Source organism: Micropterus salmoides, unplaced genomic scaffold, assembly GCF_014851395.1.
Source record: "Micropterus salmoides isolate LMB-PRFRI ecotype aquatic unplaced genomic scaffold, ASM1485139v1 Ms_hic_scaffold_8, whole genome shotgun sequence".
NCBI lineage: Eukaryota > Metazoa > Chordata > Actinopteri > Centrarchiformes > Centrarchidae > Micropterus > Micropterus salmoides.
Window position 1 is genome coordinate 31,890,062 of NW_024044570.1, and position 65,556 is coordinate 31,955,617.

General features: G+C 40.0%; 4 protein-coding genes across 6 annotated transcripts; 1 reads left to right on the top strand and 3 right to left on the bottom strand.

Moving 5' to 3' along the window:
* Positions 1-2,222: 2,222 nt before the first annotated feature.
* LOC119893931 (anoctamin-10-like) lies at positions 2,223-18,456 on the top strand. 3 transcript variants are annotated; one of them, XM_038706343.1, is made up of 17 exons: positions 2,223-2,349; positions 2,454-2,515; positions 3,219-3,292; positions 4,124-4,392; positions 5,558-5,731; positions 7,546-7,683; positions 10,724-10,840; positions 11,106-11,222; positions 11,397-11,729; positions 12,032-12,214; positions 12,496-12,551; positions 12,643-12,717; positions 13,503-13,667; positions 13,760-13,951; positions 14,054-14,191; positions 15,122-15,238; positions 15,320-18,456. In XM_038706343.1, the coding sequence occupies exons 4-17, from the start codon at positions 4,131-4,133 to the stop codon at positions 15,341-15,343; spliced, it is 2,091 nt and encodes a 696-aa protein (XP_038562271.1). In that variant the 5' UTR covers positions 2,223-2,349; positions 2,454-2,515; positions 3,219-3,292; positions 4,124-4,130; the 3' UTR covers positions 15,344-18,456. The 3 variants fall into 3 exon arrangements, with proteins under 3 accessions (XP_038562271.1, XP_038562272.1, XP_038562270.1); XM_038706344.1 differs by lacking the exon at positions 3,219-3,292 and having other exon boundaries at positions 2,454-2,548; XM_038706342.1 differs by lacking the exon at positions 3,219-3,292.
* Positions 18,457-19,025: 569 nt separating this feature from the next.
* Positions 19,026-34,202, bottom strand: LOC119893708 (serine/threonine-protein kinase SAPK7-like). The gene is made up of 5 exons (XM_038706032.1): positions 33,905-34,202; positions 32,521-32,923; positions 31,835-32,233; positions 24,244-24,384; positions 19,026-21,915 (listed from the first exon to the last, which is right to left on the bottom strand). The coding sequence occupies exons 2-5, from the start codon at positions 32,754-32,756 to the stop codon at positions 20,841-20,843; spliced, it is 1,851 nt and encodes a 616-aa protein (XP_038561960.1). The 5' UTR covers positions 32,757-32,923; positions 33,905-34,202; the 3' UTR covers positions 19,026-20,840.
* Positions 34,203-35,350: 1,148 nt separating this feature from the next.
* LOC119893705 (probable E3 ubiquitin-protein ligase HERC4) lies at positions 35,351-46,783 on the bottom strand. Its single transcript, XM_038706029.1, has 23 exons — positions 45,850-46,783; positions 45,596-45,716; positions 45,345-45,421; positions 44,781-45,002; positions 44,600-44,691; positions 43,933-44,063; positions 43,311-43,435; positions 42,538-42,614; positions 42,296-42,414; positions 42,118-42,177; positions 41,919-42,024; positions 41,607-41,802; positions 40,411-40,559; positions 39,765-39,881; positions 39,480-39,578; positions 38,893-39,054; positions 38,655-38,795; positions 38,322-38,491; positions 38,118-38,181; positions 37,930-38,000; positions 37,641-37,824; positions 37,426-37,525; positions 35,351-36,353 (listed from the first exon to the last, which is right to left on the bottom strand). The coding sequence occupies exons 1-23, from the start codon at positions 46,064-46,066 to the stop codon at positions 36,136-36,138; spliced, it is 3,018 nt and encodes a 1,005-aa protein (XP_038561957.1). The 5' UTR covers positions 46,067-46,783; the 3' UTR covers positions 35,351-36,135.
* Positions 46,784-47,728: 945 nt separating this feature from the next.
* LOC119893704 (probable E3 ubiquitin-protein ligase HERC3) lies at positions 47,729-58,621 on the bottom strand. Its single transcript, XM_038706028.1, has 23 exons — positions 58,285-58,621; positions 57,981-58,098; positions 57,807-57,883; positions 57,349-57,570; positions 57,168-57,259; positions 56,506-56,636; positions 55,551-55,675; positions 55,380-55,456; positions 55,178-55,296; positions 54,963-55,022; positions 54,689-54,794; positions 54,221-54,419; positions 53,269-53,417; positions 53,015-53,131; positions 50,790-50,888; positions 50,398-50,565; positions 50,111-50,263; positions 49,729-49,895; positions 49,546-49,606; positions 49,358-49,428; positions 49,075-49,258; positions 48,839-48,941; positions 47,729-48,438 (listed from the first exon to the last, which is right to left on the bottom strand). The coding sequence occupies exons 1-23, from the start codon at positions 58,508-58,510 to the stop codon at positions 48,221-48,223; spliced, it is 3,042 nt and encodes a 1,013-aa protein (XP_038561956.1). The 5' UTR covers positions 58,511-58,621; the 3' UTR covers positions 47,729-48,220.
* Positions 58,622-65,556: the final 6,935 nt, after the last annotated feature.

The following is a 65,556-nucleotide window of genomic DNA, read 5'->3' on the forward strand; positions in this document are numbered from 1 at the left end:
TTTGGAACACAGAATGAAGCCTATAATTAACATGACTTACTGAGTTATATATAAAATAAAGACATGATCTCTTTTGCAATTATCCTTATGACTGTTATGACATTGTGTAACTTGCTGTGTACCAACCAATCCAGACCTTTTTACCTGTTGAAATACCTTTAAATGGCCAATACAACCCATTTAATGCAGTATTCCACTTGTCAGAAAGTGATTGCAGCTTCTACTTATGGACTGGAAGGTAGATTCTGCCTCAGAATTACTTGATTTCATTTATGAGGGTTAGGTTTTTGTGTTCAAAAGTGGTGGGGACATTTAAGGGCTCAGATTAGAGGTTGGACGAAACACTTAGGCCATGAGACATAATGATGCACAGCTTTGTGTCACAAGAACATGACAAGAATATATTATTATTATTATCCCCCAGAAGATTTTGAGCATTAAACACTTAATTTCCTGCATTCTGGAGACGTTTTCTGCACCATTTATGGTAGGAATGTCTTTAGGGACACCGTAAAATGGCCAAAACATCAAATAAAATGCAATATAACTGCTAGAAAGTGATTGCAGCGTCTACTTATTGACTGAAATGTTGTTTCTGCCTCAAAATGTCTTGATTTCATTTAGAAGAGTTAAATTTGACAGACTCTAACCAAAATCGTCCCCCTTTTTATTTCATATATAATAACATTATATTTTTTAATGACATACTGACCACCAAACCAAAAATGTCCCCAGTTTTCATTTCGGAAATCTGGTCACTTTATGCTAGCCGCTAACTCCTGCTAACTGTAGCTGCCGTTATGTAAGGATTACACTTTCCGGGTCCGTGACTATGTGAGGGTCTGCGTGACGAAAAAATCGTCATCAGAGGGGGTACGCATAGGCTATGTGCAGACGTCCACGTGCCTCACATTTTTATGAAGGTGTGGCCGACTACGCTACCAGGACACCAACCGATCTACTGCACATTTGGAACGAGTTCGCCAAGCTGACTCCAGAAAGTAGTATAAACAGAAGTTGTCCACACCCGTGGGGTTCTGGAGCTGTCGAGGCTTTAGTCTTTCAAGTCTTTTTTACTGTCTGCTTTGGCTTCAGACATCAATAAATGTAACTTTTTAACTTTTAATGCAATATAGCATGGCCTCATGAGCCATCCACTCTGTTGGATGGTACACACTTCAACAACTAATTCTATCGTAGTGGTACTAGACACGCAACATTTGTTCCAGGACAGAAACATGGAAATAAAACAATGGCCTAATGCACTAGCGGCTACAACTTGTTCAGTCATGTAGGTAAAATTTTGTGCCTGTTGAGATTTAAATTTTTTAACCTAGCTAAATAAATTATTTACTGCATGAAATTATGGAAACAATTATGAATTATGCATCATGAACACAGAGCATTTATGCAACAGCATGTTTTTGTGTTCATAAGAGTCCATTTTACATGTACACACTGGTGTTGCACAAATGAGTACGTACTTACGTTTATACAGAGGATGTCAGTTGAGTCGTGGTCCTGGAGTACTTGCCAGCATACGGTGCTAATATCGCCAGCCTGTCGATCCACTGAAACAACTTTGGCTTGCTTAGGTTTCAGCTGAGATCTGTTTAGAAGAAATTCAACTGAGCTGATGGGAATGGTATCTTAATTCAAATGGATTCATTTTCTCTCAGGGGACATGCACAAAACTCACACACTTCAGGCTTCACTGCGTGACCTGACCTCTGTCTCTCTCTTTTGAAAATATGTTTAAAATGCATCCAAAACAACAAATAATTTATGAGTTACTTCAATGGGAAATAAAAGAATGAAAGAACAGAAAACATTGAAAATTCCACAAAATGTATTTACAGATTTGATAGTGGCAAAGGAGGTGCTGGCTTCACTCAAATAGTTGCTAGTGTTCCAATTTGGGATGTCCCAAATTGCACAAATTAAGCACTGAGTATGTGGTACAGTCTACGTGTCAAACATTGGATTAGCTTGCATTGTTAGTTAAGGTCAACGGTATTCTAATCTGGTATGTCTGACGTGTTTTTAAAGCAGCAGATGGTTTGAGGCTTTAGTTAAACTGTAGTTACTCTGGTGCATCTTTAGGTGTGTGTTTTTAATACAGAGTAGCAGAGGCGGGTGGAGCAGTAGGACCCAGGGCTGCAGCAGCTGCAGGAAGGCAGAGAGCAGGCAGAAGGGAGGAGCCTGAATATAAACCAAACAACCCTCCACACCCTGCAGTCTCAGGAAGTTCCTCTGCATTCCTGCTATAAACACACACACACACACACACACACACACACACACACACACACAGACAGAATACTGAGAGGAACCACATACTGAGGCTGGGTGAGTATGTGCAGCGAGTGAGAGGGTGTTGTTCCTGGTTTCTTTTCAGGAAAAGTGAACAGATGTTGTTATCTTCGTGTTCATCTGTGCATGTGTTCAAACAGGAGTTTGGAGGAGGTATGCTGTAGGACTGGAGACCAGAACCTCATCATCAACACTCTGAAAGGTGTATTTCCTGACTCATCCTCTCTCTCCCGCTGTATGTCTTTCCCTCACTGTCACTTTCACTGTTTAAACATAACTCAATAACAATTAAGAGGGACGGTACCATTTGCAGTTATGTCGCTCTGTATCTGTGTCAGTCTTATCTTGTGTTTCATGAGTTTCTCTGTATGTCAGTGTAGCATCAAGCACAGTTGCAATGCAGTCAAAACAGAAGTTATTTTATCTGCTGTTAGTGCCGAAGTAACCACTGTTTCCTCTGGAGAAACTGAAACATTGAGTGTAAACTCATATTTGAAGGGTGCAGCAAAGTAACTGAAATGACAGCCGGAGTGCTAATGATAAAGTACAGTTTGCAAATTAATGGAAAATGATGCCTAACATTGCTGCATTTTCAGTCTCTCATGCAAATCTAAGGGCTCCATAACCAGTCTAATGATGTTTAATGTGCAAATGAAGTAAAGGAAAATGAAAACCATAATTGTCAATACCTGTCATACCTGCACCTTTTGCTAACAAAACTGTCATTCATAGCTTGAAGTTCTGACAGTGGCCTAATATCCTGTCCAGACTGACTGTGTCTCAAATCTTCAACAACATTTTCATCTTATTTCTTTTATATTGTAGCATTTACTCACAAAACACGTTTTTTTTTTTACTGTAGAGGTGAAGATTATATTAAACATATGTATATATTATATTGCCAGATTTGTTCAGCTTTTTGGACCACCATGAGTGTGAGACTGTTGTGAGGATGTACTAGGCAGAGCGGTACCTTAAGGTAAATGTTAACATCCTAACATGGTCAAAATTACCATGGTAACGTGTTGCTTGTGATGTAAATAATGTATCATGTTTACCATGGACAAAATCTTAGTTGAGCATGTTAGCATGCTAACATTTATTAATAAGCACTAAACACAAAGTACAGCTGATGGGAATGTCATCAGTTATTTGGTCATAAACCAAAATATTTGACAAAGTAAAAATTTGACCTGATGATGGCGCTAGATTAAAAGTTATTACAATTCATCCTGATCGAGATCCAATAGTTGTTGAGCTATCTGGTGGTGCTGCTAGAGGAAAAGTCATGGAAATTAATATAATCATTAGGATTTATCCTCTGGAAACCATGACTGTTCAACATTTTGTGCCAATCCGTCTAATAAATGCTGAGTAAAAACTTTGTAGATGTTAAGTCAGATCACCAAAGTCATTAGGATTTGTCTTCTGGAAAACCGTGAATGTCTGTACCAACTTTCATGGCAATCCAATAGTTGTCAAGATGTTTAACCTCCTGTTAATGCTAGAGCATAGACTGTAGGCTTTATCCTCTGGGAATCATGAATGTATGTATAAAAAAATAGTGGTTGAGATATTTTAATATGGACCAAAGTGGTGGACATACAGACTGACATTACCATTGCTAGACACGTGACAATGGCGTGGCTAAAAAAACAAAAAAACAAGCACTATTTAAATAGTGTAACAAGGAGGAAACCTCACAATTCTTTTTAGTTTCACAAAAGTTAGTGATGATGGAACAGTAAACAAAAGAGCTCAACAAGCACAACACAGCAAACTATAAACTCTTGTTAACATTTCTTCTCAGGCTCACCATGAGTAAGGCAGGTGGTGATGAAATTGGCGGTGGCAGCAGCAGTGAAGGAGCCCATCAGCCGGAGAGTCCCTCAGAGAAGGTCCTGAGCAAACTCAGTGCCACCACTTTGCCTATTGGACACGGCTGGACCAAAGTTAGTTGCCCCTGCTGTGTGTCGGAGCGGGTCGAGCCATTGGTTCTGGTGAAGCTCGGAGAGAAAGTTCGCCCTGAGACGAAAAGGTGGCTCATGAGACTGATTGGAGCTCCTCAGAAAGATGGAGGTGAGGACAGTGATAACAGTGATGATCTGCAGGAGTCCTGTATAGATCACTTATATGTCTTCACTGATTGCAGCCTTAAATCTTACAGATCAAACATTTATAAGCTTTTCTCTCTCTCATTATGGAAGTCTATTGCGCAGGAGAGGCATTGCGCAAGTCACCTTTACATTTCTATGGATACATTTTACATGTACACAGAAAAACACCAACAAATCCTTGTAGAGCAGAATTAACATTCAAAAGAGAGCACTCAAATGTTTTAATCATCTTAAATCCAGCCCACAACACAGCCTCCATTCCAAAGTCCTCCAAACCCAAGATCTGAGCCCAGAAGAGTCCACTATGTCAGATGGTGCTGAGACTGACTGCCCCCCTTAGACAGTGTCACAACAACACTGCTGTCCAAACAACAATCAGAGTAAACCAATCAAATGCAAATGTAAGGCTGACATAGTGATGTACTTCCTCCTACAATGTAAAACATTCACTGAAATAAGGAATATTTCAACTCTGTAATCTTAGATTTCAAAGAGCTAAATGAGCTCTCAAAAATTAAAAGTACTCCCGGGGGAAGGAGACATATCTTGCTGCCCAATACGTATCAGGATGGCACAACCTGAGGGACAGTGAGTGACACACACAAAATGTTGTAGTATTTAAATAGTTCTCAATTATTTATATTTGTATTCTCTTGCAAGGTTATGTTTTACAAAGAATATGGTCTAGACCTGCTCTACATACAAATGCTCAATTAGATAACTTACATGTTATGAATTGAAGCTATATAAATAAAATTGAGTTGAACTGAATATATATTTAATAGCACTGCTCTTCTGTTTATGTTTTTATTTCACGCAGGCTTTGGCATTATAAATTTTTGTTTCCCATATCTCTAAAGCCCAGTGAACTGAATCTCAACATAGCTAAGACAGAATTTATCACCCAATCATGCAGAATTGAGTCAAATCATGCAAAACTGACCTTACCTTTAACTCAAATCCCTACCCCTGCCTGGATGTTTAGATAATATATCACCTACTGAAAAAAAGTTTCATATTTAAAAGAAGCTTAATAGTTTAAGGATGAATTCTCATTTTTGAAGTCTGACACAATTTACAAAATAAGAGTTTCAATACTTCCTCTTTGCTGCACCGTCTCACCCCAGGTGCTGGATTACTGGCCCACCCGGGCAAGGATGCCAGTGGTAACATCATTGTGGTCTCCGCTCCACGCTGTACGTTACTTAGAGCCACTGAAGAGTTGGGACTATGTAAGACTTACCGCAACGAGGACATGGCAGCCTTCTCCTACAACGACAGAGACAACTTTAAAGATTCAGGTACTGCAGTGGACACACACAAACATATCAGTCAAAAAGTAATGTATTTATGTATGTATTGTAATAACTCAAATTAACAAACAAATGAACTAACTGGTGGGGTGTGCAAGTAGGAGAGACATTGGTCATGTCAGAAGTGTGTGGATGAGTGAGAATATGGCAAACCAAACAAAGGACAAAAGCTATGCAGTAGGCCCACTGAGAGAGAGTAAGACAATCCTTTATGCCTTTTAAGAAGCCCAGCCCATATTGACAGGTACGAGTAGGCGACCATCCCAGCTCCACCCATCAGCTAACTCCCAGGATCTGCAAAACAGCTTGTAGAGCAAGACAAACAGGCAGGCAGAGTGGGAGGGGTTGTCACGTTGTTGAAACAAAATATAAGAGAGGGTGTGTATGGTTAGGGTTAGCATTTCCACCACAAAGAGAATGTCTTAATGTTAACTTTACTAGTTGCTCTGTTTAAAGGCCTGTATCTGTTTGGGATGAAACAATTCCCACTTATTTCTTCAGTCTGTTTAGGTTTATCATTTTATTTTGTCCCTCTGATCTAACAGTAACACCCTGTTGCTAAGCTATAAAACGAATACCCAAACAGTCTTGTAGCTGCACACAATACAAAGTTCAGTTCAGTTGTGTTGTGTTTTCCATGGCTTTTGTTCAAAGCCCATAGCCCACTTGATTATACAAATAAAAACCGTTCACTTCAAATCACTTTTTTACCTTTTCTACTGGATTATCAGAAATGACATGGGCAGTATAAGAGTTGTTTTCATTTAAAAGGCAAACTGTAACTATAATCTGTGACAGAAATATGGAATTTGGATCACGTAATCACAAGTGTGCATTTAGTATAAGAGGGTCTCTGTTCAAAGACGGTCTCTGGCGTCATATGTGAATGTCCTTCTTGTCTGATGTCCATTGACTTATGGTCGATGAACTTTGACCTCTTTGATGCGGTAAGGAGTTTTCGTCTATTTTTTTGGTCAGACAGCTTCTGGTATTAATTCAGTCTCTTGTCCAGGGTCCTTACTATTTCACCGGTGTACTGCTGTCACTTTCACTAGAAACTCCCTTTGTACATGAAATAAGTGGTGTCAAAATACAATTATAACTATAGTATGATCTGACCTAAGTTAAAGTTGGTTCTGTCCTGCCAGCTGAGGTCCTGTAATAGCCACTTAATGGACGGATGTTGAATGGATGTTGAAGTGTCCTTGGGCAAAAATCTTTTGCTCAGAATAATCTTTTCTTTAACTCTTGAGAAAACACTAAGATCTCAATAGTATATCTTTTTGAGATCACTCCAATCTGAATTGTTGCTCCTAAAACCCCTTAGGAGAAAGGATGAGATGAAGTGAGATTGAGGTTTTGAGACTTGGGTAAGACAAATGGATACTGAATTGAGATTACAACAGGAGATTGGAAGTCACAGGTGAGATCTCATCATTGTATCTTTTTGAGATCACTCCAATCTGAATTGTTGCTCCTAAAACCCCTTAGGAGAAAGGATGAGGTGAAGAGAGATTGCTACCATGCTAAATATAGATGACACAGTAACATGGTGGCATGTATGATACTGAACATGTGCGTTGTAATTGTCAACATGTTAGCATGCTGATGTAAAATGTAGGTTAAAGCACCATTGTGCCTCAGCACTGCCTCACAGAGCTGCTAGCATGGCTGTAGACTGTCGGGCTTGTTCTTTTAAAAACTGTGTTTTCATTCTTGTGTGTGTTTACATCATGCATCACTGGCTACATGCATGTATCATTCTATCTGTGTCCATCTGTGTCTAATCATGTGTGTGATAGACAACATGGAGATGTTCCTGACCCTGGCGGAGCGGCAGTACATAGTGAAGTATGAGCTGGACGGTATGCGGGCACAGAGAGACCTGAGAGTACCAGGTCTGGCTGACAGCTACACACTGCAACACAGAGACAACATCTGTAAGTGCTCTTACTGTGTTTTCACATCAATATGAGTACGACAGGGTACACACACTGTAAAAACATCCATCGAGATAAATACTTCATTGTTGGATCTATGTGAAGACAACCTACCAGGGAATGGGAGGATTTCAGTTTTTTTTTTGCAATTTGTTACATTTTATAATTTCAATGAATGCCTCTGGACAAAGATGGAAACACAAACGCACACACGCACGCCGCATGCACACACGCACACACACACACACACACAAACAAATAACAACAGCTTAAGAATTTGTTAAAGAGGTCATATTATGCTTTCTGGTTTTTCCCTCTCCTTTATTGAGTTATATATCTTTTTTTGTGCATGTAATAGGTTTGCAAAGTGAAAAAACCCAAAGTCCGCCTTAAAGGGAGTTCCCATCTCCCACAGAAAACACTGCTCCTGAAGTGCCTGGAAACAGCTCGATTGTAGTCCAGTTTTTACTTTCTGCATCCCTATATGTAACATTTATCCAGTCTAGGTTGAGCAGCTGGCTTGTTGTCTGTGTTTTGAGAACATGTACGGCTAAACCAAAGCCATGGTTGCCAGCTGAAGCGGCTTTGTTTTGGATCACACTACCTAGCTTGTCAGGTCCTACTCTGTTTCTGATTGGCTAGTTCCTTACCTAGGTACTGCGCATGTGCAGCTCCCAAAAAGTATCTTATACAAGTGAGATGCTTCACTCGGTAGCTAAAACAGAGTCTTCTACACACATGGTGAAAAGAGGTGCTGCAGCCATGTGCATGACAAAGATATGGTATTTCTTGAAAATAAAACCTTGAAAGTCTGTTCTGGGACAACCCCTAAATAAAATAATGAACCTGAAAATTAACATAATATGACCTCTTTAAGACATTTTTTGCAGTGCACTTATCTCATCACATTATAAACTAGGGGTGCAAATCTTCACTGTTCTCACGATTCAATTTGATTTGATTACGAGTACGATTATCCTGTTGACGATTCAATTCGATATCACGATACATCAGGATGCGTCACCTCTAAGGGTGGGAATCTCTATGCAACTCACGATAATGATTATGAGGGCTATTGAGATTGTAAAACAATTAGGATGAAGATTTATTTTTTTCACTGTGTGACTACTTGGTACTTAAAAACAAAGTATTTGTAATGATTCAACTGGGTAGGAGTAATGACATGTAGCTAACGTTACATAGCGTAATTACATTATAACAGCATTATTACTGACCTCATTGCTGCTATTTTATTTCTATAGATTCAGGAATGGGTTGCCCCCACCGCGTTCACTCTGCATTAATAGAGCTGCTCTTTTTTTTGTCTCGTCTAGTGTAGTTACATGGTTGTGTTGTATTGTGTCTTTTCTTTAAGTGGATTATTGTGACCTTGTTTTGAGCACTAAAGACTTTGAGAAAGGGCATTTCGTTCATTTGTGTTCTTGGTATGTGTATGAATGACAATAAACAAACTTGTACTAACTTTCCTGCTCAGCTTCCAGACCGCAGTCTGAAGACGTGATTCTTGCTAGAGCTAACCGCCTTCACTTTTCCAGCGGTTGGAACACAACAGACAGACTGAATTAACGGACACACAAGCCATGTTTCCATCAGCGTTTTTTAATGCGCATTTTGAAGTATCGCATTAAAAAAGGTTGATGGAAATTCGAAATTTCGCAAAAAACATTTACGCTGGCTTGAGGTGATTTTTGCCTTTGTCGAAATGGGAGACACTTTTTCCAAATAAGTTCTGATGTAGCGAACTTGTAACTCACGACTGATCAGCTGTTTCTGCTGTCTGTATCTTGCCCGGTTGTGCAGAGTTCTGCACGCCTGCCGAGAATTTCATGCACCTCATGGCTGGTAACACTCATTTGTGCTGAGAAAAGAGGTGGATGCAAATCTCAGCAGGTAGCCTTCATCATCTGTTCTGCCGAATTATGCATTCACCTGTTAAAGGTCCTATTCAGATACTTTGCTCTGCACACTGATCAAACAAGGTTATCACAGCATATTTTTGCTGAATCTCAATGAATGATAGGCCTACTTCAGCTGCGTGTAATAAAATATTAATGACTCTAAACGTTAACAAAATACATACTTTGAATCATTAATCACCATTGATCCCCACAAAGGATATTATAGCGTTTAAAAGCATTATTTGGCGGTGCATGCAAAACTCTGCATAACACCGGATATTCCCATAAGGTGCGGAGACATGGCTGGTAGCAACTTGCCCGCTTGAAACACATTCTTGAGGACCTCTCTCTGTTTTTCTAAGAAAAATGGCCCTCAGGTTCATGCGACTGGTTTTGTTTCTGGTTTGGAACCCAAACGTCTTGTTTATTACAGCCATGTCTAACGTCAACAACTAATGTAACTACTGCCGCAGCCTGTTTTAGTTGCTCCAAACCAGCTGATGGAAACGCACCCATTTTGCAATTTTATTTCTTCATTTTAGCAACATTTCAAAAGTACGCTTAAAATTCACATGACAATTGGATGGAAACATGGCTACTGTGACCTACACTGTACATTTACTGACAGACTGAAAGTTACTGCTAATCTTTTTCTCTGCCCCTCTCACTTTCACCGTCACTTTCTCCAGCCTGTCACGTAGATGTCCTTTGATGAATGAGGAGAGGACCCTATCCAAGCAATACTGTTGGGTGAAAATCATAAGTTGCGCGATTAGGGGGGACCCGCTTCTGTTATGTGCACACCACAGACAGTCTGGTGCTGCCTTTTTCGTTCTGTCAACATTACATTATCAATTAACATTCTGAAAATCGATTTCTGAAATTTGGGAATTGATAGAGAACCGTACAAGAATCAAATTTTCCCTACCCTTATTTTAGACTCCGATCCAGTATCCATATTTTTCAGCCTTATTGTACTGGATGTATGTAAATGTAAATGTGTGGATTAGTTGTTGTGTAATTGAAAAAAACTGTCCCCCTTTCACCAGTGCCATGTTCTTAAGTCTCTCTGGGTTGGAGAATAGCTTTGATGTCACATGTGTAACGCTGTGTTGTTGCAGGGCAGAAGCTTGGGTCAGCTGGTGTTATTGTGGACATGTTTCCCCTCCACATCCCAGGCAAACTGAAGGATCTCAGTAAAGCCTGGTACTCTGGGAATCAGCTGGCTCAGCCACTGGGTAAGAAATGCAACACACACACACACACACACACACACACACACACACACACACACACACACACACATACGCACTACCACATAACTGCTTGTACACACAGACACTAATGCAACTATGGTCACAGTTTTTCATGCATGTGTCACCCCTGTGGGGAGTTAGACTTTACAATAGATGGCTGTGTGGGCAACCTTCTATTTTCTGCCTGTAAGACAAGTGAACAGTGTATGCACTTACACCAGAAACCTTTGTGTACATCTTCATCCAGATTCAGTCAATGGGTATTTTGGAAGCTCTGTGGCTTTCTACTTCAGCTTCCTTGATTTCTACACCTGGTCTCTGCTCCCACCAGCGATACTGGGCCTGTCCATCACATACTTTTCAGGTAGGTGTGCAGATTTATCATTAGTTTTTGTTACATATACCATGTAAGCTGAGCATCAATCCATCAAAATTAAAACATGTTGCACAATTCCAGTATGCTACGCTCAAATGTTCTTGGCTTTATTTACTTCTGGTAGACAGTAGTAGTGCACTAAGTTCTTCTTGCCCATCACAGGCGAGGTTCAGAAGGACATGGAGTCGGTCTCTGGCTCAGGAGTCACAAGGGTTGAAGATGAATCAGCAGTTGTCAGCGGCCACATGATCCAGGCAGTGTTCAGCATTCTCTGGTCCACGATTTTTATGGAGCTGTGGAAGCGTCGGAGCGCCTCGCTGTCCTACCGCTGGGGGACCCTGAACCTCGCAGAGCGCTTCGCAGAGCCCCGGCCCGGTTTCCATGGCGAGGTCGGGGTCAACCCTGTGACAGGTCGTGTGGAGCCGCTCTTTCCTGAATGGCAGAGGGACCTGCGTATGGCACTGGTGTCAGTCCCAGTGGTGGGGCTGTGCTTAGGTAGAACTTGAATTTTAAAGTTGAATTGAATGAATTCATCAGTGCATGTTACTGAGCTGAAAGGTACCATGATATTCATTAGTTGCTTAATCAACAACTCAAGTAAAATAAGTATAAGAGATGTTTTCCAAAGTCTGCTAACGATAAAACATCATGTAAAGGCCAGCTGCTGACGAAGTGATACAGAAGTTTGTGAAACATGTGAAAGCACTTAGACACAAAGGATGCTCTGCCAATCAAAATTTCAAAACCAGCCTTGCCTTCAGCCTCATGTCTCGTGTCTGTTATGACTCCTCCTGCAGGGTTGGTGGCACTGGGTATGCTTTGTTTCTACTGGGGGGAGGCCCAGGTGCAACAGCTACACAAAGACTGGGACTCCCTGTTGTCTCAGACTTTGCTCTACTTGCCATCAATGCTTCACATTGTCTATACAAACATGTTGGCGACTGCTTACAGGAAGGTGGCACAGTCTCTGACTGAATATGGTGAGTTAGAAAGAATGGATGCCATAGGGAGAATAAAAATCATACATGTATGAATACAGAGGCAATAATATTTGTCTGATACTAATGATGGTAAGCAATGAAGGATATGTGGCAAAGACTCAGTCATGTTAGGGGAACGGCTTATGGGAGGGAGACAGGGACACAAAGAGAAAAAGAGAAAGTAAAATAGTCATTTGGTCAATCAGGCTATGCAACCTTACCAACAGTACTGTTCATAATGCTTATGATTAGCAATTAATTAAGCTTATATTTCCCTTTAGAGAACCACAGAGAGGAGTCTGCCTTCGAGAACCATCTGACAGCCAAAGTCTTAGTGGTCAGTTCCTCCTCTCCTCTCCAACCATGAGTTCTTACATCTTCTTAACCCAGCAGACACTTTTACCAGGCTCTTTTCTTTCTTCCGCCAGTTCACCTTCTTCAACTACTTTGCAGTGCTCTTCCACATCGCCTTCTTCAAGCAGGATGTGCCTTTGCTTCGAAAGGTAACAGTTTATCTGTTCCACTCCTTTGAAAAAACAGTAATTTTACCATGCAGATCATATTAAAACACACCTAAGTCAAACTCAACAGAAACTATGAAACTCAGGAAAACCGCCTTTGTTGGCATTTTCACTATTCCAGCAATTACCAACTCTGGTTCTTTTGTTGAAATAAACCCTTAATTCAATGTGTTAGATGAGAAAAGAAACTGCTGTTATATCGCTCCCACTCACAGGGACTAACCTACATGCATGGCCAGACCGGCTGTATAAAAAAAGCTGAGAGAAGCTGGAATAACAACACAGGCAGAGGGAGTTTAACACCATTCCCTGCTCAGAAACCCATTACTCCACTATATCTTTACATCCCAAATATTTATTTGCTGCTATAATAATGTTCATCCCGCGACCCTGTACTCAGGATAAGCGGTTGACGATGGATGGATGGATAATGTTCAGAATCTCATACACAGAGCCTTTAGGAGCTATTATTTGACCTACAACAACTTGTACAGTTGTGTCAATGTTGTTCACACTTTTATTCAATTTTCTGTCCCTAGGTAGCTAGCTAGCTATGTAGGAAAATGATATTGCCACTTTTAATTCAACCTACAAAGCTTTGATTGGTCAATTGTTTCTCGAACCAGTGGAAACAGCTCTCAGAAAGCACAACAATAGGAAGAGATATGGTCAGCAATTCAGAGGTCTGGAACCAGAAAAGAGCAGTACTTCTCACAGGACATAAAAAGGCTTCTGAGTGACATTAAATTCTCTTTCTCTGTCTAAAGCGTCTAGCATCATTGCTGATAGTGACACAGCTGGTCAACCAGTTCACAGAGGTGGTCATACCCTACATGGTGGATCGGTTCATCAGTGCCCCCTATAGGACAGAGAGTGAGGACGATCCAGAGGAGGACAAATTTAGGAACCAGAGCAACCTACCTGCTTTCCCTGTGAGTGTGCAATATTTAGAAAAGGTGCATATCAAAACAGGTACTAGAATACACTCTGGCTGCGTATGACACAGCATCTTGTTTTTTCACAGGGCCTGTTTGCAGAGTACATCGAGCTCCTGGTGCAGTTTGGGTATTTGAGTCTTTTCTCCTGCGTGTATCCTCTGACGGCTTTGCTGCTGCTCATCAATAACGTAACGGAGATCCGAACGGACGCCTACAAGATCTGCAAACTCTTCCGCAAGCCCTTCTCCCCCCCTGTAGCTAACATGGGCGTGTGGCAGGTCTGCAGAAAGTTACAACGCACAATAGAAGTCAGACGCACAAAGTATGTCACACTCAGCCAGTTATGAATTAACAACTCATGTGATTGTGTTGTGTTGCAGATCGCATTCGAGGTCCTGAGTTTTGCCTCTGTTGTGACCAACTGCTGGCTAATGCTTCTCTCACCACAGTTACAAGAGCTGTTTCAGGGGGTCAGGATGAGCAGCACAAACATTCTGCTGTTGGCTGTTTTAGTGGAGGTAAGGAGGTGGAAGGAGAGGTCACATCCAAATGTAGAATGGGCATTTTCTAAAGAAAATGCACACGAGAGCTGCCAGCTGTTAGCTGTTAGCTGTGGTGCAGCTCCGTCAGCAATTTAAATCCTGTGCCACTACCCACAGGTATAAGAATCTACCACTTGCCACAGATTCAGCAAACATGTCTGTTCAGGTTTCTTCCATTTTGTTAATATGCCCTGAACAGAATTAAAGCCCTAAACCTTTGGATCTAAGACCTTAACCACCAGCCTATGAAGACATACTGTAAGCATAACTTTAATTAGTTAATCAGATGTGTTCAATACACATAAAATGCCCGTATCTCACCAATAGAGGGCACTCAATGACCACAAATGCCTGGCACACCATTGTTATTCTTGTAAATATTTTCTGTGACATCTAGTGCACTGTTGCAGAAGAAAATGAAGACACAGATAGCAACTAATCTTATGAAAGACTTATTTCCATGTAAACAATGATTGCATGTAGAAAGACTGACAATATGCAAATTTTAAAGCAAAAGTTCAAAGCTGTGACCCCTATCAGCTGAGGAGGGAATTGAACCTGTGTCTGGCACCATACATACTGCTTTGAAGACTGATGTTCTACCAACGGAGCTATTGAACTACACTTCTTTCAAGGGATACAATTTGATGTTTTGTTGATAGAAGTGGACCTGCCTTAAAGTAAGCTGTAAGCTTTTAAAGTAGAGTATGTTGGACGAAAGTTGAGATTCTGCTCTCACAGAAACCCATTCATTTTAAAATGCTTAAAAATATTAATATAAAATCAACTGTTACAGATATCAGCAATAAAAGTAATAGCATGCATCTCATGAAGATGTATAGCTCTCACAATAATAATTACATCTGTGTGTTCCTCTGACATCTTTACATCTTTGTGTGCTTGCAGCATGTGCTGATCTTGGTTAAGGTAATTTTGGCATTACTGATCCCTGATGAGCCGAACTGGATCCGAAAAAAGAGAGAGCGTATTGAGTACACATCCATGCAGGCCTTGAGACAGCAGGTGAACCCCCAGACATTTCATTATTCAACATTTCAGTGTTGTCCTTCATCTGTGTGACAACGTTTCTTTCTCCTCCTCTAGAGGCAGCATTCTGAAGAGTCCTGATGCGTTAAGGGTGATGTTTTATGTTGCCCTGTGCTGAGCTGCTACAACCACAAGATACATTATCAACCTCATGGCCGGGCCACACTACCTGAACCTCTTGCTTTGCATTTCGGTGTCCATGTTAACAGGTTAGAGCAGCCACAAAGCAATTGAGTGGTGGAACATATAAATTTCAATGTGTGTTTCATTTAAGTGTAACGTTAACGCGTTAGGAAGATCGCCTGTGCACACCTACACTTGATGGCATAAGCACATATATGCCACACCAATACTACAACTGACATAACAAAATTAACTTAGTCTTGTGTAGGAGCAGGTGTATGAAGGAGACGTCTGGTTACCAACAGGGTGCAAACTACAGTGGAGTCAGGAAAAGCAAGCTCCCCTAAAAACATGATTAGGAAATTTTGGGGGGGGTCACTGAAATATTGACAAAATGCGATTTTTACCATTCATTTCCATTTTTCTGTATCTTCATCATCACTGATCATGCGTAAAATTAGGCTATCGATTTATGATTCATGCATGAGAGTGATTTATCAGTAATTCACTCAAATGAAGATGCTGGCATGCATGCTATTCTGTCATCACCACTGAAGCGTGGTGTTGCAGTATCATAAACGGTCACCCACTTTAACTCAAACATCAGAAATAAATGAACTTTCTTAGTCCCACTCAGTCTGCGCTCCAAATCGCCATGATTTGTTTAAGATAATGCACCAGGTGAAATGCTGGAAAAGCATTACCCTTAGGCAAGCGCCTGTCCAACAATGTACCAACCCCCACCCCCAGCAATGCCACATGTGCCTATACATGTAACAAAAAATTTTTGAATTTAGAAGTGTTAGCTGTAGTGTCAGGCCTTGCTCGATAGTGCAGCACACTTGACCATTTTAGCTTCGATCAACACCTGCTCCTACACCTAACTAGGTTAATTGGGTAAGTGGAGTACAAGGCTAAGGTTAAGTTAGGATTTGAGGTACTGGTGTACACGAGTATTGTTATGTTACACCTCTCATATCGCACACGGCCGCAGCTACTCTTCATTTAGTATCAGAGTCTTCCCAGTTGTTTCCACCTTCTGTATCCGTTTCAGATTTAAAGCCCTCTAGTGTTTCTCTGGACAGAATCCATTCACTTGTTAACAAGGCTTTCATTGTATTGTATTTATGAAAGGCAAACTCTATGTAGAAACATAAGGCTGGCAGTATCAGCACCGCAGCAGCAATGCTGTCTGTGTGGACACCACACGTGCGTGAGCCGCAGCAGCTCAGCAAGGTAACAGTCATGCACAGGTAATGGTAGGCAGTGTGGCCCAAGCATTAGTGTTGTGTGGGATCTCTAGCAGGGTCCACAATGCATACTGCTGTGCCCCTAATACTCCCCCTTTATACTTTTGAAGCGTTCTGCTGCTTTTACTAATAAGCATGGTGCTTCTGTATGCAAGGGTATCCCCCATAAAATTTTTAGCCTTTAACACTTCATTTTCTGTATGCTGGTGAACTTTTCTGTACCAATTTCTGCCTTTTCAACTTGTTGAAAGTCTTTATTTATGTAAAGGGAAAATTTAGGTGGCAGGTGACAATTCAAAATATAGAAATGTAATGGAATATCCTTTTGGTTTATGTTATTCTCTCACTTATTGTATACCAAATACATTAACTAGACACTGACAGACAACAGTGGTTATATTGGATTTTATTGATCCAAATTGTTGCTAGGAACAGTTCACTAGTTGCTGGAAATTGGTAGGATCATGTCCATCCCTACCTAATTCTACACCCTTGCTGAAATGTGCACCATTTGAAATGCACAGATTATATATAACATGTACACTGCAAGTGCAAAACTAAAATGTGTTTTTCCACAATATTACACAGCGAATGGAATGTAATGGTTATGTGTACAGATACCCTTTTAAAAGGTTATGTTATGATACACAGTGTTGATTCAAATGTAATGAGGGGAACTCTTGTAAAATCACTACAGCTACAGTGCCAGTCAGTACTTAGTAAGGGACAGACAGGACAGATTATTTGACGTTACTGGCCGAGGCAGAAATGTATGACAGAATCACAGCCTTATCTAGCACAGCTTTATTTCCAGAAAATCATCCATTTGTCTATGGCTCAATCAAATTGAGAAAAACAGATAGATTGTAATCCTGTACTTAAATTTGCACTTGTAGTTTCAATGCTCAGCTTACAGTGAAAAGAGTGACACGTTATAGAGGCATGTGAAGAATTTTACAGTGGACTATTAACTGTTCTACAATAATGGATTTATCATCTGTGTGTGTACTAAATTCACTTTCTTATTTGAATTAATTAGTTGAGTCATTTGTAGAAAATGGTGCACTTATACTTTCCATTGATGACCCTGTCCTCTCCTTAAATAATCACTTTAGGGTTATAAGACCATATGACACCTGTAACACGAGATGAGTACAGTAAACTATGTGCCAAGATTTGTTTTTCAATGAAAGTTTTGGGGAGCTACCAAAGAACTGCTGTGTGCTTTGCTATTAGAAATGTATTATTTTTATATGTGTGGGTTTCATTCTCTACTCACTTGTGAGTTTGTTGTGTGTCTCTAAGAATGATTGCTTGAGTTTACCTGGCTGCAACAGCTAATTCACCTTATAGGTACTGATACGTCATACATTTATACGAGTGTTATATTTCACTGTTCACTCTTCACTGCTGGCAGATTTGACTTAATTTAATAAATGTGCAGATGAATCCACCGGGGACGTCCACCATTTCATCCATACTTGCTTAACAGTGTATTGTTTACTACTGTATATGTAATTGTTATGAAGAGTTAGAATTTTTTCCAGCCACCAGAAGGCACTATATGCTGTCCATTTTATTCCATGTGCAGCAAGCCCTGGTGGCTGCAGAAGGACTGATTCAATAAAGATGCAGATGGATGGTGAGGCTTCCTCAAGTTACTGCATCTGTAGGTGTGCACACTTGACAATAATCATAAACCTGTGTGTGTGTGCTCTGTTCTGAAGCGCTGTGATGAGTTAGTAAAGATAAACTTCACGTCAGAAACACAGGTGACGATGTTTGCTGGCTGTCCTGCAATAAAGTCACAGAAAGAAACTGTCTGGTTGTCATGTCTTCTGTTTATACTTATTTGAGTATTTTTATTTAATGTTACTTTAGGCTTCTACTCCATTACATGTACTTTTTACTCCAATACAGTTTTTTGACAGCTAACAACTATATAATAGTTTGTAACAGTTCTCTGGCCCACAGTGATTTACTAAATGCATTTTGTTAGAGCTCACATGAACATTTGGCTTATCGTTACGTATCAGAATAGCATCACCTGAGGTATTATAAGCTGAGAAGCACGGTTTGATTAACCCACTATGGGGCTCTGGGACAAAAATGAACTGTGAGCCCATATTGACCCCCCAATCTCTGTGCTTTGTGTGCATCCTATCATTTGAGTTGCAGTTGTGCTTTAGTGGTGCACATTTTCAAACAGATGCAATTCACTGACATACAGTGTCCGTGGGGCTTTCGGGGCCACTGGAGGTTTGGAGCCCCAGGTGCCCAGGTTGCGACTCCAGCCTCGTTGAGAAGGGGATATTTAGTTTCTGGTGTGTGGGAGAAACTACACTGTACATCGTCCATGCATGCGTTTTCTATAAAACAGCACACGGCACACATTCATCCTGTTTATTTAATCCATTTTAATAAATAAATACAGAAAAATAAGTTCATGGCTCCATAGAGACGTGGTCGTAGTCACAATACAGGTCAGTAGACACAGACACGCTGAGGATAAACAGGCTGCAATCACACAGGGACAAATAATGGGATTGTATCCCTCTTCTGCACAGATTTTATGCTTCCATGGCTGATGAAATGAGTGATAATCAGATTTCACGTGACATCTGCTCCTTTATATAGGCAGAGACCGTTCCATCACAGGTCACAAGTTAAAAATCCAATTTGTTGAAACCATGAAGCTGCAGTGATAAGCTCTGTTTACTGAACTATAGGGGGAAGATGTAGCTTATTGTACAGCTTTGGCCTTCTTTAACTGTTCTTTACACAATTTTAGACTTCTTGTCTCAGCTTCAAAAGAGGAAAAATAAAGTGTGTAAGAGAAAATATAGAAAGACAAAGAGGCATTATATGGTAAATACTACCATACAGAGGGACTCCTCAGCTACATAATAACATAAAACTGTCATTTGGTCTATATGACCAACAACAAGTCTATCCATCAGTCCCAGGATACTGCTTGTAAAAGCTACCAGTAGTCATACTGTGTGCAATTCATCATTGAGTGGGTTACCTCAAGGTACTTACACAAGAAAAATGTCTTGTCAGATCATAGACACATGGAGGTATATTGTGATAAACAGTAATAACATGCACAAAGTCCTGTATCTCTTCAGAGTAATTATATCTATGTCACGTCATAAAAAAAAATCAAGGAACTTCTGAACATCCAAAATAAAGCTGTTATGATCAAATAGTATTAACCTGTTAGAATTAAAAAGAACAAGTTCAAAGTACAATGGAAGACCTGCATCCTGATCAATGATCCTATCAATACTATTATACTCTATGTTAAAACAATCCATTATATTAAGACTTTAGGATTTAGAGAACAGAAAATCGTATCATCATCTCAGTCTTAGGCATATATTACATAGTATCATATCATATCATCTCATATCAAACAGTCTTAGTCTTTCTTTCATCGAGCTTACATTAAGAGTTTTATAAACCAATGAGAGAAGCAGGTTGTGCAAAGGAAAATAGGAAACGGGTGCTACTCTGTAGCAGAAGCTGGTCCAAAGTTTATTCTAACTCACATATTTTAAAATATGAAATCAGAGATCTACTGAGCACTAGACCATTTTGACTTTTAGAGCTTTTTAAAGTCAGAAACAAAATGACACGGTGGCCATGTACTATACAGGATGAAACCCATTTTATCATTGTAGGCACCTTTTAAACAAACAAATATATAGACTATAGCTTATTCAATAAAAACTGTTGCAGTCATTATTTTTATTTCTTGCTGCAATCTTCTTTCTTTAGTCTTCCTCCTTCCTGTAGGTCCAGTATTGTTTCTAAGCTACAGATTGGACACAGTCTAGGCATTGTGATTCTATGGTTGTTTCTGTACACAGCAGCAAATGCATGAGGTTCTACTAATTCTGACTATGTGCTGTACACCACCTCTAGCACAACACAATGTTCATTACATGAGCACAATGCTAGAACTGAGTGTTTGTGGGTATGAAGCTGTACACGTCCCATCCTGTACACTGGGTGTTTGCATGCTGAGGGTCTTTGCTCTCTTGCCTCCAGGTCTCTGCAGCAGACAGGCTCAGCAGGGAGCTCAGTGGCTTGCCACTTCACAAGGTTTGTGCTTTGTAGCCAGCCACCTGCCTACTGCTAAACAGCCTGCATGTCCCAAGTGAGCAGCACATCACAGGCAGCACCCAGGCTGGTTTCACTTAAAGCACATGGCAGCAGTTGTACTGAGCCAGTGGCAGGATCTTGGGCTTGGTGTGTGTCGGTATGTTTAAGGCCAGAGCTTTCTCACACAGAGGGAACTGAAAGAGTCTCTCACGCAGCTTTATGCTGTGTCGTTTCCCCTGCTCGGCCTTCGGGGCAGCCTCATCCCGGGTGCCCAAAGCATTGTGGGGTTGAGATCTGTCTGTTATGAGGTCAACTCTTCCACCCTCCTCTGTTTTCTCGTCTTGTTCTCCTTCTCTTCCTGTTTTTTGCGCCTCCTTCTCATACAGGATGAGTCTCACAGAGGACGCAGGGACAGAAGTTTCAGGGAGGAGAGGAGCAGGTTTGTTGTTGTTGTTGTTAGGTTCAGTCTCCTCGTCCTTTCCTGGCTGCCCCTGACAGCAGGGTACCCCCAAACCAAGCAGAGATGATGGTGGAACTTGAGGTGTCTGACTGACCGGTTTGTCTGCATGACTGACTGGCTGGTCGGAAATCACACACCCACTGTCTTCTTTTTCTATTTCCATCTCCATCCCTGCCTTTTCTTCCTGCTCCTCCTGTTCCTCCTCCATTATCTCCACTGAGCTTCCTAATTCTTCTTTTTGTTCCTCTTCCCTGTACTCTTGATCATCTGCTCCATTGAACATCTCCTCAGCTTCTCTCTCTGTCTCTGCCACCAACAAAGATGCAAAACCTTCACCCTCGTTTGCCAAGCTGCCCACTTCCACATCCTCCTCCTCCTCTTCTTCTTCTTCCTCACAGATCTGCTGTAGCGCAGGCACATTCTTGGTGACCGGAGGCTCTTCAGCCGGAGGTGGACGGAGGGTGAAGCTGAGACTCGGCTGCCAGGGTCCAGGAAAAGCCTGCTGAGGCGGGGGCCTCGCGGCGAGCAGGTCCCCGCACTCAGGTACTCCTGAGCGAGGAGAGCTGGGAGAGAGAGCCCCTGACAGCCAGTGTGGTGGGGACTCTGGACTGAGCAGGGCGTTATCCAGCCCCTGCAGCCAGTGATGGGCCTCGATCTCCTCAAGTGAGGCGCGGCGAGATGGATTCTTCTGGAGCATCATGGAGATCAGACTGATGGGGAAAAGACAGAGAGGTTTATTGTTTCATGGAAAAGATATAAGCTGCTGTTTTGCTTGCTTTATTTTTTGCATCACGTTTTGGTGATCAGCCATTACAGCAATGGAACTCACTGCCTGGTTTAGATGTGATCTAAGCCATCTCCACACATCTTGACATACTGTTATTGCCTGTATGAGTTTCTAATGTCCAGAAGGTTGTTCTGTCTCTATTATGCTCCTTTTACACCATCATGTGACCGAGTGCTCATGACAAGTCATATGACAAGTGCTGGTTCAGATGTTCCAGGATATGTTTGCGGCTGCAGATAATCTAACAAACTACTTCTAGAGAACTGGAAATATAAAACCGTCCTTTGAGGGAGCTTTTGGAGCAAGAACTGCAGGCAGATATAGCTGGGGTTTTTTACACATGTTACCTGTACTGCTGTTGTTCCTTTTTCATGCTGCAATTTGTACCACATTAACCAATCTGGCATGTTTCAGCATTTATAAACCTCCATTTTCACCATCTTTGGTGTGCTCACATGTAACGGATAATTAATAATAATTTCTTCTATATTGTTCTCAACAAATCCAATCTAATAAAAAAGCCACCATGTTTTAGTCTGTATCTCTCTGTCTTTCCTGCCGTGTCTTTGGAACTCCGTCCCCAGTCCATTCATTCCTGCCCGAAGATGTAAATGTTTAAAAATGGCTCACAAATATATAATTTCAGTAATTTAACAGTTATTTCCAGCTAACAGTGCCAACAGCTAGGCACAGTAGATTTTAGCATACATTACAAGAAACAGGATTAAATTGCATTTTTAGGGGAGTATTAAGCTGTGGATTAATACATAATTTTTCCTCTACCGAGTATTTATGCCACCATAATAATGTTTGTAGGAATTACTAACTACAGACAGTGTGTTCATGGTAATGAAGGAACTTTTGACCCAGTGCAACAGTGTGCCCCATTGATTTGTTTTTAATCAGTTTTGGACAACAATGGGGCTCTATGTCAGAGAGGAAAAAGATAAATCACACAGTACTTGTTATTAGGATCAATTCATTGTTGGTTTTAGTCTTTAGACATTTGTGTAGACATAACTAACATATTTCTATTTTGCCTCCAGTAAACCAGTATAGACAACATGGCCTAGAATTGTCATATGTTTTGGATAGATTGAGCAAAACAAAAATGATTAATTAATTTATGTTCATGTAAATTTTGCTAAAACAGACAAAGCTATATTCTTTTTACCGATTTTTAAAAAACTTTCTTTTACTTACGATCTGTTTACAGTACATAAAATTTAAATAGCAAAATCAAAATTGTTTTGTTTATGTAGATGTTTTTATTTCACAATTCTCCACAAAAAGGACTAACCAGCCTCCAGCATATGCGATCAACTATCAAAACAATCCCATATTTTGTTTATTGTATATATGACTCCCATCAGCCTGCAATCGGATACAAAAACATTTTATTCTATTATAACATTTTAAGGTCCTTTCAAGACCTTCAGATACTCCATTTGAATTTTAAGAGCAATTGTTAAAGGGGTGCTTTTTGAATGTGGATGTGAATTTTCATTTGGATTTGATAAACCCCCACTAAGGATCTACTTCCTCCATGATTATTCCTCTGTTAAGTCAATAGTGAGCTAATGAAATTATCTGGAAGACTGTGTTTTGGGGTTTTAATATCATTCACTCTCCCCAGCTGCAGCATCAAACTGTATTGATGTTTTTGATGCAGTCCTGTGAGCCAAGGACAGTGTGTGTGTGTGTGTGTGTGTGTGTTTTGGTTGGAGGTGTGAGGAGTGGAGGTGAAGTGAGAAGACATGCAAGTTGGATTTTGTTCTAGGTGTGTGTTTGTGTGCTTCTGATAAGACAGAAATACAGTTAAAGGTTCAGGAACACCAATGTTTTGTGCATGAAAGAAAACAACAGGCAATATTCGATAGATAGCACTTAATGTTTTGAGTGAAGAGAGCATTCACTGTTTTAGCAAAAACTGTATTTGCAGCAGGGTCAAGAAGAGTCTGACACAACTAGGACAGTAACATTATCCACTGAAACAGACACTAATCAGATGATTTTACGGTCAGCAGCTTCTTAAGGCAGGGTGACCCAACACATCTATTCAACAGCAAAAAAACCTCTGACAGAGAAAAAACCTTTAAATAAAAAAATCAATTTACAATCAAGATATCAGACAAACACAATACAGTCTTTGTATTTTTAAGATTTTTTTCCCCCTGAGCTGTCAGAGAGAAATTTTAACCTTATCAACCATTGCTATGATCTTAGCCTAATGTCATTCATCAGTACTCACTCTCTGCAGTCGTCTGAGACATGTTCGGGGACGCAGTAGCGACAGTCCAGAATCATGACCAGAGTCTCACTGTCGTTGGTTTCTTGAAAGGGAGGGACTCCACACACCAACATGTACAGGATCACCCCAAGGGACCAATATCTGGGAACGCACACACACCAAAGCATAAAAATTTGCCTTAAATAGTAAATCATCTCCAGCCTTAAAATAGCCTACAATCCCACATGATTTTTAGAATTCTGTGAGCCTCATAAGGGATATTTAAAGATATTTTTCCTTTTTGAATTTGTCTTAAAAACACCTAATAGTTATATTCTGAAGCAGCCTACAGATCTGATTCTGTCCTACAAATCTACATAAAAGGATCAACTCTGGTTCAAGGTCAAAATAACAGCATTATGAAGTGATTCTTTTTTTGAAACTTTTATTTTCACCCGACGCCTTCTCCACCTCCTCAACGGAGAGGTCAGAGGTCAGGATGAGCAACAGAGCAACGTCTTCATTAGGTTATTATTCAATGATGCAAAAAAATATGAGGGAAAGTGCACAAGTTATAGCTCGATGTCTGGTTTTGTGTCTGAAGTGTGAAGCCTAAGCTGCAGACGCCGGGCTGGGTGCGCTTGACGCCTGACTCACACTCACACTTACACTCACACACAGGCTTCCTGGTGCTGACTGACAGTGCTGACAGTGTGTTCTTTCCCGTCTCCTCCCTTCCCTTTCCTCCCCCCCCCCTCCCCTCCCCCGTCTCGTCCTCATGCGGGCGCAGTGAGAGGTGGTCCTTGCGAACTCAGATCAGCCTGAACCACATGAGAACACTGTGGCCAGGTCAAGGAAACACACACACGCACGCACGCACGCACACACGCACACACAGACACACAGACAGCTGAGGGCTGAAGGCCACAGCAAACAGAGGGCTTGTTGTGGTGTTGTGCTATTCTGAGAATGATCTTGCACTGGAAATCGGAACACTGCACATTCTGTTCACATTGCATGTTAACCCTCATGTAACACTGGATATAAAGCCAGATCATCATTTCCTCCCAATTTTTTCTATTCATCGTCGTAGGCGTTTACAGCGAGGACTGCACTCTATATACTCTGTGTCAAATAGATTTTACGTAACTGTACATAGTTGAAGCATTCTCAGTCAGTCTCTCTGGTCTACTGAGAAATAACCTTCACTAATCTCAACAATTAGTGAATGAACTTTTCTTCATCAGGTAACTTTAGTTTACCAAATACCTGCAAAACTAATGTCATTCACATCAGCATCAGCAGTACTGTGTGTTTAGAGCTAATTAACAAGTGTTAGCATACTAAACTCAGATGGTGAACACGGTAAACATTATACCTGACAAACATCAGCGGCATTGTATTTTATCATTCACTGTGGTATTTTATTTCATACTTGTCTCTGTGTCTCTTTAAAGCTCTTTGTTTTGATAAGTGCTCTATAAATAAAGTCTATTATAAGTTTATTATTGTCACTGTCAGCATGTTGACAGTGACATTTATCACAAAGCACTGAGGTGCTGAAGTACAGCCTCTCAGAGCTGCTAGCATGGCTGTAGACTGCAATGCAATTTATTAGGACAGTGAGAGTATAACTAATATTTTTGACATTTATTATCTTAGACTGCTGACAAAAGAAATCTTGCTATTATTGCCACAAAAAATCTCTGATATCTACTTGTTTTTAGAGCTGCAACGATTAGTCGATTATTCGATTAGTCAGTCGAAAGAAAATGAATCGACAACTATTTTGATAATAGATTAATCGTTTGAGGCATTTTTTAAGCAAAATGTGAAAAATTTGCTGGTTTCACCTTCTTAAATTGAGGAATTGCTGCTATTCTTTGTCATTTAAGATAGTAAATGAAGAGAAGTTTTGGACTGTTGGTTAGACCAAAGAAGAAATTTGAAGAAAAATTGTGATGAGCATTTTTCACAATTTCTTGACATTTTATAGACTTAAAGATTGGTTGATTAATCATGAAAATAGTCGGCAGATTAGTCATTAGTTTCAGCCCTACTTGTTTTTAGAAAATGATTTATATCAACATCATTTTCTGTGAATATATATACTGTGCAGAGCATAAGATAAGAATGCAGCATCATTGCTTGCGCTATCAACTTGCCAATTAGTTCACACTATTTAAAATAACACAAGTGTTTTAGGATACCGATCTGCATTGCAAAGATCTGGACTACTTTATATCACTTTGCAGTAAAATGAATGTGTAGTAAAATCCAGCCCAATACGCAAAAACTTAAAAAAAAAAAAAAGTCAGATGGTGTCATCTGCATTTATAAATAAACTTTTTCATTGTAATATCTTAAGCAAATCAGGTACAAATTCAAAAATCTACTCTTTCCGAAAACAATAAAAATCCAAAAACTGCAGTTCATTCAGATGCATATCTATCCATAGATTCTCACACGTACCAGTCCCCTGTGTGATAAACATTCAACCATTGTCCCTCATTATACTCATGATGGTCCAAACAACAGCCCTCAGTTCCTATCATACAATGTACACTCATGTACACGCTCACAGGCACGCTCATTCCAGTCTTGAGAAGTGTTATGCAACAGGGAGGAGAAGCCACTGAGTGCTGGGAGTGTACTTCTCTGTGCTCACTGGGGAATATCACACATTCTCACCATGCATTAGTGGCCCGCTGACAGCACAAACATCAACTCTCTCTCTCTCACACACACACACACACACACACACACACACACACAGATAGTTCTCACAAACCAGATGTAGACAGGCTGATTTGAAAAGCAGTTTAACTACTAAAGGTGTTGAGATACAAAAACTTGTGCACAGAGTTCAGCAGTGCTGCAAAGAGAAGCAGAGTGAATGATCCTGGTTCTATGGTTGGCTGTGGCCCTTTCTAGGGGCCTATTCGAAGTGCACATTTCAGGACCAAATATGTCAGCAAAGCCGGCCCTGTTCGAAAGGGTCCTCCAAGCTCAGACAAAAAAATGGTGCATTATTTTGTCCACATTTGGAGGACAAAAGCAGAGTGTCCCCACATCCATTGCATAAGTGTAACTTATTAAATGGTGCATTCAGGTCACTGATAAATATACTGGACCAATTATGCAGCCATTTTCTAATGATCTTATTATTCTGATATAGTTATCTTCTAACTCTGATATAATGCTACTGGTAAAGCAGATGATTATTTGCGCATTAATTGTGCATGCATTGGTGCATTTTAGAGTAGCTCAAATACCTATCTGATGTGTCTAACATCGCATTATTTCTTGGAATCAGTTGAGCTTCAAGGACAATGTTACTTATATATATATTAGAGCTGGGCACGTTATTATCGCGTTAACGCATATTTTATTAATTAATTAATGCCGACAATTATTTTATCGCACGTTAATGTAGTTTTTATTTTATTATTATTATTTTGAAAGTCCGTTGCTGACTGGCTCTATATACACACTCAGTCAAACCATGGGAACAAACATGGGATGTTGATCAGCCTGCAAATCACCCACCCAAACAAGCAGTGGAGGGAGGCTTCAGCAGACTACGCTGTCATCTTTTTTTCCTTTTTTTTCCACCGCGATCCGTCATCACGGCAGCAGGTGAGCCGCTTACTTGTTAATGACGCAGCCTATCAAACAACTCAAACGGCCGAAACCAACATCTGCACCCTGTGTTCAATGTTGCTCTACGTTACCTGGTCCGTGCTTGTAAAATGTATTTTGTAGACATCGTCCCAACCCTACTGAACAGACTGTTTCTGCTGCTCCCTGATTAAAGATACCTCATGCTGATACCTGTTCAGAAAAAAACTCTGATGGTAACTTGTTTTAACAAGCTAGACAAAAGGTAATGCCCTGGCAGTGGCAAATAGCTTTGGTTTAATATTTGAGTTGATTATATTAATGTTTAAGTTGAGATTTACAAGAAATATTTTATTGCTACTGTGTAAAGGGAATACTGCTGGTAAAAAGCACCTTATTTGTTGAAAGTGTTTGCAAACAACATGTTATTACACTTTTGTGCATATAGCAGTACATTTAAATTAAAATTGCGCAATACACTACTTTAATCGTGATTTAAAAAAATGTAATCGTTGCCCAGCACTAATATATCTATTTGTACACTTTTTTGTTCAAATTAAAAGTTTTTTCATTTCCTTTACTTTTGAACATTTGTTCAAATGTAAAAACTCCAACAAATTAGCATTGCACTAGTATTTTAAGGTAGCCTATCTGTAGTTGGAATCAATCAGGTGGATAATTAATGTCCACTTCATCTTAAGAGCACTTTTACACTCTCACTCACATGCGGTGCCCAAAGGACTCATATATCTTTAAGAGTTGTGAAATTTTCCACAAAGTGATGTGACTAATTTTGGACTTTGTTGCTAAGAGGGATGATTTGTTTATTTCCAACACATCTGGTGGTGGTGTGCTGTTTCTGGGCTTTGCAAGCTTTGAAAAAGTCCTTGTTGATATTATAAACAGTCCAGCAGCCGTCAGGATGAAAACACTGACAAAGATGTTTGTCTGAAAAATCTCACAAACCTCTTCAGTTATCCAACTTCCACCTAGAGTTTCTTTCATCTTGTAAATGCTCTTTAAAGAATGGGAGTGTCACTAGCTCCACTGCCAACCTGCCATTAACTGTTTTTGCTCCACTGGAAAAATTATGAAAGTGATGTTAGTGATTGGTGTTTGGCTCATTTATTCAAGAAAAAGACGATTGGGCCATATAAAAACAAAATAGACCCAGAAAGGCCAAAAACATCACCATCAGCTTTCTTAAAGTGAATGCAATCTTCTATTACAACCACATGTCACACATTCAATGCTATTTACACCTCATGGTGTAGAAAACTATGTGTACGCCCAGAGACGCTTACAGTATCTGCCAAATGCAGAAGTTCCTGCTGCAAAGAACATAAACCAATTTTGGTCTTTATCTGTTCTTATCTGACATTTTCCGTGACTTTATTGCCAAGCAACTTCCAACTTCTCTGTCATAACTCACTGATCATTGTCATATTTAGACTGATTCACATACATACAAACTATTAGTCAATGACAGTCCAGGTTGACCCAGTTAGATCCAAATTTTAAAAAGACCATTTGGTCAAGAAAAAGTACACAAAAATCTATCAAGCACATATTACACCACTGCTGATGACCTTCCACCGACTTGAAGTCATTTTCTTGTCTGTGAACCTAATGTGAAGCCTAACATTAACACTTTGACCTCAAAAACTGTACACACATGTGTGCACACAGTAATGGGCATATTTTACGTAACTGTAGGTAGTGTTCATCTTTGTCAAAAGCAAGAGGTCCCGTGGACCTTCCTGCCTCTCCTCCACATCATATGACTATCATCAAACACCTGACCATGTCCTCAAACAGAGCACACATATACTATAACAACTCCCGGCAGTGAAGGAACCACAGTGAATTAACAGAACAGCAGCCTGTTTATAGACAGAAAATATCAAAGAGACACACAGAGCATGTGTATGTGTGTGTGTAGAGACGGGTTTATGAGTCACCTTACTAAGCTGAGATCACTGAGGGACATCTCTTACTCTCTGCAGGATTATCACACACACATACACACTTGTGGTTTTGTGTGTGTGGGTGACTGAAGTGTGCATTTCTGTCAAAGTGATGATATAATCGTGATGTCCACAGGTTGAGTCATGTCAGAGTAAAATAGAACAGAAATGTGCACTTGAGTTGAAGTGATGCAGAAAACAGTCTTGGAGGTTGTAAAAATAATAACACACACAAATGGATTTAAAAGGACGCCCTTCGTGTGGACGCTTTTAGAAACAGGAACTAACACGAAAAAAGGAACTAATGCAACTCATGAGTCATACTAAAGTTACGGATGCATGTGAACAGCATTTCTTCATCACCACTCCTTTTTATACATGTGTCATGCCCTTGGTTAAGAAAAAAAAAGAAAAGCATCCCACCGAGACCATCATGAGCAGACAACATCACAGGGTAATGTGAAGAAAAAGAAAACCAAAGATATTTAGTTTAACATTTTCACTGGATTTGACCCATATGCCACTCATCCTTGCCATAGGCAGTATTTCTTTTAAACAAATGCAGTAGTTGTCCTTCCACAAGAACAGCTCCTAACTGCAGTTGGGATACATTTGTATTCAGCGCAGATGCATTTTTAGTCACCACAATAAATGGCGTTCAAACCCTGCCAAAATCCAGCCTAGTCTAGCTTAGCAGATAAGACCACCAACCTCCCTGTAGCGGACTCCCCCCAGGAGACATGGGACAAATCCCTCAGTTTTCCTTCTGTTCCTATAATGTTAAATCCCACAATCAATGTCCTGCCTCGCCTCTAATGTCACTCAGTTCCCAGCAGGATAACCCAACCTTTCTGCAATGGATAAACACTGATGCATGGTACTTTCTCTTTCTGCTATCTGTCTTGATCTCTCTTTCTCACACGCACACACACACACATATATACACACTCACACATACACAAATGCTTGCTATGCAGTGTGAGAGCCCAGTGGTGAACTGCAGTACTTGGTTCCACTGCAGAACGTGCCCAGTTGGCTCATGACTGGCTGCCTTGCCTAGACTGACCCAGATACACACACTAATCCTTTACGGACATACACACACACACACGCATACTAACACATGCAGCCCCACACAAAGCGCAAACACATACAAGTACATAAATATAGAAGGGTACACAGAGCGGGAACACACAAGAATATACACAGGAATACATGCACAGGGTGAAAGGGACAAACATGGACACACAATCCCTCTCACACACAGCAAATGATAAATACACACACACACACACACACACACACACACATGTGTACACACTGTCTCATGCAAACAGGCACAATTACAAACAGGACTGCCCTGCAGCTGAATTTGGCATATGGACTATTTGTCACATTATCAGTTTGTTGTAGCTGTGCAAAACGTGATCAGGCAATTTGGTTCATTCTTGACCTTGGAAACAGCACATGAAAAAAAACAACTTCACCTTATCTGCTGACTGTGTAGTATGAGCGAAAGCTCCAGAGCAACTACTTGATGGACCTTAAGGGAAGACTTATTTGTCAACTGCTCTACCGAAGGTCAAGTCCTTCAGGTCCTCAGAAAACAACTGGAATTTCAACATCTACAATTCAATAACAAGGGGGCAAACTCTGATGTGGGATCTGACATGGACTGAAAGCTCCAAAACAGCTAAAGCTACCTTGAGCTAAGATTGTTTGATCTGTTCAGGGTGGATTTTTTAAAATTACACCAGTTAAGTAAGCTGAAGTAGATTTATTCATTCATTATTGATCCTTACTTCCTCAATAGCAACATTTCAAATGCTGATCTCAGAACAGAATGACTAGGACATTGCATATTACCCCTAGTTAGTTATCTGAATGTGAGTGCATTATGTCCGCATCAGCAGCACATTCAATGTGTGTAACTAGAACCCTGCACATACTTGCTTATCTAGGCCAGTGATTCCAAAATTCCCAGATACAAAAAAAAATAATCTACATCTACATCTTTAAATTGCTCACCCACAGCTGGAGCATCATACTCTTCTCCCAGCAATATCTCTGGTGCGGAGTACGCCAGCGACCCACAGCTGGTGGCCAACATCGCCCCGGGTTGGAATAAGTTGCTGAACCCAAAGTCTGTCAGCTTCACAGCCCCCTGCTGAGGAAAGAAGACCACATTCTCTGGCTTCAAATCCCGGTGCACCACGTGGAGCTGGTGGCAGTACGCCACAGCACGCACAATCTGGGCAAAATGACGCTTGGCGGTGCCCTCAGCTACACCTCCCTCATGCCGGAGGATGTAGTCGTAGAGGTCGCCTCCCTCGGCCAGCTCCATGACCAGGTAGAGGGTGGTGGGTGTGTCGATGACCTCGTAGAGGCGAACCACGTTGGGGTGCTGCACCAGCCTCATGCACCTGAAAATAAGTAGTAATGATGATGTTTAATAGGGTAACCCAGGGAACTAAAAATATTTACTTTTAATAAATGGTGATGGTGCAATTTAGATAAAAATTTAAATAAGATAGGATTCAAATGGATCACACACAGTCTAAAATCAGCATGCCTGTTTGAAATCCCATTAAATGCGACCTCAAACACAGCTGACAACAAAGTGCTCACACTTTTGCTTTTTCAAAACTTTTTTCTAACCTTAATCTTTTCTTCTCTACCTCTGTCTTTCCAAATAATTATTATTCTTTACCTCACTTCCTGTAAGAGGTGGCTTGTTGCCATAACATCAAGTTTTGTCTTGTCAATCATCTTGACAGCAACCAGTTGCCCAGTGTTGACATGGCGAGCCAGTTTGACCACAGCAAAGTGGCCCCTGCCCAACGTCCGACCCAGATGGTAGAGTCCGCTGAGATCAGAGCGACTAGGTCTGCACCCGGGGTCGACATGTCCATCCTGGGCTGAGGTTATTTCTCCAGAGGAGTCCATATTTGGAACAAAGAGGGGATTTGGGAGGGAGGAGGGACTGAACTGGAGGGTTCCAGGAAGATGGGATAAAAGGATAAGGGATATGAAAAATTGTTGTGTTGAGGTGTCAGGGACAGAGGGAGGCAGGGGGTACAGGGCAGCAGAGTTCTTCACTGGTGGGGAATCACCTGGCAGGACAAAGAAAAGACAACACAATGAGACAAAATGGCAGTGCTGATGATTTTGGCCTTTGGCCCAAAGGGAAAAGGGCTTAGATGAGGTCAGCTGCTGCTAATGCCTCATATCCTCATCAAGCACTGGACCAGAAATACATTGATATTTCAAATATTTTAACAAAGGCAGAAAAGAACACCGGGAGAGAAGAAGAGTGAAGACTACATGTAATGTATTAAAGTACAATAAGAGCAGTAGAGGGTCAAACATTATTTTATTGTCTGTGGTGTTGAAGGGCTGTGTTTGGCTCTATCTCAAATAACACCCATCCAGCACAAATGGCATGCCAAATCAATACTGTAACAGGAAGCCATAATGTATGTAAGTATGTGTGTGTGTGTGTGTGTGTGTGTGTGTGTTTGTGTGTCATTAGTTCGGCTAAGAGGGTCAGAAGGTGGCATGATGATGTCACCATCAGATCTTCCCCAGAGTAACAAGTTCAGCGGCCATCATCATCTTCATTACCACGGTCATCATCAATTCAGTTAACACTGCCAACTTATCTTATTCACCACATCACTGTCAACACCATCATCACTTATTTATCACTTTCCAGCAGCATCACTATTACCATTAAAGGCAACAGCAGCCTTTTCCCACATTCTTAAAGCCCCCTCTCACAGCTTCACTGGGCCAAGTGGACGGAGGCAGGCCTCGCCGTGTTAATATGCACTGATATCCATGGCTGTACAGTTTTATCCGATCCAAAACACTGCGTAATCTTGCCTACGGGCTGCAACACTTGTGTTTAGGCCAGCTGTTCTCTATTGGCCTCAACTGCAGTCCCGAGTTGGCATGTTGTCATCCTCCTGGCCGCTGCTTAACACCTCCAAACAAACGCTACCAACAAACCTGACTGACACTGACAGCGCCGCAGGAATATAATGGAGCAGAGAAACAGCAATGGGAATACAGTAACCCCGGTGCCAACTTACCATTGTTGGGCAAATATCCCGCAGCTGCGAGCCGTTCAGCTAACGGTTCTTTCTGTCACTCCACAGCCTCGCACTTAACGTCACCGCTGAATTCAGACGTAGAAAAGGACTGCGCCGCCTTCTCCATTTCTTTCATAACACTCCATGTTCTCGGTCCATGCGTGCACACACTTTTCTCATGTCCGTCCGCCGGCTAAGGCTCATTCCAGAGACTCTCGAGCTGTGTGTGACCGCGCGCCCGCTCCGCAGAAGAGAAACGGAGTGAGTGGGACAGCGGAACATTTCATGCGCGCGCGTGAATGTTCGTGCGTGAATGCGACGCGCGTGTGTCCAGCTTCCTCCTGACGTCAATACATTCCAACCACTCGCTCCCGCGGCGCAGCAGCAGCAGCCAGCGGCCGCGAGTACGCAGTGGAGGGAGGTAAATGAAAGAATGAATGCTTCGGAAGTCCAAGAAATTATATAACTGACTAATGTGACTAATGTTTTTTTCCCTCCAAATAGCGGGGAGCCACAATAAGCTATACCATAACATACACAATAGCCTGCATTCCTAAGATGCTTCTATTGTGGGCCTAGTGACTCAGTTCGCCGGAATTTACACTTGAGACTCAAAGGAAATGAGGACTTAAAAAGTTGTTTATATTTGCACGCGATGTTTTAAGGAAATTTCATATAACATTCATTTACTCTCTTTAGGGAGGCAGTGTGTCAAATAGTATTTACCAATGATCTCATTAGCCTATGTGTGTGTGTTGTTGTTGTTGTTGTTGTTGTTGTTGTGTGTGTGTGTGTGTGTGTTTTAGCCTATTTCCATGCCCACTTATTTTATGTGGTACCATGTAGCATCACTCACACTGGCGTTCACATGCACACATGCATTGCCTGCGATACATTGGTTTTTGTTGTTATATGTAGGTTTTAGATTTCAAGCATCATCTAAAAGTCTGCACTAGTCTGCCAGATGATCTCATCCCAGCTGCTCTCTTTGTTTCGTCCAACCAGCCAACAGCAGAATAATGGGGCCATCTAGTGGTCATTCTCCTTTCACATACAGTTCAGACAAAGCATACACACACACACACACACACACACAGATCTCAGGCCAATATGAGGAAACACCAACAACAAAACATAATGCATGTCATTATAACAGCTGTAACCCAGTGTTGCTATCCCAGTGTTCATCAGTACCAGTTGCTGTTTAGTTTTCTGGTTGGTGTCAGATATATGAAACTCCCTTTCAGTTTCATTTAACTTTGATTTGAGTTTTTATAGTTGTTTGGCAGTAACCTGTTCAATTTATGCTATCACATTCCGTTTCAATGTAAGATGTACTATGTGTATTATTGTGTTTGTTAACGTTAAAGCCAGAGTAGTATTTGAAGTTTTGACTGTGGCGCCAGCTGGTGGTAGCACCAAGAATGACACTTTGTCCCACAGCAACAGACTTCATTGCAGCTTTAATCATATAAAATACTTAACAGGCACATATTCTGGAATCAACCTGTCTACATTCATTCATATTATTTTTATTTATGAGGTACAAACCAGATATACAGTCATGACAATATAACAATGGCCCCCAACAGGAATGAAGTGCATAATAAATTACTTAAACAAAGGATGAGACACATAATTTACATATAACTACAGGCTTCTCTGACTGTAACAACATAAATACTATTCTTGTTCAACCCATTTATTGCTTTCAACATATAATATGAATGCAATTCAAAAGAAAAACAAACTGGAAACTCAACTGACACTTCTCCGACACACTTTACAAAGATAAGGTTTATAATATGAATGTTGTAGTGGATTGCATAGATTTAGAAAGTTGTACCAAATAAACTGGAACATAATTTTTTGTTTATTTAAACTAGGACTAAGAAAAAAAAAATTTCACATAAAAATAAGACTTTGTTACTGAGACACAGCACATTTGTTAAATAATCAGTTAAATTATAGCATATTATATTTTCAAAAAAAAACAAATCACACAGAATTTTAAAGTGCATTCAGTTATGCTGTTAACACTGTAGAGCTGTTCAGGAGGAATGGCTGCAAATGCTGCTCTCCAGTCATCCTTTTTAAAGTAGACTAACAACGTCAAGTCATGTACATCCAGTACAATGATTTTGTTTTTATCGTGAGGTACCCCAGGAAAGGAGATCCTAATATAAAAATCAGGCCCACCCTGCGCCTGTGCAGCAGCTGTTGGTCCACAATCACATCAAGAATCCGCTCTCTGGTATCAGGGCCTCTGTCAGCCTGTCTCGCATGATCTCCTTGGTTGAGTACAAGGGCAGGTACAGATATGAGTGACATGTCAGAGACTCAGGGAAGTGTTGATCGTAAGAGGCGCTCTGAATTTGCTTTATAAAAATCGTCATCTTGATTTGGTCCATGCCAAGCACAGGAACCCTCCGAAAACCAGTCAGGAACCCTGAAAAACAATCGCAGGGGGAAGGTAGGGATTTTCAAGTTAGTTTTGTCTTTTACCATCTTTGTACATCATCGCCTGCTGAGCCATGGTAGTTATGGCACTTATTTATTTATTTAGTTGAATAGATGGATGATAATCGACAATAATGATTATAAATTAGATTACATTCAGGTGTTTAGGTTCCTGTGCTCTGTCTGTCCATGCTGACTAACTGGGATGGAACAGAGCCGTAGCCCAGTCCCTCTCCGAATTATTGCCATAATGAACAGCTCCAAAGTGCACAATTAAAACTGAATGCCAATTTTTATTGCCAAAGTAGGAAGCATTATTTAAGAAAAAGGGGGTAAGAAAAGCTTACAAGGAGCATATGCCTAAATGACTGCAGCTAACAATGATTCTAGTATTCGAAGCTTCTATAGATTATTTCAACGATTCATCGATGTCGTTTAAGAAGTGCTTTTGCTTGGCGACAGCGGTGTCAAAGCTGGTCTCCAAACCACATTTTGTCAAGAAAACACAAGTGAAATGTAAAACGCAAAATGAGCGATCCTGCACACAAAACAGCTGTTGTTTGTTGTTTGTTATTATAAAGACAGAGACAAAGAATCTGGGTGAAAGGATGGATTAACACATGCAGATAGCAGGGATTGTCTGAGCTACAGAGAGAGCTGGGGGTGAGTAAAAAGGTGCAGCTCCTCGAGAACACAGTAATTTAGACTAGTTTAATTAACTCAAGATGGAAAATAGTAATAGTAGTAATAATAATAATAATAATGATAATAATCAAATAAAAATTGAGGTGTGAACCGAACCATGGATTTGGTGAATTGACACCCCTAATGAGCACCTAACATGTCTGACTGTCACACTGGAAATTGGGGTTATACTATCGGAATTTCACCTCTTGAGGTACAAAGTGGTATTATGAGACAATGCAGGCCGGGGCTAGCTTGTTAGCATGCTAACTTCAGTAGATATCTCTGCAACACAACTTGTACACATCTTTGACATGATGTCAGAACTGTTATTTCTTTACATTCTGTTGAAAATGTTAGTTCAATATAATACTTACAAAGGAAATCTTTCTTCTGGTCTTCTGTCAGTTCATCAAAAACCTCCCAAAACATCCGCATGATGGGGTGGCCAATATATTGCAACTCATAAAGGGTGTTCTGATTTAATAAACAAAAAAATACAATTATAAATAAAATTATAATGTTTTACATAGTGAAATCACTCATGTGAAGATATAGATAATTAGTTGGAGCTTCTGTTTTGAACTGATACCTGTTTCAGCTTTGCCCAGTCATAGACATCTTTGCCCACCAGCACTCCCTGCAGCTCCTCTGGCCGAAACATCTTCACCAGATCCCGGTCACACACCAGGTAGAAGCCTCGCTCGAACTCCTGAAACACACCCTCCACTGATGTGTTGAAGACGTGATTCACGTAGGTGTCCACAAACTCATTCCTGTTTAGAGGAATACATTTTCAATTCAGCGAACATTTCTCTGAGACACAGCTGATGTGGATGGAGGTCGCATACACAAGTTAGACTTCAATATTTTTGTCTTACTTATTTTGACTCGTCACTGGCTTTTCAGGGTTTTGAGGATCAAGATCAACCTCTGTCCCATCCCAGTCAATCTGTTAATACATTATGAAAGAGAAGAGGTTGGTGATATCACTGCAAAGTCTTTGGAATACAGTAAAAAAAGATAAATGAAAAAGATGACTGGCAATAGTTTAGAGTAAAACACTAACCAAAAAACTCTGGCAAAGGCTTTCTAGATCATCATCGTCATAGTGCAAGACGTACTGCAGACTCCTAACAAAAAGAGTAAGAATTTGAGTTGTCTAAAAATAAACGTTTATTTGCTTACTGTACTGTATTTACATATTGCAACCTTTCAGGCATCACAATATAAAACCACAAATTTGTATTACTAAATTTAGATGAATACTGACTTTCCAACAGCTGGACTAAATTCCATCATATCCTCCAGCGTCGGCGCCACACCGAGCAGCTTCTTGAACAGAGCCAGTGGGAAGGGTAAGTGTATGATACTCTTGTTGTACAAGGCCAATCCACACAGAACCCCAAACAGGAAGAAGTTTGTCTTGTCCTCCTCTGTTGCCTATATTGATGAAAGTAGAAACAATGAAAATCTCTGACAAAAAAAATTGTTTGTAAGTTCGCAAACTAATACTGCATACTGTTCCATTGTTGCTTATCATCATTAGCAGGAAATCAATTAAAAACAGTGAATCATGATCCTAGGGTTAAAAAATAAATCTTACTTTGGAGGAGAACCATGCCAGTGTTTTGGAGTCATTAAATAAGAACATTCCAGATTTAGCTGAAAACACGTCATGAAACAAGTGGTGAAAAAAGTCTCTTTTGTAGACATCTGTGACTTTTGTGTCCTCATCCAAATAGACCTGAAAGAGAAAAAGTGTCAATTCTTCCTGTTAGATAGATACAACTACAAAATAGTTTGGCTATGTTCTAATCATCAGGTCAAAACTAAATATTTACCAAAAGTGGCTTCTTGAAGGCACTGTGAGGAGCAGCAGCCAGTTGTGTGAAGGTGCCTTCCAAAAGTGACGCTCGCTTCAGCTTCAGTTCAAATCTATTAGTCTCTGGAACCCATCCATAAGGCCAGATGAAAACCATCTTTGGAGGCACCTGGTTTTCTATCTGTAATACAATTCAAAATACCATTTAAAAAAATAATTTTCCTATCTAATTAAATTTTTACATGATGTACTGTTATATATTTTATTATTTAAAGCTGAGTGAGCCAAAATATGCTTAAATGTTCTGTAATGCTGTAGGGAACTGCAGAGTCAGGTGATAATTCTCTGTAGGTTTGTCACTAGAAGTGATCCCTTTCACATTATTACACATTGTTATTTGATCCATTGTGCAGCTTTAAGATAACGTTGCTAGCGTCTATAAGTTGTCAGGTTAATAGTCCGACCATATTGCTAATGTGATAGGATACCCAGTTTCTAACGTTAAAACTACACATAATGCACACTGATAAAAGTTGATACATTGAAGATTTCCATATTGCTTTAATGGTTGAGTTCCCATGAGGCAAAGTTCCAGGCTTAAGTTACCTGAGTGTGTGCCACATTAATGTCAAAAGCCATTTTCTTTGATTTCAGATCCATGACAAATGGGAAGTTGCAAAGAATTAGTGGCTGATCATTCATATCCTGAAAAAAAGAGCATATCAGTCTTTATTTTTACCAAAATGTACCCTTGATAACAACATTAGTTTTGTATCTACATAAATAAACACACATGAAGTGACAGAAACAACGAGAAAGAGAAGGAAGGAATCATATGACTGCCATCCTGAGATGGGTTCAAACTATTTATTTGGCTTGTGTTTTTTTTACCTTGATTTTTGACATTGAACGCCAAAGCTGCAGATCCTCTTCAAGAAATATTTCACTAATCCCCAAACAAAAAGTTTTTTCTGGAATTCTCTGACGTCCTGCAATCCTGTTGTTGGCCTTTAAAACAGGAATATTTAGTTAGTGTTAGTTAGTTATACAATATTATCAAGATACTTATGCAGCAATTCGATTTTATTGCAATGTTAAATATATTGCGATATATTGCAATTTATTACCCTATTCCAATTTCAAATTAGGTCCCCAAAGTAAAACTTTGTCAACGTCTTTTTATCTAAAATGATCCATTTCTCTGTTGGTTCATATCACTTTTTCAGTCCACTAAATGGTCCTGTGGAGTTTTCTAGTAGACTGAAAAAGCATTAGATATTATTATTTTAGTACCAAAAAGTTAAACTCTCATGTGCAATTTATATAACAAAAGATCGATACTTGGCATTCGTGTATCGATACAGTATTGCCATGGAAAATATCACGATACTATGCTGTATCGATTTTTCCCACACCCCTATTAATTAAGTGAAAGATTGGTAGGAATTGGTAGAAAGCATAATTTGTACAAAAAGTTGACTAGGATTGTATTTCGTGTGGTTTGAAATCACAGGAAAAAAATACAACTGATACTAACATTGTACATATACTGGAGGACTAGCATCAGGTTTTTGACTCCAGAACTGCGAGGAACAGGCTCAAAGGACAGGATCACTGAGAGGGCATGCTTCCACACTTTAACATGTTTAACCATGGTGGAGTACGACAGTGAGGACCACCAGTTCCCTGAAGAAGACAACATGGAGATTTGCAGATATTAATGTAATTTCATAATGAGCAGAAGTGACATTTATGAGTCTTGAGCGTGGCACCAGAATAATTAATGATAATTATTAGCCTTACTAGTTTTAAATTATTATAAATAAATAAAACCAACAAATAAACTAGCATTCAATTAATGTGGTAAAGAACTTTAAGTATTAAAAGAAGTGCATAACATTTGTTTATTAATAATTTAACTTTAAAATAGAGTCCCAAGATGAATCTTATCTACTAATCTGTCTGCCAATCATATTCATTACATTTGTCTCCTGCTTTGACTTTTACCATTTCTATTTCATAACTACTTTAATCTGTTGACATCCATCTTTAATGTAAAGATGTGTCACATAAAAAGTCCATTCTGCAGAGCAGCAGCAGGAGCTCTAATTGGCCAGCTGTTAAGGTCTGACACACGACTCTTGCCACCTGTTCCAGCAAATAGCAGAGGTGGCAGCACCGTGCAACACACGACAACTGGTAAATACATGGAATAACATAAAGTAGCCTTTTTAAAGCAAGTGTTACAATTTAATTTTATATCCCAATTATTAATTCTAAAAAGTAACACAGTAATTAAATACATTAATTATGCATTTATTTTACTAAATAAATTGCAATTACTCATTTATTAATTTCTTATAATCTGAAAATAATTATTATAATAATTATATTGGCACACTCCATACTCCGTACAGGCACACAACTTACTACAATTAATATAAAGCACTTGCGCTGGAGTGTTGAAAGCTTTAAAATTATTTTTAGGTTACACAGTAGCATAACTGGATGTCTAGTTTTAAAAAATATATATTTATCAACTGTTCAGACTTTCACATAACTGAATTTAAAAGGCATTCAGAAAAATAGCAAGACCCCACTTTTTTTCACCGTTATCACCACTAGAGGACACGTTTTTGTAGTAGGTCTAATGAGCACAATATGACATTATCCTAATGACAAATGAAGCTTCTCAAACATTCAAATAGTTAAAAAAGTTATGCCTCACAGTACCTATGATTTGGAGGCTTTCAGCAGAGAGTCTTAGTAAGGCAGCAGCAACCGCCTCCGCGAGCTCTGTGCTCCATCGCTTTTTGTGTCCCTGGATCACATGCAGAAGCTCAGTGAGAAGCAGGAAGATCCTCAACCCCTCCACTCCCACTGGTTTCTCATCAAGAGAGGGAAGCAACTGCAGAACAGCAGCCTCAACCTGTCGAGAAAATATAACTTAATAACTAGTAGTAGAATATTGCTATAAGTTTTTAAACACCCTTTAATTACTAAATACATACCAAACATACGTAAGGTCACATTTCAATTTCATACCTCTTTCAAAACATCATCCTTCCTCACTAGTTTCTCAAAAGCAAGTTGTGCAAGTGATAAGTCCAGGCCGGAGCATTTTGGTGAAGTCTGGAAATGTTTATCTTTGCTATGAAGACAAAAAGTACATGTACAGCACATGTAAATGTAAACTAATTCACCAGATATGAAGAAGTGAAGATCATTCACAGATGGTGTTTACCTTTGGTCAACGAAATACTGATTCACAAAGGATGCAGAGGAAAACATTTTGTGGATTTCCCTGTGAAGGTTTCATAAGTTTTAGTCAATAACACTAGAAGAATACATTACTGAATAACAATCATAAAACACTATTCCACAAACTGAAAAAATAATAACTGTTACTGTATTATACTTACTGTTTTATCCTTTTCCATGATTTTGAATCACATTTCGAGATCCATTTGTCAATCATATCATCAATAGAGTTCTGCGTAACGTTGTTGGCACTATTAGTGTTTGACTCCTCATTAACTTCCTGTAAAAGAATCAAGAAGACTTTCATTTTTGGTTTAGAAAATGACATTATAAACAACTGGGGTAAAGTTATTATTTCCCCTCCTACAACTATGATCTATATGGTATGTATTTGTGTTGGTACCTGAATAGATGTGCACGTTGCAAACGAACAGTTTCCTCCTGCATAGATGTTTCTAATAATGGGACCATTAGTGGTGTCTGTAACAGTAATAGAACAAAAGTTATCTCTATCCGTGAAAGACTGTATGGCATGGTTTCCTCTGGAACTGCCATTTTAACCATTCGATGTTCCTGCATTGCCTCAAACACTGCAACGATAAATCATTTTGAATTCCCTTCTGTTCTGATTTGCACCTCTGACGGGGTTCTTCTCCATGGCAATGGCGCGCAAGGCTCATGGGTATTTAGAGCCACCCACCATGCCGAAATGACAAACGATTGAAACTGGTGGTCATAACATAAACTCAGTGCTAGTAACACTGAGGTTATCAATTACATAAAATGTTAAATGGAATACAGAATGGGGCAAGTTCCTTACTTTCCTCAGTCCCAAAACTTTCACTAGTGGTCAATTTTCTAGAGCTAGTTCAAAATCCAGCAGCCAGACTCTCCCTTTATTCGCTTGTGCCATTGTTGCTCAGACTGTGAAACAGTTTACATCTCACTTTTACCCTCTAACACCCCTTTTAAATCCCAGCTAAAGACCCACCTTTTTACAATTTATATCCCCTTAATTATTAATATAATTATAAAATTATATATTTTTTTTTTTTGTCACATCACTATCAATTTTTGTTTTAATTATTAAATTATGTTTTAAATACATTGCCCTAGAAATAAATGTGACCTGACAGGACTTATCATTCAACTGAATTGTTTTAGAAGTGTAGTTACCTTGTTGCAGTTGAACAGGTAACGGCACAGACGAATGGCTCTCCTCTCCGTGTCCCAGCTGCCCTTGTTCTCCGCACCCAAAGGAGTAGACCCTCTTGGAGTTTGTTAACACTAATGTGTGATGTCTGATTGAGAAAACAATACAGCACAAACAAACAGTATCGTAACTAAGATGCTTTCCAAGCCTCCATTTCACTACTAGCCTATAGCTAGTGTAGTAATCTCTCTATGGTTGATGGAACGGGGCACGATCAACAGAAGGGATGTGAAATGCACAGAAGCTGAAAGTTTGGCCAAATGTTGAATTACAAACAGGAAGAGGCAGTCTCACACCTTTCCTGTATCCTCCTGTGAAGCTGTCAAATCCAACAACAGAACTCCTTTCAAAATATTAAGATTTATAGCCTGACATTCAATAACTTAGTATTCTCTATTATTGCGTCTTGCGTCACTTGGAAACCTTTGAATGAACCTGAGAAGTCTGGCAATCTGATTTAAAAAATCTATTTAACTATGACAACTGGAAGCAATTGGAAGACGTAAAAACTACCTAATCATGTTGGAATTTCATCAGTGCTGAGCTGAAGTGGTTCAAAATCATTTGATAAAAGTTTTATTGTACCGTCCACATGCAATCTTGGTGACCTTTGCCCCCCAGAGCTCTGCAACAAGCCGAGGTCGTAGTTCATCGCTGAAAGAGTTGTGCCCAAGCTGTCCATATTTACCAGAGCCAAATGTAAACACTGCACCGTCCTAAGGAAGCAACCAGGCAATCAAATTAAAACTCACACTATAATTTAAACTCACACATTGTTTATGGTTACTTATTTAGAGATCTGTGGATTCTAAGAAATGTGTATGTTTTTTTCTCACAAAAAGCATCAATTAATAACCTTTTTTAATCTTGCCTCTGCTCCCAAGTCTATATCTTACTCTCAGTTTCAGTGTACTGTGAATAATATTCAAATATGGATTAAGAATTCAAAATCCAACCATCTTAATTTGGTGGTCAGTGCTTTGAATTTTCTGTCATCAGTGAGTAAATATAGACACCCACAGCAAATACATCCTGTACTTGTGGATTGAGTGCAAACTCAGTCTTTAACAAATAAATGTGTGTTGCAAAAATTATACTTTTGATTCATTTTTCATTTTCACCAGAAGCATTAAAAATATGTTCCATCATTTCAGTGTCATTTGTAAAGTAAGTTAGAACATTTTTATTTTTCATATCCAACTATAAAATGTGGTAGTTTACATGAGAGCGTTAGCAGCTTTCTTTGTCTAACCTTTGTCAGGGCGGCAGTGTGGTCCTTTCCACAGGAAATTTGAACAGTTTTCTTCATGTTCAGGCAATGAACAGGAGTTGGTGTATGTCTGTCTACAGAAAAGAAATCAAAATTCAGGTTTACATGTCACACAGACAGTATGTATTTTAATACATGTAAGATATAATGACTACTTTCTTACCTGCTGTGTCTCCCAGCCCGAGCTGTCCACAGTCATTTCTGCCCCAGCCGAACACACCTCCAGAGACAGAGAGGGCGAAGCTCTGCTCTCCCCCTGCAGCGATCTGAACCAGGGGGATCGCTGACAGAGATCGGAGGTGTTGGGGTGAATAAGCGCCTGACTTCCTCTTCCCCAGACCCAGCTGGCCCCTGGAGTCCTGGCCCCATGTGTATACATGACCATCTGTGGAGAAATCACCATGACTTTCCTGACAACCTGCCCCTTCTTTAAGTGCTATATAAACACATTGTATTATATATAATTATTATTATCATCTTGGACTTTCATCTTAGCAACTATTGGACTTTGAGTCAAGGGTTTACCAAGTCTATCCAGTGAGTATGAATGTCGGAAGGGAGAGTGCTGAAAGTCTTAACTACAGCCCTGGTTGTATATGGATAAAATATTTTTAGCATTTTCTCTGTTTGTGTGTAGGCCCGGGGAACCGGGGAACAGCAGCTACAACTGTGGTAGGAACCAACAGAATGTTGCTTTCAGCCTGTACCTTACAGCAGTCTACTGTACCTTTGGTCAGGGCAGCTGCATGCTGGCTCCCACAAGCAACCTGAGAAACTGGTATGTTATTCAGAGCTTCCAGGGGCCTGAGAGAACAAGAAGCAGACCAGAGCAGAGCTCAAACAAACAGATAGGCTACTGTAAGACCTTTTGCACCGTTGTCTTAAACGTCTTTAAATATCGGTTTGTTACCAAGTGCAATTTTTTTTACTAAAGACAATCAAAACCACATTTTTACCAGATATCTCCAATTGCCTTACCTTGGAATCAAAGGAGTGTGAGCTGTGTCCACGCAGAGCACTTTGCCCGTCTCAGACAGCAGTGTGACCATATCATCGCCACAACCCACAGCCTGGATCTTCTCCTGACATTTCACGAACTCTGTGAGTACACAATCCACAGAAACACAGCAGGGGACAGTGGATTAATGAAGCGAAAAAGAGAGCTCCCCTTTGCCAGATATTTGCAAGAAGTTAAGTTCATGTAAAGACAGGAACATTAAACAGATACTCACTCTGCTTTCCTCTGGCTCTCCTCCCGTCTTTGCTCTCATTTGTGCGAATGATGTACGCGTCTCCGCTACTTTTGATGAAGGCGAGCGCGCTGTGACCCGCTGACAGATCCGTGATGCGGAAACTGAGGTTTAAGAGGTGACCTCCATCACCTGCTGAGATATTTGCTCCATCTCTCGACCGAAAGCCCTGCTTACTGTCCTCTCCCCATGAAAACATTTTGCTGAAGTGGCTCTGAAAGACCGACAGCTGATTTATATGACTCAGGTCTGTCAGCCAGAAACGAAACTCGATTGGTTAATTAAGCAAACTTTGCTGTGAGCAAAGGAAAACAAAACTATACACGAACATGACGAAACGAAAATAACTCGCCCAGTGAGTCCGAGGAAGGAGGAGCTTTATAACATATGAGGGGGAAAGAAAAACGAAAATGAAACTGAAGTTGATGACTGCTGTTTATGAGGACAGCACTGCGTATGATGATTGAGAAATACAGAACCTGAAAAAGGGTCAACTCAGGTTTAGTTGGTTGAAAAGCTCACATCGTCTATCTACAGGGTAGCCTACTTAGGCCTACACTTAGCAAACTTGTCTTCTACAAAAAGCCCAATTATGTCCCTTTTCTTCTTTTACGAGGCATTTGGTGGGAGTAGATAACAAGCTAGCACTGAATGTGGATTTTAAATAATTTTTCATCATTTTTATGCAATCCCTGAGAGGGAAGTGAGAACAATAAATCTCGTGTTCAGTCTCTTAAGTCTGAACTAAATCGTTTTCTCTCCTGTGTTTGTGACTTAAGATCAGGTGAAAAAAATATGGTTTGCAAGGGCAATCTTTCCTCACGGAAAAAGTTCTTCCAGGAAAATGTTTTAGTCCTTTTAGAACATGGGGTAGTGGAGCACTTCGGCCTCTTGTGCCTGAAATAAGTATTACAACAGCAAACACTTAATCCTGACAACAACAAAAAAAAAGCCTGACAAAACTCCCCCCCCCCACCTGAATTTAGAAAGAATATGGGAAAACCTTTTTTTCACTAATTTATATGCCATAAACACAAGAGAGAAGACACTTGCGATATCTGTGGCATTGTGCTGTGTGATGGAACTCCACATTTTTGAGTGGCCTTTTATTGTGGCCAGCCTAAGGCACACCTGTGCAATACCCATGCTGTCTGATCAGCATCTTGATATGCCACACCTGTGAGGTGGATGGATTATCTCGGCAAAGGAGAAGTGCTCACTAACACAGATTTTGACAGATTTGTGAATGTTTGAGGCCTTTTGTGTACATAGAGAAAGTCTTAGATCTTTGAGTTCAGCTCATGATGAATGGGGGCAGAAAAAAAGGTGTTGCGTTTATAATTGTGTTCAGTATTTATACACATATATATATGAGTGCTTATACACCACCATCAATAATGTTTCTACATTAGTATTACTAAAGATAGAAGGCAATCAAAATTAGATACAATTATATATGGGGTGGCATTAGCTCATTCAGTGCAGACTTGGTTTATACCCTATAGGTGTACACTACCTAACTCTAATACTTATGTATGAGTTGCATTATATCGCGTCAACTTATATTGACCCAGCTAATTATTTGCAGCAATACGAATGCGGATAGTTGCTCTGTATTTGTTAAAAAAAAATTAGATTTATAATCCATGTATGTACCCTCAATAACCAATAACCTTTAGATGTATGGTACAAGGGTGTGACTAAGGAGAATGAAAATGAGCATAAAATAGTGATGGACTGTTGTGTTGTCTATATGCAAGGGATGCTGCAGTTTAATTTAATATTTACCTAGACAGCAGTTTTACAATGCAGTGTTTATCTATATCTAATATGTTTTATTAGATATTCCACAGCTGAGAAATACAGAAGAATAGTATTTTATTGCTCCAACATGAAAACCTTTACATGTAACAAATATTTTCATACATTAAAGTTTAAGAATAATCACTTGATAAATGTAACATCAGTCAGTGTTTGCTGTATGCAATTATTTTGTATGTATTGTTCAACTTGGCCCCAAGATATCAACATATATCAACACTTTTTTTTTTCTCCCTGGGGAAACTGAAATGAAATATAATTAAATAACTTACTCAAGATTTATCTGCCACATATGCAGTATACATACACTATTTATACCAGTATTTTCACTATGAGGAAGTTATGAATTGTTCATATCCATCCACCACACACTTCATCATCATCAAGTATTTTAAACCCTTCATGTTTGCTAATACACTAGCAGTAGCAACAAAGGCTGCTCTTTGGTCCGCCATTTACAAAATGCTCAATAACAATGTTGCATCCTCTGTTCAGTACAGATACAGTGAGTAGTTGGGGTACAGTCCCGCCATCACTTGCAGATTCTTCTATTTTTTCTCAGCGCCTCTGTCAGCTTGGTTTGCATGATCTCCTTGGTTGAGTATAAGGGCAGCTCCAGGATTGAGAAACACGTGTGTGTCTCAGGGTAGTGCTGGTCATAAGAGAGGTCCTGGACTTGTCCAACTCTGACTGTCATCTTGATCTTTTCCAAGCCAAGAATAGGCTCTCTTTCAAAACCTGTCACAAACCCTAGTGGAAGGAAAAGTGGTAATTGGTGAGTTTCATGCTTTTGAATAGATTTATTTTTATGAAATCTTTTGTGTTGAGCTCTCCACTGCCCTCCCCTGAGGTCAAACAGTCGATTCAGACATAATGCTATCGTTGCTCATGCTAACTAGAATTATTCCTTTATTGATTACAAGCGGCTCACTTTCTTCTGTGAAGAGCATTATCCAAAGACTTACCAGATACAGGACAATAAGTGTAAAAACTCTCATGAACCATTTAGATTGAAATAGTTCGGGGGATAAAACAATATTGAACTTATTCAGTGCATACATAACAAGTCTAGTCTAGCAGATCTGCAATATAATTGCAATGTATGATTAAATTGCAATGGTGTTTATGTTAAAAAAGGTACAATACTTACAAAGGAAAGCCTTCTTCTGATCCTCAGTTAGTTCATCAAAAACCTCCCAAAACATCTGTATGGTGGGGTGGCCAACATGGTACTCCCCCTCATAACTTGTGCTCTAATGACACGTGAAGCAGACCGTTACAATTACTTATACACTGTTAGAATCATTTGCAGTTTTCAAATCAAGCACATGGGATGCAGCTACAGAGAAAACAAAACAACAAGGAGCTCTTGTTTTGAACTGATACCTGTTTCAGCTTTGCCCAGTCACGGAAGTCTTTGCCCACCAGCACTTCCTGCAGCTCCTCTGGCCGAAACAGCTTGACCAGATCCCGGTCACACACCAGGTAGAAGCCTCGCTTGAACTCATGAAACACACCCTCCACTGATGTATTAAATGCATGATTCACGTAGGCGTCCACAAACTCCTTCCTGTTTAGCAGATTAAAGTTTCAACAAACATTTCTCTGAGACAGTGCTGATCTGGATGCAGGTCACATACACAATTTAGAATTTTTTTTACAGTCTCACTTATTTCGACTCGTCACTGGCTTTCCAGGGACTTGAGGATCAAGATCAACCTCTGTCCCATCCCAGTTGACCTGTTAATCAGTTATAAGAAAGATGAAGATAGTGATATCACTGCTTTGAGATATGATAATGGATTGTCATCAAGAGGATAAATGAGGTAAGTAATTGGCCATCTGTGAAACACCTACTGAAAAATCCATGTATAGGTCATCATCATCGTTGCAGTCTTCAAGAATGTCCTGCAGACTCCTTGAAACACAATAAAATAAATAATTTTAGAAGACTGTGCAACGTTTAGAATATGTTCTGACCAGAAATCAACACCTACAACCAAAGATCTCTGATTGAAATATTAATTTATTTCCTCTTACTTTCCAACACATGGGCTGAATTCTATCATATCCTCCAGTGAAGGCTTTACACTGAGCAGCTTCTTGAACAGAGCCAGTGGGAAGGGTAAGTATATGATGCACCGGTGGTACAAAGCCATTCCGCACAGAACCCCAAACAGGAAGTATCTCTGGTCCTCCTGTGTAGCCTGGTGTTGATTGCAGAGACAATTTGTATCAGAAAACCAGAAATTCTGCCATATGCATTGCTATAGGATTTATGATGTGTGACTTTTTATGAGGTAACACCATCTGAAGTGAATATTGTTTCATTATTACTTATTAACATCAGAGGGAAATCAATTAAATACAGTGATGTCTTTTGGTCAAAAATTATTTCTTGAATGAGGATCTAAAGTCTTACTGTGGAAGGGAACCACGCCAGCGTTTTGCTGTCTTTCGTAGAGTTGTTGAACATGAACATCCCAAACTCAGTTGACACCATCTCGTGAAACACTTCGTAGAAGAAGTCTTTTATGGAAACCTCATCAAATGTACGGTTTTCATCAAAAAAAACCTAGAAGACAAAAGGGCATAAACTAAGTTTTCTTACTGAAATAGTACCTTATACAAGAGTAACTAAACAGTAATGCAAGCTTTTAGTGTGACTTCAAGCTTTTAGTGTGTATCAGATCAAAACTACATGTTTACCACAAGTGGCTTCTTGTAGTCATTGTGATGAGCAGCAGCCAGTTGGTCAAAGGTGTCTTCCAAAACTGATGCTCTCCTCAGGTCCAGTATAAAGACCAGGGCTCCAGGTGGTGGCCATACAAATTCCAAAAGAGAACCCCAGAAGAAGACGTGCCTCATTGTTTCCAACTGGAATAAAGTTCAAGTTATAATTTCTCATTGCTTACTTTACCATTTTTGTGTGACTGACAGCTAACGTCAGTGTCTCTCTCACACAGATAACAAGTATTCTATCATACTGCAATGATACACACTGGAAAAAAAAGCAGATCCTGATGAAGCAATATCTTGACCCTGACAGTAATGTGTGCAGAGGCTAGTTCTCAGGAGGCACAGTTCAAGGCTTCAGTTACCTTTGTGTATTCAGCATTCTTGTCAAAAACCATTTTCTTTGACTGCAGATCCATCACAAATGGAAAGTTACAAAGGATAAGAGGCTCAGCATTCCCGTTCTGAAAGGGGAAAAGGCAAGTTTGGAGTAAGAATATTTTCTTTCTTGACATTCTGTGAGTTTGTTTTGTTTATTTATTAGACAATAAAAGTAAACTAAACCAGACTAAAAAAGCTATGAGAGCTTGTGGAACGTAACAAATCCGCTTGCACACATCTCTCAGGTGAAACCATGGGGGGAGGGGGAGGGGGCTGTACTATTGTCTTTTGAGGTGAAAAGGTAGAAGGTAAATTTATTGTCAGATTAGCTCATTAGCATGCTAACGTCAGTAGATATCTCTGCAACACAATACATATATGTGAAATCTGTTTTAATTTTTTCCAAAGTCCATTTTGCTCTTTGGTGTACTGGGACTTTTTCTTGTGCACTGGCACTTCTCACAAGCTGCCGGTACTCTTTTCTGCCTCACAAGTGGAGACTGAGTAGGCAAAAGATTGGGTGCCGAAACACACACCGACATGTGAACAACATGCAAATGGGAAGTACTGGTCACAGTTCTGACAAATGAATGCTGGTAACCCTGGAGTGCAGGCTGGGTTGGCCCAGACTGCATAAAATCAAGAAAGCTCTAATTGTATGTTGTAACACGTTTCAAACCACCCACCCTGTCAGCCATTGTTTAGCTAGCTTTATTAGCATAGTAGTGGGAAATTAGTAAGGGAAAAATGGATCCCATGTTGCCTAAGAAACAACATTTTAATCTACTATGTCATACAATTTTACCTACAATAGTATAGATAGGCTACTAAACAAAATATAATCTATATATTCTGAATGTGCATGTCTCCAGACTTGATAACCACCATGCCTGATCATGGAGGATGTAGGTCAATACTGAAATTATCACATGACTCCTATCTTATCTCTAATTGGTGGATTTGTTGTCGTTACAACTCTCCCCATGTCACAACCATACCCGTCTCCCCTGTGTGAAATTATTTATGGGTAAAATGCACAATGAATGTATTGTTGCAGTACGTACTATGAATTGGCCTCTATTAAATAGGTTGCTTGATTAGGCCAACTGTTCATTTCTTCTAATGAATCTTTTTTAGTACAGCCTCCAGCTGCTTGACGTAGCTTTTTATATTTCTAACGGCATATCTGACTCCGCCCAAACAGCCACGAAGTCTTGCCGATGTGGTTGCACTTTAGAGAGTTTGCTTAAGTGATGAGCTCTAGCTAGCACGCTGATTTCAATATGACGGTGTGTGTGTATGTGTCAGACACCGACACGGTGATGCAGTGGTTAGCACATGTGTAGCCGGGCCTTTCTGTGTGGCTGAGGCAACACATGCATGTTCTCCCGGTGTCTGCGCCCACCTTGGTTAGTTGAATTGTCTTAAACTTTTTATACGTGACGCGTTGGAAGAGAGACTGATCCTCACTGTTTGTGAGTTTCCTATGTGTTTACTAGGACATCAACAGGAGGTAATTCTCATGACTGAGTATCAGGTAAAGTTATGTAGCCTGTAATTTTATCTTAAGTTTAAAAGGCTACTGCTGTGTAGCGCACAGAAACCGTTGCCATGGTTACTATCCATAGAACGCTTGCCGTTTCCATGCAGAGCGCTTGCCTCCCTGTCTGATTACCGGAGCAAAGAGCAACCCCGCGGGGCCAAGATCAACATCTTCCCCATTACCAATCTGCATGCAGTGTGTAGCTATACACTGCGCTATAGCATTTGTTCATATGTCTTGCTTTTGTTTATCTACTTCTCCCACACACTGCATCCAGCGTAGTCTGCCTCCACTGCTTGTTTGGGTGGGTGATTTGCAGGCTGATCAACATCCCGCCCCTCCTGTGACCCATGGTTTGACTGCATGTGTATTCAGAGCCAGTGAGCAACAGACATTCAAAATAATAATAATAATAATTGTGTTAACATGAAATAAAATAATTGTCGCCATTAATTAATGTGTTAACGCAATAATAACACGGCCCTAAGATCACAGAATTTCTTTAAATGTGTTTTTTACTTGAATGAACAGTGTCTGAAAAGTGACAGAAACAAAGGGGAACAGAAGCAGGGGATCACTTGACAACTATCATGAAGTGAATTCAAACCCATGATGTACATGATGATGGCTTTAGCTCACAAACAAATTAATTAAATATATTTTTACCTTGTGTTGTGACCGTAAACGCCAAAGCAGCAGATCCTCACAAAGAAAGTTTGTGTCAGTCAACAAATAAAAGTCGCTTTCTGGCATCCTTTTAGGTTCTGGAATCTTGCTGTTGGCCTTTAAAACAAGTGTTTGTTTATTGGGTGAAAGGTTCAATAATGTAAAACATTTGATTTTGTAGTAACAGTAAGTAGTATTACTGGTTTATTATTGTGCTTTGTGACACAGAAAATACAGTAACAACTGATACTAACATTGTACATATACTGGAGGACTAACAGCAGGTTCTTGACTCCAGAGTGGCGAGGAACAGGCTCAAAGGACAGGATCACGGAGAGGGCATGCTTCCACACTTTAACATGTTTAACCATGGTGGAGTACGACAGTGAGGACCACCAGTTCCCTGAAGAAGACAACATGGAGATTTGCAGACATGTCAGTAAGCATGTTCCAAAGAGCAGATGTCAGAGACATACCTAACATCTATTAACCTTATAATCCTTTTAGCTACAGTAGGTGTGGCCAAGGAACACTCGTTGAGAAGCTACTGTGTCAGAGATCCCAAATGAAGACCTTGTGTATCATTTTACAGCACAACCAAACAAACTGAAATTATTTAAAAAATGAAGTTACTCAATAATAATTAAAATTTTTGGGACGGGTCTTTATTTCTGTTCCGACAAAACTGTAAAATTAACTGAATGAGTGAATTGTGGAGAATCTAACTGATGCATGTCGATATGGACAAAAGTTTTAACATTTAGATTTGTATGCGTATACTCTAAGCATGAGTATTACAACTAGCTCATGTCATGCCAAAGAACTTCTATAAATACTAGACCTGGCGATCTGCTATTATTTTTCAAAATGTGAAGCCACACTCGGCCAGTAGAAGGGACAGTAATAGGGACTACACTTTTAATTGTAGTTTTACAGTAGTATCAAAGAGGCATTTTAGTCTGCGTCTTTTGATGAAGTACCCTGGAAATCTAAAATGAACTGAGAGATTTGTCTGGTGTTGCCAGGTTATTACTGAATGTAGCAGTAATTACTGAATGTAAATACATAAATGTCTATTGCAGGAAAAAAGCAAAATAAAATTGGGTTTCATTTTTTGATTATAACTTTAAAGCACTGCATTGGATTAAAAAACAAGATATAAACAAAGATACTGGGCTGATGTTACATGTGTAGTGGTAACTGTACCTATGACCTGGAGACTTTCAGCAGACAAGCTTAGTACGGCAGCAGCGACCGCCTCAGAGAGCTTCGTGCTCGTGTGGCGCCGTTTGTGTCTCCGGATCACATGCAGAAGCTCATTGAGAAGCAGAAAGATCCTCAACCCCTCCACTCCCACTGGCTTCTTATCAAGGGAGGGAAGCAAGTGCAGGACCGCAGCCTCTACCTGTTAGTTTGAAAAGGACTGCAAGAGTCACTCTCCAACCAACAATGTGGTTCAGGTATGCAGAGTGCATGTATCTATATTCAGGATGGTGTTTAGAAGGAAAAATATGAGGACTCATTTTTGCAAGCATCTGAGTTACCAGGCTTGTTATTATAGAGTTAAATACTACCTGCTATTTTACCAGTATTATTATAGTTTATATAATCAAAGTAAACAACTTTAAGGAGACAAAACATTTCATACATATTACATACATTTCACTTTCATACCTCTGCCAAAACATTGTCCTTCTTTACCAGTTTCTTGAAAGCACGTCGTGCAAGTGACAAGTTCAGGCCGGAGTTCTTTGGTGAAGTCTGGAAATGTTGATCTTTGCTAAAAAGGAAAAAAAGGCCATAGTTGGTAACATCTGAGTGAGACCAAAGTGGACCAACAGACAGATTGTCATCCGCAGAGCCATGCTGCTAACATGGCTAACAAGTAAATGTCATAATTCACCGGATGAGAAGCAGTGATGAGCATGCGGAGATGTGTTGTGTTTACCGTTGCTCAAGGAAGCTTTTATTCACACAAGATGCAGAGGAAAACATCCTGTGGATTTCCCTGTGAAGATTTTACATTTTCAGTTAATTACACAGATAAAAAGAGCAAGCTTTGGATCCAAAAGAATAATATCAGTGATAAGAGTCATTAAACATCAGGCTATTTCACATTTCCATTAAATATTGGAAACAAAACTGCTACTGCATTACACTTACTGTTTTATCTTTTTCCATGCCTTTGAATCACCTTCAGAGTTCCAACTGTCAATCATATCATCAAGACAAGGCTGTGGGACATTGCTGACACTGGCAATGTTTGAGCCCTCATGAACCTCCTATGAAAGAAACAAGATGAGTTGATGTTCACATGTTATACACCTACCACCACGGCCTGTACTGTCTGTATTTGTGTCGGTACCTCATTCGTCGTGCATGTTGCAAACGAACAGTTTCCTCCTGCGAAGATGTTTGTAATTTTAGGATCATCAGCAGCGTCTGGAACAGTAATAGAATAAAAGTGTCATCTCCTTCATAAAGTCATTCATTGCATTCACATGATGTCATTGACTTATTACAGAAGTGTCGTTACCTTCTTGTAGTTGAACAGGTAGCGGCACAGACGGATGGCTCTCCTGTCCGTGTCCCAGCTGCCCTTGCTCTCCACACCCGAAGGAGTAGACCCTTTTAGAGTTTGTCAACACTAAGGTGTGATGTCTGAAAATTTTATATATTAGAAACAAGATTTTTAATGTTATGAGAGACATTAATAAATATACTTCAATGGAGCAACTTCCAGACCTCTTTAAGATATAATTTAAGTAGTTTTTGGGTGTCACTGTTCACAAGTTGGTTTTACTGCAGCATCATTGGAGTTTCCTAACTGTTTTCACAGTAATACTCTGAAACAACCCCTATGCACACATCATAAGGTATAGATTAGATGTTGTAGAGTAATTTTCAGATTATTTCTGTCTTCCTGGCTCTTCTGATGTTGTGATGAAACACTGAGCAGAATATCTTTCAAAATCTAAAGGTTTGTAGGTACTGTAAGTAGATTTATTTGGCACAACATGTGAAACTGTTTGTAACTCCCTTCCGGTACATAACATTATAAAAATGGTAAACATAAATAAACTATATTTAATGGAGCACTGCTAAAAATGGATTTGAGCTGAAAAGTCTGATAGCTTGGGGGAAAAGCTGCTCTGCAGTCTGGTGGTGCGGCAGCCGAAACCTCTATATCTCTTCCCAGAAGGCAGCAGGGGGAATAGGCTGTGGCTGGAGTGGGTACTGTCCTTTAGTATCCTTTGTAGGATATAATTTTGATGCAACTAAGCAAAATAAAATTGTCAGCTTCTCCTCTTCAGTGAGGAGTTCACTTTTTAACAGTCTATAGAGTTTCTGTGTCCTTTTGAACTAACAGAGGGAGAACAAGTCGATTTAAAAACAGCTTTTATGGTCCTTGCATGGAAAACACAATTGGAAAACTTGAGGGGGAATAATGATGCCGGAATTACTGCATTATTAAATGTGATATATTGTACCGTCCACATGCAATCTTGGTGACCTTTGCCCCCCAGAGCTCTGCAACAAGCCGAGGTCGTAGTTCATTGCTGAAAGAGTTGTGCCCAAGCTGTCCATATGTACCAGAGCCAAATGTAAACACTGCACCGTCCTAAGGAAGCAACCAGACAACCAGCAATTTATCGATCAATGAAAAAAAATCATTAGGCTTTTATTGCTCAGTGTAAGTCTAATCTTTTAAAGCTGCACTAAACATTTTTACAGTAACCGTGGATCCAAAGACTACTTATGTGTGAAAGGCGTTGCTCTAAGTGAGTCTGCAGTTCCTACAAAATACTGGTGAAAAGAGACTGTTGAATAACCATTGGTCAATCTATTGTGTTAGTTTTCTTACTGAATTCATGCAAAAATTCAGTATTTAACATTCCACACTTATATTTTCGCACAAGGGCCTTTAAAATGGAGCCCTGCGTTCACAAGACCAGTTAAAACCTATTCCATCCTTCCATTTGTTCCATTTTTTGTTTAAAAGCTTTCTAATAACACTACAATACAGTACACAAGGAAGGAGTGGACAAGGAACAAGCAACAAGTGAGCAAAGAGTACACATCAGGAATCTCGGCAGCTACTCGCAATTTTGTGTACTGTAGCAGAAATTGTTAGCAGCTTTCTTTGTCTAACCTTTGTCAGGGCGGCAGTGTGGTCCTTTCCACAGGAAATTTGAACAGTTTTCTTCATGTTCAGGCAATGAACAGGAGTTGGTGTATGTCTGTCTACAGAAAAGAAATCAAAATTCAGGTTTACATGTCACACAGACAGTATGTATTTTAATAGATGTAAGATATAATGACTACTTTCTTACCTGCTGTGTCTCCCAGCCCGAGCTGTCCACAGTCGTTTCTGCCCCAGCCGAACACACCTCCAGAGACAGAGAGGGCGAAGCTCTGCTCTCCCCCTGCAGCGATCTGAACCAGGGGGATCGCTGACAGAGATCGGAGGTGTTGGGGTGAATTGGGGCCTAAATTCCTCTCCCTCAGACCCAGCTGGCCCCTGGAGTCCTGGCCCCATGTGTATACATGACCATCTGTGAAGAAATCACCATGACTTAAAGAGCTCCGTAGTGCAATCTACAATACTGTAATCTGGTCTGAGTCTAGTAGGCTATACGTTCTTCAACTAAACAGTAAAGTATTTACAATATTTCATTTTCACATATGTCTATGTGCTGACTAATTAGATTCTGTTGACATGAGGGCAGAGAGCTACATGTACCAGATGTATTCATCCTTTCAGCTTGCACATTACAGCAGTCTACTGTACCTTTGGTCAGGGCAACCGCATGCTGGCCCCCACAAGCAACCTGAGAAACTGGTATGTTACTCAAAGCTTCCAGGGGCCTGAGAGAACAAGAAGCAGACCAGAGCAGAGCTCAAACACTTAGTTACACATTTGGACACTGACTGACAGCATAGGCTACACTTAGTTTCTCCTTACCTAGGAATGTAAGTGTGAGCTGCGTCCACACAGAGGACGCTGCCCCGCTCAGACAGCAGTGTGACCGTGTCATCGCCACAACTCACAGCCTGGATCTTCTCTTTGAAGTTGACAAACTCTGGAAGAACACAGAAACACAGCAGGCGTACGTGGATGCAGCTGGTTATTGTCCTCATTGCTTCAAACAAGAAAAGATACGATCTAAACCTATTTCCAAAAGCAAGAGCTTTGTAAGGAAGAGGCTGAGTCAACATGCGTGACATGGATAAATTTACAAGCAGAAGCATAACATGATGATACTCACTCTGTTTCCCTCTCACTCTTCTCCCATCTTCGCTCACATTCATGCGAATGATGAACGAGTTCCCATTACTTTTGAGGAAAGCGAGCGCCCTGTGACCTGCGGACAGATCCGTGATGTGATAGCCGAGGTTTGAATACTGAACCCCGGCCCCTGCTGCCCTACTGTCGACAACTGAGCCGTCTTTTAACCTAAAGCCCCACAGACCGTCCTCTCCCCATGAAAACATGATGCCGCAGTGGCACCGGAGGACTGACAGCTCACTTTCAACTCTCAGCTGTCTGTCAGTCAGAAACGAAACTCAGACCCAAACACAGCTGTGAGCAACGGAAAACAAAACCGTAACACCTCTAAATGAACCGCAGGGTAAAACGAAACGACAACACGCCCGGTGTGTCATTTTTGTTACCTGTAAGTAAGAAAAATGAAAGTGAAACTGCTGCTCGACGCGGTGTTTTTGCATGAACACCGCAATTTATAGCCAGCCATTAATATTCTTTTTAATTGAGGAAGTAATTTTTGAGCCCGAATGCATCAAAGTAGTATATCTATTACCTATAATCCAATGTAATCCAATTGTCAGTGTAGCCTATATTTAAATTTAAATCAGCTTTGTGTTTTGGTAAAAAGCGTCTAATAGTTTCGTTTCATATTCAGAGATTGAGCTAGGCTGACAGCCAGAATATAGGCTATGAGTTATGTATATATGTTTTTCAACTGCAAAGCTCGCCTCCCCTCATTACAAGAATGTTTTAGTAGAAATGAGGCTGAATCACTTTTTCTTCTTATTATTATGTCATGTCCCCCAAAATGGATGCCATGGATTTTCCCATTATTGTTCCTTGGAGGTGTTTACTACAGGCTGCACATTGGCAGCTTTGTTATTTTGTTGTTTTCGTCCAGAGGTAATAGCCCATGTGTTTCATTTCACCGGTGATTCAAGGCCAATTCTCCTTTGGAAGCCACAGAGCATATGTCGGGTCAGTATCTCAATCATCTCAGTTTGCACAAAACTTAAAACTCATGTGGGGACAGCCCTGACTTTTTCTCATTCTTACGAAAAACTCAAAAACCTCTGTAGCTGTAGAGCTGCATTCAATGTGGAATTAACTCAATCAATACAATATTAACTTGATACAATTAAAAGTTTAGCCTAAAAGAAAACAACATGCAGGCTACATCATGACAGAAGTGAACTTCATATAAACAATCAGAATAATATGAACAGAACTGATGTTCACTGGAATAGACAGAAAACCTTCCAACAAGTGAAAACTGGACATTATAAACAACGAGTAACAAAGTGGTTGAGTTTAATGGAAACATATGAGCATCATGACCATAAAGACCTGGCATCATTATTACAAAAAAGATAAGAAGAATTCCACAAAGAGAATATAAATGTGATGTTGATTCACCAACTGGACCTCTCAAATCCTGTACAAGGGTTCAGCTTGACTCTCTCAAGTGTGCAGTTCACCTTTAAAGATGATGATGCAAATTGTCCACAAGAGGGAGGTAGAGACAGGTCTTTCTGCTGGTGGGCACTCCAGTGTCAGTGTTGATGAAAATATTAACTGTCGTTTAACTTGTGGAAACCTGGGAACATTTTTTGAATCAGTGTTTGCTTAATGATTTTTTTTTTTGAGGAGATAAATGATGACGCTAAAACTCAAGATGGATGAGCTGCTGTTCATCCATCTTGACCCGGGTTAGGGTCAGGGTCGCTAGGCGGCAAGAAAGGTTGTAGACAACATCGCATTGACAGGACAGCACAAAATGTAAAGTGCTGCATCTCTGCTCATTATTCACTTCTGCCTCGTCTCCTTGGGTCTGTTAGTCTTCTGCCTTTTCTGCTCTCACAAAGAGTAAAGAAACAAGTCACAAGTGAGAGAACCTGGCAAAAGCTTATCAATCATGTGCACGATTTTAAAATGTCTTTTTTTTTCGAAGTGTCTGATTCTGTTCAGACCTCTTTGACCCCAAGTGACCTTCAAAGTTGACAGTCTCTCTTCTTCTGACTCTGTTTGCTTTCTTCTGTCATGAGGATGTAAATGAGGACTGGTTAGAATATATTCTGTAACAGAGTTCTGTAATTGTTTTATCTTAGTGTAATTTCTTTCCTTATTTTACACATTGAAGAAATGTTCCTATGGTAAACCAACACAGGTGATTTTATTCATTAATTTCATGTTTTAAAAAACACATCAGAAATGTTTTTAGAATACCATTAGAGGATCTATCGCCCAAAAAACTGTTGGGAGACGCAAGATGAGCCTAGACTGATCTAGTCCTGCCGATGATATGACTTTCATTATTGTAATGTAATATTTATTTAGCTCTAGACCCTGCCCTTGTCCATGAAAAGAGATGTGTTGTTAAACAAGTTGTTTAAAGTGTAGGCTACTTTTACTGTGAATGGACATCGCAACCTTTTGGTAGGAGTTTGTAATGCATACAAAAAAAGCATGGTCAGTTGGGAAAAAGTAATTGTACTTTTGTTTACAGGAAGGCGCAGTGGTACAATGGTTAGCACTGTCGCCTCACAGCAAGAAGGTCGTGGGTCCGGGTGTTCCGGCTTCCTCCCACCATCCAAAGACATGCAGGCTAGGTTAATTGGTGTCTCCAAAATTGTCCTTAGGTTTGAGTGTGAGTGGTTGTTTGTGTATGTGTGGCCCTGCGATGGACTGGGGTGTACCCCGCCTTTCGCCCAATGTCAGCTGGGATTGGGTCCAGCCCCCTGCGACCCTGGATAAGCAGTTGACAATGGATGGACTTTTGTTTGTTTTGTTCCATTGTTGTTGTTGTTGCCCAAAGGAAATATAAATGCAAATTAATGAATGAATGAATTCATAAAAAAAATTCCCTGCTTTTGTGCTTTTCACTGTGAACTAAACAGATTAAAGGCCCTCTGGGTGTTTTTTCACTGACCCACACTGATTGGACCACTGTTGAGGTGGAGGTTGGGTGGAGCTATGCCCCTGCAGGCTACCAAACTACATGGACCAGTAAGAATGATAAAGTTGAAATGTCTCTGTCATTACAGGTGCAACAACGTTAACTGGGGGTTCAGGGACATGTCAGTCAGCTCAGATTGTACGCCCCTACACAATCCTCGGGCTGCAGTCAGACCAAAATTTGCCAGGTGAAGATTGCTGGAGCTAGCATGGCTGGCGGTCTAACAAGATAGCAGTTCACAAACGTTTTACTCTTCTCTCACTTTTGGCCTGACTACATTATCAGAAGAGGTCTAATTAGTAAAATAAATGAAAACATCTGTGTAGGCCTGCTGTTAACTATAGTTCATGAATAATTTGTTGTTTCATATGCATCAGTATAACAGTCACATTTATTTACAGGTACTCCAATACATTTTATAATGCCAATTTTTAATAATATGTTTGTATATTATTTTAAAATCAAAGATATAAAGTGCTTGTTGTGATACTGAGGCTTGTAACGGACCAACATATCAGAAATGTACTGTAGTTCAGGCCTTAACTTCTTAGGGTTTAAATGTGTAATCAATGAAATCTTAGAATCAGTCAATACTATGTGTAATATGAGTATAACTGAGTCCGGTAGAAGCTGAAACTGGGACATCTATTTATTATTTTCAAACATTTTACATTGCTACTTTATCTCAAAACTTTGACCTACACTCCGTCTCTTGGCGTTGTTCTCTTGGCTTGACTGAAGAGGATAACCATGTTGGAAGTGATTCTTCCATCAGCCTTTCACTCCTTTCAACTAGCGCTGCCAGAACCTGTCAAAGCCTCAGCTCAGTCTGGGCCAGAGGAACATCGCCTTCTTCCTGTTTTGTGCCATAGAGCAATAAAACAGATTTCCCTCCAAATCCAACCCGGAGGCACAAAATGAAAAACACAGAGTAGCTCCTGGTAGAGGCCGCCGATCGCCCCTTCATAATGTAATTAATAAGATACTGATGTTAAAATAAGGCAGTTAAAGTCACCACTGAGGGAAACCACAGTAGTGCCAACAAAATTATAATGATTTACTCGCAATATTTTCTGTTCACTCGGCACTTACTCTGCACTTTTTAATATCAAGCTCTCCCACTGTGGCTTTTCTATGCTCAGGTCAAAATTTTTATCCTCTTGAAGCAACTTCAGTCTTTGACAGTAAGTGAAGGAATGCAGCCTCTTGAGAAACTGCACTGAGCACTTCCAGTACTGTGTGTGTGTGTGTGTGTGTGTGTACTGGGCTGTGCTGAGCCGTACCAGGACCTAAACATCCACAGTATCATCTCCCCTTCTCCGCTTCCACAGATCACAGAGCAACATGACCGCGGAGGATGTCTCTGTCTTTTTTCCCTATCTTTTACTCTTTCCCCCAGTTTCTTTTCTGCCTCTCCAACTTTGGGTTATTTGGGACTTTCTTCCTTTTTTTTTTAAATCTCTTTCTACTGAGGAAAATAATGAAATTGCTAACATTTCCAGTTCTATTCACCTTCAGACACTAAATGTTTTTTAAAGATATTTTTGTGAGTAAGTGGAGACCAGGTAGGAGTGAGGGAGACAGCATGGCTGGGTAAACCCACTAGGGGGCAAAACTTTCCTTTATCAAAACTCGATCCCCACCAGCTATCAGGATTGTCCGCTCTGTACTTTGTGTATGGCTCTGTCCCTCCCAGTCTTCATGTGTGCACCCTGTCATACAAATGAGGCAAACAATATCTTATTTGGGAGAAGATAAAATAATGATTAAATAAACTATTATATAGAATCCAGTTTTTTAAGAGTGTTAATTTTTAATGAATTGGCTGGGGAAAAAACAGATGATGAATCACTGGAATGGCAGTTTTATTTTGATATATACACTTTTATAAAGTGCATGTTTTAACAATGGACTATGTAATGGTAAATTATTTTACATTGGGTTTCTTTATTTTTGGACTTTTATAGGGTTGTTTATAAATGTACATGCAGCATTCTGGATCTGCCTGATATGAATTTATGTTGCCTTTTAAGCCCATGTGGCTGGGCATAGCTAATAAAGACACAATGATAAACACTCTATTCATAGGTTCAGTGATGAAGTCATATTATATATTTGAAATATATTTTAATGCTATAAAAACTAATCAAAAGGCCTTTTCCATAGCAGACATTAAACATGTTACAGTGAAATAAAATGACAATTCTTTTTCACTTCTTCAGTCCTATAGGGCCTTGTTGGTATTCAACATGCTGGCTCACTGGACAAAAAATAGAGCCATTGCTAGTTGTTATTCTTCCATATATGACAGGTCATAACGCCTGCTGTGACCAAGGCTTATTCATAGCATCTGTATGAGTTCACTCTGCTGCTCCCAACACTTTGAAGTAGAGTAATCTTCTGTGTGTTCACCTTTTTCTAAGCAACTTTTTTTGCGTGAACTTCTCCAAATAACAGTAACCTTGACAAGACAACGGTCTGGCTATATAAAAATGTAGCTCATCTTAACCGCTGGCAAGGTCTCTTCTATACAAATGAAAAAGGGGTGACCTGAACAGGTGCAACAAGTAAGTGAGGTTGGTGATAATCACGCACTTCTGTCCCCAGGAGAGGTTTAGGAAACACAAGTAAAATCACCTGTGTGGATGGACCATAGATGTGGACGGCCTGTAAATCTTGTCTCCAGGATGTAGTATTGGCTTATCATTCTGGGAAATGATAGGTTGGTACTCTCAGCCCACTTGCAAAGCTACACTATAGTTCAAGTTATATAAAAATTAAAGAAATACACTTATTTTGCTGAGAGCTAGATGAAAAGATTTATTAGTATGGGAGTGTACAGGGTCCTGGGATTAAGTGCTACGCCCCTGAGCATCATAATTGTACTTGTTGTTGTTCTACCACTGGTGTAGTTTGTTTATCATGACCTTTGTGCTGACAACGTGAAAAGAGGTTGGTGAGTGGTGAAAATGAACTAAAATGTTAAATGAAACAAAAGCTGCAGATGTTGGGTAATAATTCTCTGTGTGTTCATCATATTGTCACACTGTTTTCACGTTTGATTTAGTTATTACAAAAATATCGATCATAGATACTTTCTTTTTGGGCGTACTCTTAAACAGGCTATATAATTAGCACGCTCTATGGCTCTATAGCAGCCAGAAAGCTATCTGGGACCAGGCTGAGCCAGTTACTTTTAGGTTAAAACAGTGAGAGAAATGTTCTGATTGGCTGAGCACCACAAAGGGATCGTGTACTGCACTTGGCACCCTCAGGATTTGCTTGTAAGTGATTTTTTTTTCTCAGTACTTTGCAAGGGGCCTAATCCATGTTTTCTATATCTGCTCTAAGTAGAACATTTAGATACAGCGTCTAATGTGACTATTGAAAGTGGACAAAACTACAGTTACACTGAGCAGCTATCTCGCTTCAAAGGCCTAAGCGGCATGAGACTGGGACTGAGATGAAACACCAAACACACACACACACACACACACACACACACACACACACAGCAGAGAGAGATGAGAGATATTGGCCTTGTCCGACAGCTGAGATATAGTACAAGAGCCCTGGGGAGTTTCAGGGGATTTCCACCGAGGGAATCGGACACGTTGTCTGATTTACACTAACACTTTGGCTAAACTTATGATAAAAGTTCACAAAAGAAACATTGCTGTATCTGTCTTTATCCATCTCTGCGTCCATCTGTCTCTGTCTCTTTTCTGCTCTGCTGCTTTCCCTCTCTCTCTCCATAAACACCGCGGTGGCTTTTGGTCGAGGACATGTTAAAGTTATTGTTTTCAGATATGTGTGTTGTAGTCTTACTGACGAAATATCCTCACTAAAATAAGTATTGTATGGTATGCGTATATGTTATTATTGTGAAGCTGAAGCTCATAGGGGTGGCACAAAGAAACAACAAAACAGCAGATTTTAACCTAAAAAAGAAGCTAATGGTGGAAAAGGAAGGAAGAGAAATAAGAAGAAGCAGCATGACAGCGAAAGAGAGTGAAAGAGTAAAAGAGAGTTGAGAGAGGCTGAAAGAAAACACGTTCATTTTTATCTGCCTTTACTGCTCCTTTTTTTCACTGAGAGGAGAGCCAAGGAATGCATTGAGGAATCTGGTGAGAGATAAAGAGAGGAAAGTGGATGGTACTGTGTGTGTATGTGTATGTGTGTGTCTATTAGAGTGTACACAGTAGAGTTTTTTTTTTTTTAACTCTGTCACTTTGTCTTGTCACTCACAAACCTTCTCTCTTATACGGTTTTATTCAGTTTCTAAAATGAAAAGGTGTAATTCTAGTCACAAACAGG

Bases quoted from the DNA above. Each gene is read 5' to 3' on its own strand.
- LOC119893931 (XM_038706344.1), top strand. From the start codon at position 4,131: ATGAGTAAGGCAGGTGGTGATGAAATTGGCGGTGGCAGCAGCAGTGAA. The intron at 11,223-11,396 runs GTAGGTGTGCAG...TGCCCATCACAG, and splicing joins GTCCATCACATACTTTTCAG to GCGAGGTTCAGAAGGACATG. The intron at 15,239-15,319 runs GTGAACCCCCAG...CTCCTCCTCTAG, and splicing joins TGCAGGCCTTGAGACAGCAG to AGGCAGCATTCTGAAGAGTC.
- LOC119893708 (XM_038706032.1), bottom strand. From the start codon at position 32,756: ATGGACTCCTCTGGAGAAATAACCTCAGCCCAGGATGGACATGTCGAC. The intron at 32,234-32,520 runs GTAAAGAATAAT...ACTTATTTTCAG, and splicing joins CACCTCTTACAGGAAGTGAG to GTGCATGAGGCTGGTGCAGC. The intron at 24,385-31,834 runs GCAATTTAAAGA...GTGCGTTCCCAG, and splicing joins GATGCTCCAGCTGTGGGTGA to ATATTGGTCCCTTGGGGTGA.
- LOC119893705 (XM_038706029.1), bottom strand. From the start codon at position 46,066: ATGTTTTCATGGGGAGAGGACAGTAAGCAGGGCTTTCGGTCGAGAGAT. The intron at 42,025-42,117 runs GTAAACACCATC...TTGTCTTCATAG, and splicing joins CAGTATTTCGTTGACCAAAG to CAAAGATAAACATTTCCAGA. The intron at 41,803-41,918 runs GTATGAAATTGA...TTTTCTCGACAG, and splicing joins AGGATGATGTTTTGAAAGAG to GTTGAGGCTGCTGTTCTGCA.
- LOC119893704 (XM_038706028.1), bottom strand. From the start codon at position 58,510: ATGTTTTCATGGGGAGAGGACGGTCTGTGGGGCTTTAGGTTAAAAGAC. The intron at 56,637-57,167 runs GTTAGACAAAGA...TTGCTTCCTTAG, and splicing joins ACACTGCCGCCCTGACAAAG to GACGGTGCAGTGTTTACATT. The intron at 48,439-48,838 runs GTAAGTATTGTA...TCCTTCCACTAG, and splicing joins TCAGAAGAAGGCTTTCCTTT to GGTTTGTGACAGGTTTTGAA.